Below are 72,089 nucleotides of genomic sequence, written 5' to 3'. Positions count from 1 at the left end.
TTGACGAAAAGGGCTCTTGGGGCCCTCAGCTTCAGGTTAAAACTAATGCTGTCGCTAGAACGACCGCAGGGCTGATGGGCTTCGCTAAAAGACTGGGCGCTCGTCCTATGGAAAGCATAATTAAAGTATATAAAGCAAAGTGCTTGTCAGTCGCCCAGTATGGCTCTACTATCTGGGGTTATATTAACCCCACTAAAATACAGATCGTAGAAAATAAATTCTTAAGATCTCTTCTTTCTGTTCCCCAATCGACCCCGACATTCGTATTGCATAAAGAGGTAGGACTGGGCTATATATCTGACACTCTGAAATTAGCTCCAGTGATTGGGTGGCTAAAAATTTGGCTTAACCTAGAGCTTACCTTAAATCACACCATTTTAAAAGATTGTTTAGCCCTGGATAGAGCACTTAAAATACCATGGCTAAGTTACGTGAGATCACAGCTGTCCTTAGCAGGCCGATTGGAGCTCTTCTCATCTCCAGATAAAATAATTCATGAAGATTTAAAATTAATTAAAAACACCCTGTTAAATCTATATGCTCTGGAAAGAGAAGCACAAGAGTTAAAAAAACCTTTGGTAGGGAAATATGTTTTGCTCACTTCTGTTCCTGGAATGGAACCATATCTTTTGTGGGTAACAAATCCCTACCATCGCTTTCTCTTAACAAGATTTCGCTTCAATTTAATTCACTTTATCCTGGGTAACTTTGGAACTTGGGCTAGACCTGATGACGCTGAACCCTGTGACTGTGATTGTTTCTCAGTCCAGGATACGATGCACTTTATTATGTTCTGCGGCCATTATACTGAGATCAGAAAAAGGTACTTGCTCCCTATTTTACGTACTCAGAGTTTTATTCAGGTAAAACCAGCCCTGTTGTTTTTGCAACTTCTTCCTAATGTAAATGTAGCCTTTGCTGTTGCAAGTTTTTTAGTCGCAGGAGCAAGGTTGAAGAAGCTCCAATTAAGGCATAGGCACTCTATTGGTGAAAAATGAATTTCCTCTTCTTTTATAATGTACCCTTTTCTTTCTTTTTTTTTTTAAAAAAAAAAAATATTTATGTATGTTTTAAATGTATTAAATCCTTAAATTTTTCTTTTTTTTTTTTTGATAATTGTATGCAGTGTAATGATTTGATGTATTCTTGTTATGTATCTTTTTGCTCGATCTTTTATGATTTTTATTAATCGAATAAAGATAATTTGACTGACTGACTTACAAACGTACATTCTCAAACACCTGGCACACAAAAGTTGATTGGCTTACAGAGTGTACTTCAACAAATTCTCTGTTCTGCGTTCCCTGCTTGCTGTTTGGTTGTGACATTGATTGGACAAAAAAAGGAGTAATAGACTTGAAGCATTTGTCAGAGGAAATAAAGACTCTTACTAAGAATCGGGGTTTGCCCTGATAATCCTACCGCATCCGGGCACAGAAACCGGGCACAGAAACCATTGTAAATGCAAACAACAATGACTCTAATACTAACACCAGAAGTAGTAGTCAAAAAGTATATTTATTTTTTGAATAACACAACCCACAAATCACGAACACAAATAAATACATATATAAACACAATTCCTTCCTACCCATTCTTTGGTTGCGGATGCTAAACAATAAACATACAATACAATTCAAATAGCAATCCGAAAGGAGGGTGAATAGTCCAATACACACCCAAGGGGATACTTCAATCCTCTACTTAAAAAAGAGCGTGCATTAATTTCTTATACATATCATTCAGAATCTGCCAGACTCCTCCAAATTGTGGGGCCGATGCATTTGAGCCTATTAATTTGGGCCTCATCAGGACAAGCGCAAAATTTGTGAGTTGTGTTATTTAAAAGATTAATATACCTTTTGACTACTACTTCTGGTGTTGGTATTAGAGTCAAATCAAATAAGTATACAGAATTTACACTCAACAGGAGGGATCAATTAGTTTTTTCCTTCAGAAAATAAAGAAACATGCACACAGAAGAATCCATATGGAAAGCCTGACAAGACTGTGAATGTTGGGAGACACACCGATTGAAGCCCACATAAGCGACGCGTACCGCCAATCAATACAGAAACACAATGAAGCAGTTGATAGGAATAGACACATACTATGAACTCCTTGAGTGTATGCTAGAAATTATGAGAAGATATATTGTAAAAACACAGACTTTGTGGCTATTCAGGATGATGACACCACTGATGTGGCCACTAAAACACAGTTGTTATTAGTCTTTCATTACCTTGACAATGACAGTAAAGTTGTGGAGAGGTTCTAAGCTAAGGTTTCACACATTTAAGAGACTCTTGTGCAGAAACCATTACTTCAGCTATAGTACATGAATTGAACTTGATTTTTCCAGAGCAGCCTCAAAAACAAAAATGTATTGCACAAAGCTATAATGGTGTGTCAGTAATGAGTGGTAGCCTTGGAGTACAAAAAAGAATTAGAGATGTGTACCCTAATGCCCATTATGTGAACTGTTATGCCCACTAACTTATTCTTATTACGCAACAAGCAGTATCAGAGATCTCAGAGGCACAAATTTTCTTTTCGGATGTAGGAGGCATGGTAGCTTTCTTCTTACCTTCCCCCAAGAGAACGGAAGTACTTGAGGAAATTGAGGCCAAAATGCTTCCAAAGGGATCCCCAACTTGTTGAAACTTTCACATATTTACACTTAACCAAATATTACAATATAGGGTTGATCTTGAGAAATGTTTTGACGCAATAGAAGCCGATGCTGACTTCACTTCAAGAGCAAGAGTTTCAGTTATTTCTGTTTTTATTTCATGAAATAATGCCTCATGTCGACTTATTATGGAGCCAGTTACAAAAACGAGAAATTGATACTGTCTTTGTGCAAAGAGCTACCAGTCTGTTTGCCACCAGTGTGAGCCAAGTGAGAAATGGGGTTGACAATTTAGACAGCAGACAAGCAAAGGATTCCACTTTCTCAGCTTGCTTAAAAAACATCAGCAGTCTGGTCCAAATTGAAAAGGAGGTGTGTGACATAATAATTGTGCATGCACGGGAACGTTTTCCTGTTACAAAACATTTGGTGAGTGCTGCATTACTGCAAAGTGATCAGTTTGCAAAATATGATACTTCCTTTCCTGAGCAAGCTCTGAATGAGGCTATGGAAGCTTATCCTGTGCTCAACAAAGAGGATCTGAGAACTGAGTTGACTGTACTGTACGTAATACATGTACACCGGCAGGCCACTGGTGCTATTTCTTTGCTGGCTTTGAATCAGAAACTTAATATGGAAAAGTCACTTACTGGGACAGTAGCTTTACTAAAATTAGTCATTACCATTCCTATGACAACACCCGAGTTGGAACGATGTTTTTCCACTTTAAACAAAATCAAGACATTCCTGAGGAACACCATGATTGAGGAAAGACTGAATGCTTTAGCAATGCTCTCTGTAGAAAGAGACCTTGTCAAAAGAATCCCAGACTTTAATGTTCAAGTCATTGAGAAGATTGCAGCTATTAAAAAACCATGTGCTGACTTTGTCTACAAACAGTGAACAATATGTTAATCCTTACATTTATTGAATGCTGCTAGTTTATGACCTGCTCATTTATTTGATAAATAAAAAAACCTGTGAGGTACTCAGCTTTGTTATCTCAAAGTCTGTTATGAGCTCTGTTGTTATACTGAATAAGCAGCTACCTGTGTTATTATATGGCATCTCTTTATTAATATAATAACTGCACTTTCACAATTGCTTTTCATGATTTAAATCTGTTTTAGTAATATCATCATCATGCATACATTTTATAACTGCATCACATTTCTTAGTATACACCATATCACAATTATATGCACTTTGACACTTAGCCCTACCTTCATAGGTGTAGTACAACGTAGTCCACATTATGCTTGTGAAGCATTCAATGTTCAGATACAAGAAAAAAAGGATTTCAAAAGGAGCAAGTAAAAACGTACCCCCAAAGAGAGAAAACAAAAAATCAAACCCCTCCACCCGCCCCACCCTCTCCCGTACTGGTGTTCTTACTGCATATCGTTATGGTACCGCTGGTGTGCCTAGAGTGCTCCAGGCTGGCATTCAGTCTGTGGTGGGTGGTTCGTCTGTCGCCGTTAGCTGGAGAAGGTGAAAGTATTTCGGACCCGTGATCTCATTGAACTCCGCTGCTAGAATAGTTAGGAGTGGATTCCGGACCTCTTTGAATACGGCTACCGAATTTGTGAGGGGAGCATGCATGTGTACCATCACCAAAATATGCCATAGTCTATGGAGCCAACCTGTAAGTGTGGGTGTCGGTTGTGTTCCCCAGTGTGATAAAATATTTTGAAGCGCCGCCCCCAGGGCTAATCTCATCTGCTTCTCTTTACGGGACTTCAAAGGGTACGTTAAAGGGTTGGGCAACCCTAATACTACATAAACCGGAAACCTTGGTATCTGCATCTCAAACTGCTTATCTATCTCGTCCAGTATCTTGGGCCAATAAGTGGTCATACAATTGCTTTTTTGACCATCTTGCTTTCTCAAATTTGCTTAAAAATTCACCATTTGCCCACTATTTTTTGAAAATTTTCATGGGGGGGGGGTGAACCCTCTTAAAGTCGCTCGGGCTCACTAGCTCCGCTCACTCACCATGGTGCCGTCCGCCACAAATTTTACGGCCTACCACTTTCAAATGTCACCAGTCGCCACTGCTTTAGGATTATACCCAAAGCAGACGGCGTGACCCGCAAAGACTCTTGGGAAGGACACCTGAAATAATGTGATGTTGGGAGTAGGGAAAGTGCCCAGATCTTCCTTTGCCTTCGGGGAGAGAGCACCTTAGAACAAGCTCTTTCTCAAGAGCTCTATGCTAACTGACCCATTGAGGGTGGGGAGACTTCTTAGGAAGACTCCACATGCTGACACCATTTTCCTCCATTTTCTGAAGATGCTTAAGTAGGGATTCCATCCTAGTGGTAGAGTAGGGATAGATTAATGCTTTATGCTCATCAACCTTCAATGCAGGGAAACATGGACTAATGCTTTCTGATCCTCTGCATCCTATTTCTTGAATTAATTGTTTTTTTTATGTTACATCACCTAAACTGGATATGCAGATTTGGCTTTATGCTGATTCCAATGTGCTTCTACACTCTCATCTTGAGGTGTCTTTATATTCAGTTATTTTTGGCTTTGTAATAAATTAACTAAACATACCTGCTGTGGTTACTAAGTCTCCGAAGGATTTCTCGTTGATTCGATTGGCAATAATAACTAAATTGTCTCCCCTCTATGCTTCCATGCTGCCAAAAAGAACCATCAGATTGTGATTCTAGAATAGGTCCAGAATGTATGGGCCGGCCCTTTAAGTTACAAAATGACAGCTATGCTCAAGTTACATGGGGTCATCAGGCGGAATTAACAGAACCCACACAGATTCGCAGAGGTGCCCCCACATGAGTAATATCTTATTGAGCTGTATACATGACTCAACAAAATTAATTGGTGTTTTAGTCCTAGCATTGATTTTTGCTGATTACACCATATTAATTTCCCACACCCCAATGGGACTCCAAAATTTGATGTATAGATTCCGCAAATGCTGTGTGTCTGGTGGCTTTGAAAGAAGCACTACAAAAAAGTAGATGGTTCTGAACCCACATAAGTCTTTCCGGGAGGGTCCTGAGTGAAGGGAGATAGGGTTCTTTCCTTTGATTATTTAGACATTAGAATGGCTAATAATCTTTCCTGGAAGCCCCAAACAGAAGCCAAGCTATAATGTCATAAGGGGGAAATACGTCTTTGGACCGATAAAGCCTCTTACATGAGACCTGTGTCCTCCAGACTTGAGCTATACAGAGTGGTAGTTCTAGGGCTGGCTTTAGGGCGGTGCGACCAGTGCCACTGCACCAGGCGTCAAGCTTGGGGAGACGCCATTTGTGCTCATAAATTGGCACCATTCGCATCGCCCAAAACCTTGCGGTACACACCATTATCCCTTTTTCGTGGAAATAAAAGGAAGACACCTGTGTTCATAACATTGCAAGTTACGTAGATTTACTGTCAGCCCCCGCCCTTACTCCTTTGTATTCTCAGAACAACTGCCTGGAGCCGTCTGGGAGACTAAAGCATGTTGTGTTACTTTTCGTGGATTAGCAGTGGCACACAAAGCGAGCTCAATTCTTGGTAGTGCATTAAAGGTCAGTTTGGTCACATTAATTGTTCCATCAAAGTGTTTTGTGTGACGTCCACCTGTTTCATTTTTAAAATTTGCAATTGGAAGTCAGCTCGAAAAAAAAACATATAGTAAATAACATTTTATTTGGTACTGTGTGTAAAATCTATACAGAAAGCAACATTCAACTTGGTGTAGTGTTTCAGATTTGCTGCATGCTGTAAAAGGTTAGACCTATGAATTAAAGTCACACAGAACAGGAAGATTGTACTTGTATAATTGAACTAAAAACGTGAACATTTCTGTCTTGATGAATGGTATGGTGGCATTAAGTTTTGCCTCCCTTACTTTCAAAAACCTTTCAATAAATATGAACTCCCAAACACCAATAAAAGTTTGGTTCCTAAAGTTTATTTGTGCTACTATGCCTGCTGCAAAGAACCATACAATGCAGATTACTGAACTGTATTTAAGGTGGATAGCTCAGTAGGTTACTGCTTTTGTCACAGAGATCCTCTTGTTACTTGCAGTCCATAGGTTACAATCCTAATAAATCACAGTGGCAAATGAACTGTCATTGTAGAACTGCATGGTATAGGTTAGAAGATTGTTTTTACCCCAGTCTTTTATTAGCCTAATGTTGCAAAAAAAGGTTTGTTTTGGTTGAAATATATTCATATTAGTGAAGCCAACCCCAACCACTGCAATATGTTTTAATTCTCTAGACAAAATGATCTTAAAATATGCTACTTACTGGTGAATTACATGTGATTCCTACATCTTGTAATCCTCATTGTGTTATGTAACGTTTCCTATAGCCTGAATGATTCATTGTCTCTATATAATGTGTGTGTGATGTAAAGTGCTCTGACATCCTACACTGGTATGAGTAGTGCTATAAAACAAAATGTATGTAAGAGAGGGGCTATGGAGAGATGAGGGGCAATGTTGTAGGGTGGTAGTGCGAGAATCTGTGGAGCAGGAGGTCATGGGTCGGGGGCACCAAAAAATACTGTGGCACCGGGTGCCGCCAGCGCTGAAGCAGGCCCTGGGTAGTTCAATCAGCTCCCCTGTAAGCTGCATCAACTGCAAAGGACCTCCAGTGATCCGGACCATCTCCTGATAACTTTGAAAGAGGTTATATTGGCATTAGGGAAGATAGCTCCGGCTAAGGCCCCAGGCCTAGACAAGATTCCAGGCGATCTCTTTCGCTCCGAACCGTCTATATGGGCTCCTTACTTGCTACTCTTGTTTATCGTAATTCTACAAGGGATGTCAATTCCACACTCGTGGGCTGGGGCAGAAATAATGCCTATTTTTAAGAAAGGCTCACCCCTTTTGCCTGTTAACTATCGCCCCATTAGCTTAATAGATGTGTCCCAAAAAGTATTTGCTCGTGTTCTTCTAGCGCGCCTACAGGCCTGAATGGAAGACTTTAATGTTGTCACCTCTCTTCAAGTTGGTTTCAGGAAACGAATGTCGACAATCGATCAGATCTTCAGGCTACAAATGATTTACTGGAAAACAGTAAAAATAGAACGAGGTAGTTTATACCTCATTTTTGTAGACCTGAAGTCTGCGTTCGACCTTGTACCACGGGATAAGCTCTAGAAAACTCTCTTAGATATGGGAGCTCTCAGAATATCTTTGCCAGTTGATCCAACGCTTGCATTTAAACAACTTTGCACAAATTCATTATGGCAAAGTGGGTAGATTAACATCGCCTATCCCGGTGGAGAGGGGTGTGCGCCAGGGCTGTGTCCTGGCTCCTACTCTTTTTTCCTTATATATCAATGGCCTGATGGACGCCCTAAATGCGGGGAAGAATATTGATGCCCCTAGGTTGGCCAATAGAAAAATACCGGCCCTGATGTTTGAGGATGACACTTTATTGCTTGCCAAGTCCCCTATGGGGATACAGCGGACGTTGGACAACTTTGGTGTCTTCTGCAAGCATCGGGGCCTGGAGATTAATCTCCAAAAAACTAAATATATGGCCTTTAACACAGGCAGTACCACTCGCTTAAATCCCAGCCTAAATGGGCAAGCTTTAGAAAAGGTTAATAACTTTGATTACTTGGGCATTACACTTACCGAAAGAATGGATTGGGGAGTACAACTTATTAAAGCCAGTCTAAAACTGACTCAGGTAGCAGGAGGTATACAAAAATTTTACAGGAGTGCTGCGAATCATGCGGTCAGCCCCGCCCTGGAATTATACAAAGTACAGGCAAGGAGTGCTACTTTGTACGGGGCAGAGCTATGGGGCCACTGTGCAGTAAATAGGCTAACATGTATTGAAAATAGTTTCATCAGACAACTCATTATTTTACCCTCTAGTACTCCTCTAATTCCATTACGTATGGATCTAGGCCCAAGACCCATTGCGGAGGAAGCCTCCCTAAGACCAATACTATACTGGCGGCGGCTATGGAGCACCCCAGAATTAATACATTTTAGGGAGGAATTGCAAGAATTGATGGGGCTACCGGGAGCCCAAAAAATTCTCAGGCTTAGATTTGTAAAAGATACATGTAAGACCCTTGGCAGATCTACTCTTTGGAGTGCTCCAGAAGAATGCTCCATGTCGATTGCTAAGAAGGACTTGGCAATGAGTTATAGAGAATACAAGCTTTTGGCTCTTTTTAGGAGCCCTACTCTGGGCCGATTAACTTCTGAGATTCTAGCTGTAAAGGAAAGCTATTCCATCGAACTGGTTCTGGATGATATACAACCCTTTTTAGCTACGAAACTCTATTTACAGTTTAGACATGGGGTTCTCCCGTTACGCACTTTTACGAAGAAATGGGAAAACTCTGGTATAGAGATCTGTCCTGCGTGCAATATTGCAATAGAAACAGCTCCCCATGTTTTATTTTTTTGCCCAGAATACAAACGAGCCAGATCCCGTTGGTTAAAGCAACTTATCAAAAATCTGGGCTCTGGGAGGTGCAATGAGGTTTATAGAATTCTTAAACATGATACTCAATTACCCATTTGTTTTCTCTGTAGCCCGTTTTTTGTTCTCTATATGGTGCACTCGCGATGCGATCCTTAAAAAGGCTCTTTTAATAGTCTGAGCTGTTTTGTAATGAACTATAGCCTATTGATCAAACTCCTGTTACTCCTGTCCAATCAATTTTAACACAGTTTACCTGTACTTTTAGAAAGGTTGGGACCTCCTTTTTTTGGAATGCATTTATCGTTACTTTTTTGTACTTTGCATTTTGAGACGATGCACCTATGATGCACTTATGGTTATTCTTTGCACTTTGCATGTTGAGATGATGCCCAAACTGAGTCCTTTGTGTTTTTTTAAATGATCTTATCTGTGGGTGTTGTGATGAAGATACCGCTTTTTAGGTCTCGCCTAGCTATTGCGTTTACGCAATCCCAATGCAAGACTCTAGTAAGAGGGGCATTTCAAAGTACTACCAAAAGTGGATTGCATGGCGAGCACGCGCACAATCACGTGCATCGTGCCGTCATGCAATCCGTTTGGGGAAGCGCTTCAGCCCACTGGCGCGTGCACGTGTAGCCACAGCCTCGGCATCAAACTTCAAAGGGTCCGCTCTCCCGCCTGGAATGCGCTCCCCCACCCCCGCCACAGCATGCCGAGAGATTGTTTCCTCATGGCGCCTCTCACAACTGTCCCTCCCCCACCACAGGGCTAGTCTCACGGACGCATTGCCATCCATCGATTTCACTTTCATGCCCGTGTTCTCTTTGCCTTTCAGCACACAGCCCGCCCTCCCCCTCCGTGTTTTCTTGCAGCTTTGCCCAGATCTGAGTCTCAAACAACCAAAATAATAAGTTTGCCCTGCACGCTTTCTGCGCTTACAAAGTTAACATATGCCCCGCTCATTCCCTTTTCATCCTTCTAAGGTCGATAACATTAGCTCCATTAATTCTGCGTCTAAGGATTTAAATAACCATATGTTTTCTTGCAACTTTAGGCACTTCACACACACAGCCCCACTGCTCACACACACAGGCATCAAGGCAGCAACAGAATGCTCTGAGCCCCACCAGTGTTTGCCACACACACATGCCTCTCGCATCTCGTGTTTTCTTCCAGCTTTGGCCCGTGTTATCTTTGCCTTTCAGCACTCAGCTTCCCCGTAACCACCATTTAACTAACATCCTGCCCCACTCATTCCATTTTCATCCTCGCTTTCACTTTCATGCCCGTGTTCTCTTTGCCTTTCAGCACACAGCTTCTCTGTAGCCACCATTTAACGACCATCCTGCCACACTCATTCCATTTTCATCCTCGCTTTCACTTTCATGCCCGTGTTCTCTTTGCCTTTCAGCACACAGCTTCTCCGTAGCCACCATTTAACGACCATCCTGCCACACTCATTCCATTTTCATCCTCGCTTTCACTTTCATGCCCGTGTTCTCTTTGCCTTTCAGCACACTGCTTCTCCGTAGCCACCATTTAACGACCATCCTGCCGTAAACACCATTTAACTACCATCCTTTTAGTTAAAATAAAAGAATTGCCTCTAAGGGATTAAGGAACCATAGAAATACAAGGCAAGGCAGCAACAGAACGCTCTGAGCCCCACCAGTGTTTGCCACACACACATGCCTCTCGCCTATCTCTCCCCCGCCCTCCCCCCTCCGTGTTTTCTTGCAGCTTTGCCCAGATCTGAGTCTCAAACAACCAAAATAATAAGTTTGCCCTGCACGCTTTCTGCGCTTACAAAGTTAACATATGCCGCGCTCATTCCTTTTTCATCCTTCTAAGGTCGATAACATTAGCTCCATTAATTCTGCGTCTAAGGATTTAAATAACCATATGTGTTCTTGCAACTTTAGGCACTTCACACACACAGCCCCACTGCTCACACACACAGGCACTGATCACACGCACCCCTGCATCTCAAACAACCCAAAAAAATAGTTTACCCTGCAAGCTTTCTGCGTTTACAAACTTAATATAGGCCGCATTCATTCCTTTTTTATCCTTCTAAGGTCGATAACATGAGCTCTATTAATTCTGCGTCTAAGGATTTAAGTTACCATTTGTTTTTTTGCAGCTTTGCTCAGACCTATATGTCACGCGCCCCAACAGTGTTTGCCACACACACATGCCTCTCGCCTATCTCTCAACCGTCCTCCCCCCGCTGTGTTTTCTTGCAGCTTTGCCCAGATCTGAGTCTCAAACAACCAAAATAATAAGTTTACCCTGCACACTTTCTGCGCTTACAAACTTATCGATTGCCATTATAATTTACATTAACTTTTATTTAAGTATTAATTATTTGCAAAAATTAAAAGCCATTGTTATTTGTAATATCTATACATCTAAGTCACGTAAATACAACACATATTGCATTACAAATGCTATAGGTGTCACATTTGCAACAGTTAAAACTATTGACATTGTACATGAGAAAGCTAGTAATTTCAATATTTTCAATACCAACACATAAATAAAAAATTAGTCAATTTACAATACAAAAAGCTCAAACTTTCCTAATGCGAGACCTATTGCATTGCAAATGCTTGTTGTAAAATGTGATGTTTGTTTTTACATATGTTTTTATATTTTTATTGTGCTTCTATGGCAGTATGCCGAAATAAAGTTTTCAAATGGAATGGACTATTAACCACGTGCCCCCGATGCGGCCTGCTAGGTACAATTTGACCTTGGGGTCATCAAGTCAATCTGGCTCTGGAAGAGCTAGTGCTGTGAAATGTAACACGCTAGCCACATTTTGACTGAAGGTGGTCAAACATCTAGCGCTCAAATTAAGACAATGAACCTGCACAGAGCAAAATCCTCCCGAATTTGAGACAAGAATGAATAAGTTAATTTGTGAAGGTCACTGTGCGCCTCAGCCTTCTGTCATGAGCGTTTTTAGCAAACATTATAAATGAAGTTTCCCCCACTCTGACATATTTAAATGGGTCACCGGAGGCAAATGAAATATATTGCTTCCTGTGAGGCAATTTTGCTCCTTCATTAACATCAAACCACTGGTGCGAAATCTCGTTTCGCGCTGGTGTTTCAGGGCTAATGTCATTGCTGCTGCAGTCAGCTGGTGCAGGCGACAACGCAGATTGCGCCTTCACCGGCGCAGCCCTCGTAAAGGGCCCAGATGCTGATGTTGCTGGTCTTCCGCCAGCAGGGCTCGAGGACTTAAACAATCAAACGCCTTTCACGGACATTCAAAATGGGGTTCAGGAGATTTCACTTAGCTCCCCGTTGCTTTATGGAAGTGGCTGCTTTGCAGACCCGGGATTCAAATAAATCTTTCTTCCCGCAGGATTCGTGTTTGGTTGCAGAGAGGCCGCAGATCCCCTGGGAAATCCGATTAGCTCCGAGGCTGCACTGCAGGGACCCGATCATCAGTTACAACATAAACCATGTAAGCATCCATCGCAGGCGCTTTCTTGTTGCTAAATTAGACTATTAATCACATTGCTGCCCAACTTGCTCAATCCATAAAACGTGGCCTGCTAGTTAATTCAACCATTCCTTCCAATCTTCATTTTACATGGGGCGGCGCGGGGGCCATTAAATACCCTTCTGTGTAAACACAGAGCACATACAGCGACCCGAGTTGAAGTGCAGTGGCTCAACATTGGCTACTGTGTGAGATGAGATGGCAACCAGGGGCATGGCTGAGCTCCTTTTTAGGTTTCACCTGAAACAGGGGATGTGCTGTCAGCAAAATCTAATGTAAACCCCAAAAAACTAGCATTTGCAATGCAATAGGTCTTTCATTACTAACATTTTGAGCTATTGGCGTAGCAAATAATTATGCAACGCCTGTAGCTCAAAGTTTCCATAATGCGAAACCTATTGCATTGCAAATGCTTGTTGCGGCCTGCTAGGAGCTTGGAGGTGCGAGGAAGGTGCTGAATGCAAGTGACCTCCAGCCCATGCAGCAGTATGAGTGACAAAGGTCCGAGGCAGAATCTTACCTCAGATTACAGGCAGCAGCTGCACTTGTGAAAGGCAAGAGCAAACAAGCGCGGCAAGAGTAAACAAGCGCGGCGTCCGTGAAGCGGGCTCCATGCTGATGCAAAAGCCCCAATCACCGCAAAAAAAAATTGTGCAGGAAGGAACATAGATTAAAAAACCTGTAAAACAACATGAAACACAAAAAGGCGGGATACATTAAGTATGCTAACCAATCAAAAGCAGGCACATATGACAGGCAGAAACAGGAACAAATGGAAAAGATGGGAGGTGGTGCAAGCAACACTGTAGATTACAACATGCCTCTCAGAGCAGTGCATGCGCTGTTCAGGCTCGACCTAAAACTTCAGACAGGCTTGTAGCCCATTAATTACTTGCCATTGGCGAGCTTCAATGTCACACTTGTTTCCTTGCTTGTTATTAGTCAGCACATACAGCTCGCCTCCTGCTTTCTCTGCACACTTCCAGTGTTTGTCCCTGCCATTAATGAAGGGCCAAGTACAGTTTGCTGTGAACGGCAAGTGTCCTTCCACTGGCCACTCTCTCCCCGGGGAACTTTAAAAAACTTTTTTCATGCACTCTATAGGAGTGTATGTGTCTGCAGTCTGTCCTCTATCTACTCCCTCCCTCTTCCTGGCTCTTGCCCCAACCTTCCTCCCCACCCCTCTCCTGCTGTCAATTGTGTTGCTGCTCTTGCCCTCCTCCACCGCAGCTCCCTCCTGTTGTTTGCCCCTAGGCGTTTTTTTTAGACATATTGCACTGCAACGTGGACTGCTGTGCAACATGGCTTAAAGAAGAAAAAAAATGCAATGACGCAGTCAACACTGGCTGTGTCAAAGCATTTTTTCTCCACTTTAAGCCATGTTGCCTAGCATCCCATGCTCCTGTGAAACATGTCTTAAAAAAGCATTGACAGAGCCAATAGCTCTTGAATGCACAAAACCTAGTGGCTTTGCCAATGCTTGATGGTAATTTGATTTTATAAACTTTTAACAAAGTACTTTAAGAAACCGAGTCACAATGTAAAAGAATACCCCTATAGTAATCTTGTGCATACTGTCACATGCCTTTGTAATTCGGCCCCAAAACATTTAAAATGGAAATAAAATAGGAATATTCACGGGATATTCATATACAATTAATACAAATAAAACGCACGGTGCCCTCTATGTACTTTAAATAACAGGGAGTTGAAGTGCTTTCCCTATCCATAAATGAGGTTGTGAAGCTGCCTCTAATTATTTTCATCGCCTCATTTTGTATTTGCAGTGGTAAGCTACACATTTTAATTCAAGAAGGAAGTAGGCACAAAGATGTGTTAGTGTTCGCTGACAGAGTATATCGTGTTACTTATAAAGGGGCAGATCTACAAGGAAGTGCCGCAGCGTGGCACCGCAAGCCCTTTGGCTGCGCCACGCTGCGCCACTTCCGAAGCACAGGGATGGGACATATTTACAAGAATATGTCGCATCTCTGTGCTTCCCCCTGCGCCACAAACTGCACCATGGTGCAAGGATGCCTGCAGCGTGGGGAGATTGTTTACAAAAACAATCACTAAAGGCATCTTCCTCTTTCAATGCGTGCTGTAGAAGGCAGCACGCATTGAAAAATGAAAAAACCTCACTATGCCACCTCTAGGGTGGCGTAGCATTCAGACGCATCTCCAGAGTTACGATTTCTCACAAATCTGGAGATGTGTCTTGTTCCATGGGTGTTGTGTGAGAACACCCACAGCAACACCCATGGAACGCCCCTTCAACGCAAAGTGCTGCGTGTGAAGGGGACGTATTCACAAGGAGAGGAAAAGTCACGCAGGGTGGCTTTACCTGTCTTTGTAAATATGGAGGAGCCCCCTGCGCCACCAGTAAGTCACGAAAAGAACTGGTGACGCAGGGGGCTTGTAAATCCGCCCCAAATTTTTGTTTTGGGCACTTATAACCCTCGACAACTAACTGGATGTTATGGACCGCATCCAGCGAGTTCTTTTCTAAATACTGTCTTGCATTTTGGGAGCATTCAGTAAGTTAGGCTCCTTGAGGTCGGGAGAAATTAAATGCCTGATGTGGGCATCATATGGTCAGAAAAGTTCAACTCTATATTGTGATGGAAGGCAATCCATAGTCTCTGAAAGCTCAGTTCCAAAGGCGGAAGATATAATCCGTACCACAAAAGTTCACAGTTTACAGTCATCAGGAAGCGAATCTTCCTGTTGCGTCAAAATACTTGTCCGGTCTTCCAAGGGCAGGGTCCTTTACTAGGAGAGGCACAGAAAACATGTGAGAGGACAGAGACTGCGCAGTTAGTAGTGGTGTCCAGGAGGGCCGTTCCATTAGAGTTATTCAGGTTTACAACATAAAATAAACGAACATACTAATTTTAATTGAAGGTTCCATTATCAGTGGTTATCATCTGCAATGCATTGGCCCCTCCTACACCCACTTTACCACCCGTATTCTAAAGTGGCCGTGATTTGAATCACACAACGTCTTTATGCTTCACTTTCAGTATAGTTGCAGCCATTTTGTTGTTGTGTAATCATTGACAGGGTCAGGCAAGTGTGCATATCTGCGAACTTACAAGGTGCCACAGTGTGCACACGATATCGGCTCTCATCACACGCTCATCCGGCGAGGAGATGATGTCACACTGTGACAGCGAAAACAAGCTTAAAAATACTGTAAAAAGGCACCAGCCTCAGCAAGCTTTTTTTTTATTTTGGAGAAGGGGGCTTGGGGGCGGGTTGGGGTTCAGAAGTGCCTTGTTGGAATTTCTCTGCATGATGCCATGCCCCCTTCAAGGCCCCACCCCCTCCCCAGACTGAGATTGTTCTTCAAGTTGGCAGGTATGAGGGTGAGAGATATGAGAGTGGATGAACGAACACAGGCCACGTTGTTAGAGAGTGTGTGGGCTGAATAAGTGGGCACAGAGGCAGTCGCGGCTCCTCCTTTTAAGGGGGAGGAGCGTCGCCCCACTGCGTTAGAGCAATGAAAAAAGGAAAAACATAATGATAATAACGTTACGTTCTTTTCCCCTTTTGCAGTGGCTCTGTTGTTTCCTGGGGTGGGGGTGGGGCTGGGCCCCATGACACCAAAGCACTCCCGGGGGAGAAGTGGGGGCACTCGAAGTGTGCATGACATTTTGACCAGCCCTCTCGTGCCGCCCAAAACAGTTATGCACACTTGCCATGTTCTCCATCCAGGCTGCATTACAGCCTGGGTGTAGAACATGCCCCAGGCTCCCAAGCTTGGTCTGAGCGCTGAACTACGGCGTTCAGACCAATCATAACGCTGCATTGCAGTGTTGTGATTGGTCAGGGAATCTTGGGAGACTGGGTGCTTCCGGCAGGCAGACTCCAGAAAGAAGAAGACAAGAAGATGAAGAGGATCGGAGGAGAGTCAGTGGCAACACCAGCGGTAGTCAGGTAAGTGTTTTTGTTAAATCTTTTTAATTTCCCTAACCTATCCCCCGCCTCACCACCTGAGTCTGGTAGCAGCCGATACAGCACAAAGGGTGAAGGCGGCACAGTGGTCAAAGGAGCGCAGGGTGGAGGAGAGCACACACTGGATGGAGGAGAACAGAGTTGAAGAAATGACAGTGGGTAGTGGCACAGCAGGAAAGGAAAGGGAAGTGAGTGGGTGTTGAAGGAAGGACTAGGTGAGGGGCACAGAGCAGGTTAGGGTGAACAGTGGGTCAGGGGGCACCATGGGTATGTGAACCTAGTCCTTAATTTGTGCAGGGGATGTTGTTCCTCATTCTGCAGGGAGCAGTCACAGGTGGTTACTGGCTGATCATTTTCACTTCAAAGAGCAGGAGAAAGAGAGAAAAGATAAAAGATAAAAGTCAATAAAAAGGGCACTGAGCCCACTGCTCTAAAGTGACCCTCATTTGATGGCTTTCAATTCAGATTTGTGCTTCATTTTCGATGAAGCAATGCCCAATATTTGTGCTCTGAAGGTCAGTGATTATTTTGAGTAGGTGGTTTGTGTTCACCACCGGCACTTAACTGTCATCACCAACACTTATGTGACTATGCCACATAGTGGCTTTGTTTGTCTAATTTAGATCACTACAACAGTTGTTTATTAATTCAATGTATATCAGCATGGTTAACAACTTCCGCCCAAGCCAGCCTCATGGCTTTGGGGGGTCTGGACTCTTCCGAGTTCTCACAATTGTAGGAGTGTGATAGTAGTTGCATTGGAGCTGTCACAGTCAGCGCTAGTAGGGGCAATGTGTGGTGCAAGCGCTAATGTCCTTCTGCCGAGGGCCCTGACACTTACAGTTTTGCAAATTAAACACTGCTAGCATACACATTATGCATTTCAAAGGAAAGTTTAAGTTGAACCAGACTCTCGTTTTCCGCCCAAAGAGGAAAAATGTTATGCGCATGGCGCAGGGGGCAGAGTGTGTGAGGGAGCGTGAAGTGGTGAAGGAAGCACTGAATGTCCCGCATTCACAGTGTGAGAGAGAATAGAGAGTGCCGAGAGAATAGAGAGGATGAGGAGGCAGAGTAAGTGAGGTGGCGCAGAGGATAAGGGTCAGAAAACGCCTATTGAGGTACAGAGAGTGGGTGAGCGTTGTAGTGTCCTGCGAGACACGTTCTAGTGTCTCACAGGAAGCTGTAATCCCAGCCACTCCCTCGAGGGCTGGACACACTGCACCCCACACCCATCCATCACGGGTGTCACGAGTGACGTGGGCCCCGTCAATAAAGGAGCCCGAGTGCACGTGCTCGAGGCCAGTTACTACGGTATTTCTCCTGGTGTCTGTGACCTTCATTTCCGTGATGTGGGCCCTGGGCCCAACACCACATTGGCGACGAGGCGGGTAGCTGCCCCGCATGCCTGCTGCTCTGCTTCCTTGTCCCTTGTGGGGGAGAAAATAAGCCCGGCAAGCGGCACCCCCGGCGAGCGGTCTACAGCCACCCGTGACTGCGAAGGAGACTGAGCTCCTAATGTCACCCGAACACCGCCTCCTAGGCCCGCAAGGATCAGTGTTGCCTGCATGGTGGCTCAATGATACATGCCAGGACGAAGATCGAGGCCGTGCTAGGGAAAGAAGGACACCCAGCACCTGCATCGGCATCACAGGAGAAGTCCCGACAGCACCCACAAACCGCCGCCGCTGCAGCCGTGATGCCAGCCAGCCAACCCGACAGCGGAAGGTCAGTGGCCCAAGAAGCGTGACAGAGGCCTGCTGTCACTAGCACTGCGCGGGAAGAGCCCGAGGCCCTGACCCTTGGGGTACCCCGCCCCGGCCCTGAAGTGCCCGCAGGCCATCCTGCCTGCCATTATTACACCGGCACCCATAAGGGAAAGGGACGTGACGCGATGCAACTACTTCCAGCGCAGCCAGCAGCAGTCTCAGACAAGAGCCGGTCACGCCATCGGAGGACGTAGAGAGGCTGCACTACCCCGCTCTCACCCCCTGCAGCCCAGCCGCCGGGATCACGCAACCAATGGCGCACCAACCGGCAATCACCTCTGGTCAGAGACGACGGGGCGCCACGGCCTTGTGAGGTGGGACCGTGCCGATTCGCGGCCTCCCTGGTGCAGCGCTAAAGCGTAGGAAAGAGAGGAGCCTGTGGCCAGCCGCACCGGCCGAGCGAGATCCTTTCTCCACACCATGCCCTGTGAACTCCCGGGAAACGGCCAAAGTACTGGCAATGGTGCATCTGCTCCTGAAGGACTAACCAGCACCGGCAACGGGTGGGTTGCCCCCCCCCACGCACATGTCCCCAGAGGCCTGCCACTCCAGCGGCACTGCCGGGCCCCGGGGGAAGCAGAGTCGCAGACTAGTCTTCCCCCGGGGTCATTCGCGCGAGGGTAGGACCAGGTAGGGTCAAGGGGTGGAGTTAGGGGGTGGGTATATGAGCGCAGGGGAGGAAGGCGACTTCCTCTTCCTGCGCTCGGCACCATCGGGAGGGTTTAGAAAAGGGGAGTGTGTGTAGAGTAGTGTAGGGCCAGGCCTGGGAAGATTTTTTCGTGGTGTCAGCGGTTTCTGGGTGCGGCGGACATCGCGGTTATGGAGCGTGACGGAGGCGACGGTGCGGCGACCTCTGAGGAGGTGAGGCGGGCGTTGTTGGTTCTGGGGCGGGCCGGGAGGGAGGATCTTCTGCGGCCCGGGGTGCTGGGAGAGGCGTGGGTGGGCTATGAGAGGGTTCCGCGGGCGGCCTCGGCAGGGGTGGCGGCGGCGGTACTGGCGTGTCAGGAGGAGCCGCCGCTGCCGCCACCTCTGTGTCTCTCGGGTCTGCGGGGGAGGGGGCGGGGTGCGGGCCGAGCTAGCCAGGCGCGCGGAGGACGGCGCAGGAGCCTGCCTCCGCGTCTTCGTTTCCCTCAATTGTCGTTCCGGGCCCACGAGGCGGACGGGGGCGTGGCGTCGACGTTTGCCGCGGAGGTGCGGCCCCCGGTGATTGCGGCTGCGGCCGGGCGGGCCGGCGATGTGGAGGGTGGGGCGGGTGGGGGAGTGGGGGGGCCGGGGGACGAGCTCGTGGCGGCTGGGGGGGGCGAGGTGGCGGAGGTTGTGGTGGGGGTGGGGGCTGGGGGGCTGGGGCCCGCGGGCGAGGTGGTGGACGTTCTGGCTGGTGTAGAGGGAGTGGGGGGGGCTTTGGAAGCTGAGGGGCCCCTGGATTTGTCTCGGGGGGTGTCTCGGGCCTCGACCCCTGGTGTGTCGGCTGGCGGCGCGGGGCGGCCGGGAGGGGGGGTCTCCGAGGTTCCGCCCGGAGGGGTTGTGCCGTCGGTGGGGCTTGGTCAGCCTGCTTCGGGGATTTTGGAGGGGGGGTCTTTGGGTACCCGCCCCCCCCACGGCTTCCGGGTTGGTGCGCGTGGACTTGGGAGGACAGGCTGCGGGAACAGCGCCTTTGGGCGCAAGCTGAGGAGGCACGGCGGGCAGAGCAGGAGAGGTGGGTGGGGGCGGTGTGGGAGGCCGAGGCGGAGGGGCCCCCGTCGCCCACGTCGGAGGAGGAGCGGTGGGCGGAGCAGGAGGAGCGGGGGAGGGCGGAGAGGGCGAGGGGGCGGGTGGGGGGGGCTGTCAGGGGTCCGCGGACGCAGGCAGGGACGGCCAGGACGGCTTTGAGGCCCGATGGTGCCGGGGCCCGCCCAGGTTTGAGCGACCTGGGGGGCGGGGGGGGATCCAAGCCGGCGGCTGTCGGCAGAGTTAAGGGGAGTACGGTGGGGCGCAAGACGGCCCCTTACCGCCGTCAAGAAGCAGTAGGGCGGTCCGCGGCGGCCATCCCTCCAGCGCGGGAACGGGCAGTGGCAGCGGGGGGGAAGGGGTCACGCATGTCTGGTGAACTGAATGGCAAGGGTGTGAAGAGAGCGGCGAGAGAGGTGTTGTGGGTGCCTGGCGGTGTGGAGGCAGATGTGGAGTTGGATTATGAGGCAGAAAGTGATGAGCTGGAGGACGGGGAGGTGCGGGATGACTGTGACGAGACGGGCGCTGGCAAGGACAACAGAGAGGTTGGTGTGTTACAGGTCCCCCGGAGATCGGCGGACAAGGAGACGGTAGAGACGCGGCAGGCGACCCCCTCCGGAGGACGGCTCAGCGAGCGACAGCCGACTTTGACAGGTGAGCGGGTTTGGTGGTCGGTGTGGGACGGGGGTCCCAATGGGGGAAGAAAGAAGGCTTGTAGGTCGGTTGGGGTGGGAGACGGCTCTGTGCGGGAGGTGGTGGAGGCTCCCAAGGGTGGGCTCCCGAGTGAGGACAAAGCGGTTGGGGGCAAGGCGGTGGCGTCGGCGGGGGTGCAGACAGAGAAGGATGGGGGTAAGGAGGAGGCGTCGGGGAGTAAGCTCCCCAAAAAACTGCCCTACATGGGCCTGGCTATGCCGTTGGGGTCGCACTTGTCCGACAAAATAAAGGGGAAGATCTGGAAGCATGAGTACGTGGACGTATTTAAATTACTGCATAGGGAGGTGCAGGCCAAAGAGGGCTCCAAGGAGGAAGAGTGGGAGCTGACTAGGCGGCCGCGGGTGCCGGTGAATATGGAGAATTGGACCTCTGCCTTTCTCATTTACGCGAGTATCTATTGCGAGAAACATCCCGATAGGGCAATCGCATTGCTGAAATACATGGATATCATCAGGAAGGCTCAGATGCAGTTTGGGGGTTTCGCGTGGTTGAGTTACGATGAGGAGTTCAGGGCGCGGGTCAGTGCGAACCCCGAGAAGCATTGGGGTGAGGTGGACCAGGAATTGTGGATGCAATGGATGGCGTCTACGCATTCATCCGCATCAACTCACACGGCGAGTGGTTTGCCGGTCTCGTATCGGTCTTTTCAGTCGCGTCCCGCCCATACTGGGGCGGGGGGGACCACAGCACCCACAGGTGGGGCCGGACAGTCTAGCAAGCCCGGCACTTACAATACCGGGGCCTGTTGGAGTTACAATAGGGGGTATTGTTCCAGGTACCCGTGCAAGTTCAAGCACGAGTGCTCTAAGTGCGGGGGGAAGCACCCCCTTACGCAATGCCTTACACTCACCACTCCTTCCGAACAATGGCGGAATGCCAAGGGGAAGGGCAGACTGGACAGAAGGGCCCCTACACCGGTTAGGGTGGAGGAGATGGCCCCGTGGCTCTCCCTCTACCCGGACAGGGAGGCCGCCTTAAAGATTCAGTGGGGCTTTACGGATGGTTTTCGGGTCGGGTATCAAGGTCCCAGATCACGGAGATGGGCCGACAACCTCAAGTCAGCGAAGGAATTGCCAGGGGTGGTGGCGGCTAAACTCTTGAAGGAGGTGGAGGAAGGGAGGATTGCGGGCCCCTTTTATGACTGGCCGATGGAGGATTTGATCGTTTCTCCACTGGGGGTGGTGCCCAAAAAGGAGGAGGGTGAGTTTCGGATGATTCATCACCTATCGTGGCCAGAGGGGCAGTCAGTGAACGACTTCATCGCGGAGGAGGATTCCCGGGTGCTGTATGCGTCGGTGGACGATGCGATCCGCCTTGTGCGGGTGTGTGGGCCGGGGGCGGAATTGGCAAAATGTGACGTGAAGTCGGCTTTCCGCTTGCTGCCTATACACCCGGCGGATTTTGCGCTCCTCGGGATGCAGTTCGGGGGGGCCATCTTCGTGGACAAAGTCTTGCCCATGGGGTGTGCGATTTCTTGCGCCTTGTTCGAGATGTTTAGCACCTTCCTGCAGTGGGCCTTCACGCAGCGAACTGGGCACCGGGATGTCACGCATATCTGGATGATTTCCTCTTTCTGGGGAAGGCAGGTTCGGGGGACTGTGGCAGGGCTCTGTCAGGGTTCCAGGAGTTGGCGGAGGGATTTGGGGTTCCGTTGGCGCCCGAAAAGACGAGTGGGCCGGCTTGCGTTTTGACATTCTTGGGCATTGAGCTGGATTCCATACAATGGACAGCGAGGCTCCCGGCCGCGAAGGTAGAGGAAATTCAGGAGTGCCTCCAGTGGGCGATTGGTGAGAAACGGATTGCGCTGCGGGCGGTCCAGAGGCTGCTGGGGTTCTTGAACTTTGCGTGCCGGGTAGTCAGGGCGGGGCGGACGTTCTGCCGACGGCTCGGCATGGCCATGTCGGGGGCAGTGCTTCCACACCACAGGGTCAGGATCTCCATGGGAGTGAGGGCGGATCTGCGGACGTGGTTGCTGTTCTTGATGGATTTCAATGGGGTCTCATTGGACTTTGTGGAGGAAAACACGGTTTGGCAAATCCAAATTTACTCGGATGCAGCTGGGGCGGATGGCTTTGGCATTTTCTGGGACGGGAGGTGGTGTGCAGAGACCTGGCCGGAACACTGGAGGAAGCAGGGGAGGAGCATTGCCTTTTTGGAATTCTTTCCTTTGTTGGTGGCACTGGAAGTGTGGGGTTCTGAGTTTCAAAACAGGGCGGTGTTGTTCCATGTGGACAACATGACGGTGGTCGAGTTGGTCAACCGGCAGAGGGCAAGGGACCTGAGGGTGTTGCGCTTGTTGAGGAGTTTCATGCTGAAGTGTTTGCGGCTGAATGTGACTTTTCGAGCCAAGCATGTGCCAGGGGCGAATAATGACATTGCGGATGCTTTGTCTCGTTCGCAGTGGCAGCGATTCCGGCGACTGGCACCTGGAGCGGATCTGTGCAAGACGGGGCTGCCGGATGGCATTTGGGCCCTAGGGGAGTGAGGGTGGTTGACCTAGTGGAAAATTCTGTTGCTGTTACCACCAGGCGGACCTACAGACGGGCGTGGGCAGAGTTTGTCGCCTTTATGGGTTGGAGCAGGGTTTCTGAGGCTGGGGGACAGGTGGGGGTGGAGCGTGGAGTGTTACAGTTTGTGCTGCACTGTATGGATAAGGGGTTGTCGGCGGCAACCATTTCAGGAAAGCTGGCAGGGGTGTCCTTTTATTGCTGTCTGTTTTTTGGTTTTGACCCTACGAAAGGTGTGATTGTTAGTAGGGTGTTGCGGGGTTGGGGTAGGGAGCGGGTTGGGGGCTCTGTGCCGCGGGAGGCCATAACGTTTGAGGTGTTGGTTCGGTTGGTTGCGGCGTTGCCGCTCTGTTGCTATGATGAGTTTGAGGTTCGGGTTTTTCGCTTGTGCATGGTCTGGATGTTTTTTGGGGCATTCCGGGTGTCTGAGTTGCTGGGCACGCGGGCTGGGGAGGGGCGGAGGTATGAGGACGTCAGATTGGATGCGGGGCGCCTGGGGATTTGGCTCGGTCGGTCGAAGACAGACCAGTTGGGCCGGGGTAAGTGGGTTTGGCTGAATGAGAATCAGGGAGGGGGTGTGTGCCCGGTGGCTGAGTGGCAGGCTTTTGTGAGGGTGCGGCAGCTTGGGGTAGGGGAAATATTTTGTCACATGTCTGGGGCACGAGTGACGGCTGGCCAGTTGTTGGCGGTGTTGCGCATGGCGTTGGTGCGTGTGGGTTTGGAGCCGGCGGGTTTTGGAACTCACTCCTTCCGGATTGGGGCGGCGACAGCGGCTGCTCGGCAGGGGTGGTCCTGGGATAGGATCCGACAGATTGGGAGGTGGAGGTCAAGGTGTTGTGAGCGTTACGTGCGAAAGTGACAGGGCGGGGTGCTGGGTGTGGGGGGTTGGATGGAGCGGGGTTTGGCATTCTTGGTGCGTCTCTAACCTCTGTTTCTCTCTTAGGTTGCGTGGGAGGCCCTGGGGCCAAGACGGTCACATGGATCGTGGGGCATTCTTTTGTGCACTGGGCGTCGAAATATGCGGAGCAACAGGTGTACGGCCGTAACCTGGGACTCAGAGGACAACTTCACGAAGTGCACTGGTGGGGTAAAGGGGGAATGCGATGGGGGGCACTACTGCCCTGGCTCGCGAAGATGGTCCCACAGAAGGGTTGCCCGGATCTGTTGATTATACACTTGGGGGAAAATGACTTGGTTCGGCTGTCGGGTTTGGCGCTCTTACAGCTGATGCAGAGAGACTTGGAAGTACTTAAGCACAGACTGGCGGGGGCTTGCATTGCATGGACGGAGTTTGTTCCGAGGAGGATCTGGAGGGGAGCTGTTAAGCATGGGGCAATTGAGAAAGCGCGTCGAAAATTGAACAGAGCAATGCGCGTTTTTTGTGGGGAGAAGGACATCAAGGTGATCAGTCACCCGGGACTACGACTGGAGGAACCACTGCTATTTAGGGATGACGGGGTGCATCTGTCTCGATTGGGGAACACCTATTATATGATGGAAATGAGGGATGTGGTCAGCAAGCTCTGGAATGAGGCAATCTGGTGTCGCAGGGATGTGTGAGGGGTCCTGGCCTAGGGGGTGGGGCAGGAACCCGCCCTACAGGGGGCTACCTGGTTGGCGGTACTTTGGAGGGGTGGGGGGAGTCATTAGCGGGCACACCCATCCCTCGGGGGGGGAAGAGTGAACGAGGTGGGGGTATTGGAGGCGTGAGTGAAATGGCCGAGGAGAGCCGGGAGGATGCAAGGAGGTTTGTGGAATGGTGAGGAACGGAAGGGGCATGGAGTGGTACAAAAGGGGAGTGTGGAGTGGGTGAAAGGAGTGAAGGATGGTAGAGTGTTGGGGGAAAGTTTATTCATATAATGTTTTGGTATTGTTAATGTTGTGCAGCCTGGTCCTAATAAATGGCCTTTTACGCTAAAGACACGGTGTGGTCTGTTTATTGCGCGATGCCGGGCCCCGGGGGAAGCAGAGTCGCAGACTAGTCTTCCCCCGGGGTCATTCGCGCGAGGGTAGGACCAGGTAGGGTCAAGGGGTGGAGTTAGGGGGTGGGTATATGAGCGCAGGGGAGGAAGGCGACTTCCTCTTCCTGCGCTCGGCACCATCGGGAGGGTTTAGAAAAGGCCACCCACCCGCCCTGCAGTTGAGGGTTGGGTTTACAGGGTTGGCTACAGCGTGCCAGTTTAGGACAGGCTGCGGGGTGGCGGTACTTTGGAGGGGTGGGGGGAGTCATTAGCGGGCACACCCATCCCTCGGGGGGGGAAGAGTGAACGAGGTGGGGGTATTGGAGGCGTGAGTGAAATGGCCGAGGAGAGCCGGGAGGATGCAAGGAGGTTTGTGGAATGGTGAGGAACGGAAGGGGCATGGAGTGGTACAAAAGGGGAGTGTGGAGTGGGTGAAAGGAGTGAAGGATGGTAGAGTGTTGGGGGAAAGTTTATTCATATAATGTTTTGGTATTGTTAATGTTGTGCAGCCTGGTCCTAATAAATGGCCTTTTACGCTAAAGACACGGTGTGGTCTGTTTATTGCGCGATGCTCCGATCAGTGTCTCCCCGCAAGAGCCCACAATTCGAGGGGAAGAGATAACTGTCCTACCTTCTCCGTGAACTTCCGTGATCACAACAAAAAAAAGCACGTGTGGCCCCAGCTGCCTCTGGTCCGTGACCGCCCTGCAAGGTCCCTCTGTGTGGCCTCTCCTACGTGGCCGTGCTCCCGGCTGCTTCATCAGGCCCCGACGACTGCCTCCTCCCTTCCCGGAAGCCTGCTGCACCAGCGGAGCCTGCACGCTTCGGAGCGCGGGGACCCGCTTGCCATATCTAACGCATCCCGCGTGCAACGCGAGGCCCGGGCCTGCCGTTTCCCACGCATCTCGCGTGAGGCCCGTTTTGCACGTTTTGAAGGTCCCTGGTCGTCTCTCTCGCCTTCCCATGCGCCCCTGGCCCTCAGCACATCCTACGGCCCAGCGGACAACGCCTGGAAGGTTGGTGTGACCTAATCAAGGTACCTGCATGATCAATGACCTCCTCCCTGGCAACAAGCACTGAAAATGGCAGAGTGACCCGCCTGGTAGTGAGACTCACTGCTGAACCAGGAGGGTAGCGGAGACTAACCTGAGCCCCTGATGTCCACCTGCTGTTACTGCAGCACCAAAGGAGTAGGAAGCACACCACAGGAGCCAGCATTTCTCTAGAAGCCCTTGGTATCAGGAAAGCTGTTGTGTACACTCTGAAATCACCCCACAACACCACCCAGCGGCTACAGGGCCACACCGCCTCCGGAGAGACAACGGAGGAAAAGCCGCAGGGAGGCCCGCCAGACTGACACTAGTAGCACATGTAAGAGGGCCCCGGCGCCCATAATCCTGCTATACCATTGCTCCTCTGAGAAGGTTTTCACTTGCACGAGACCGTCGCAGTGCGAACATGAGGTGCCTCCACAGTCCTCACACTGCAGCGGCAGCTATACCTACTGACTGGTAGTCTTCACCAACAGTACAGGAACTCTCAGGCACAGCCCTATAGCACCATTGCAAATGTCTCCATGCCCAAACAGCCACGCATGGGCTGTGCGATCCACCAGGAACAAAACCTCCTGCAGTGCCCAGCGTAACAAGGTGCACACGTACGAGTGGCCTCAGCATTTCTACGTCCCAGGACTCGGCAAGGAGAATAGAGGAGCACTGCCTGCCACCTTTGCAAAGCATGGGGAGACTGACAAACCCCGCAAGAAGCCACCAGAACCTCAAAGCTAAATTCAGGCAGCAACGCCAAAGACACCCACCACCAGCGAAAGTGGAAGACCAGACAGACTGCAACGTCTCAAGGTAACCATCCCCACTACAAACACAAGGGAAAATGGTGCAGAGCGCGCACCACACGCATGGCTGCCCAAAGCCACCGCCAGTGAAGAGGTTGCATCACCCGCCCCTTCTGGTGAACAGGCACAACCGCCAACCACACCACAGGCACCCCAAGTGCCAGGAGACAGCGTCCAAGAACGAGACGTCTCCACAAACAAACACAGCTGGACGCAGCACAGAGAGCGACCACGTCCCCACTGCACCAGCGAAGCCCCGCAGGGGGCCGAAAGCGACACTGTGTCCGCGACACAGTGTCCTCCTCAACACAGCCTCAAGATGGAGTCGGCGGTGGCCCACAACAGGCAAGAGAGGAGTCGCACCCGCAGCGGCCAGAAAGCGACACAGTGTCCGCGACACAGTGTCCTCCTCAACACAGCCTCAAGATGGAGTCGGCGGTGACCCACGACAGGCAAGAGAGGAGTCGCACCTGCAGCGGCCCGGAAGCGACACAGTGTCCGTGACACAGTGTCCTCCTCAACACAGCCTCAAGATGGAGTCGGCAGTGACCCACGACAGGCAAGAGAGGAGTCGCACACTCCACGTGGCCGGCCACCACAGTCACAGGCGCTCCAACGCCAGCGACACGCGACTGGACGTCACGTCGCCCGGCAAGCAAGGTGTGCGCCGGAACGAAGGCAGAAGCCGGCGCCCTGACAGCGCCGCTTCGAGGTTCAAGCGCAACGCCATCGAAGACAGAAGAGTGACAGCCCTGTCACCCTGAAAACCGGAAGACACAGGTAGACTGAACAGATCAGGAAGAAGGAATAGACCAGGGACTCACAGCCAGCCAAGAGATCACCCTGACACATCCGACAGCCACCCAGGCGTACCACCGTCCCTGGACACAGCCTCACAGGAGAACCGAACGTAAGCCGCAGCAGTCGCGAACCGCGTCCCTCCACAACGCGTCTCCAGGTGAACGGCCACTCCCCAAGCATCGGCTGTCCAAGTCAAGCGGCATCCCTGCTCCTGTCCGCAGATGCCATGGGTGAAGATCGGCCCTGAATGTCCGTCCTCACCCCGCCTCAAGATGGAGTCGGCAGTGGCCCCCAAGCCAGGCAAGAGAGGATCAACACACTCTACGTGTTAAGCCGCCATGGACACTCAACATCAGCAAGGCGGAGGCATGTGGCTGCCCAGGTCCACCCTAACATCCGAACTCTCCCAGCAAATCACTACCACCTGTCATTCCGGATCACCACATGGCTGGCAACCATCACCTCACCAGCCATCGGCACATGCGTCAAGCACCACTCCCTGAGTACCGATGGACGGGAGTCCGAAACCGTTGCCACACAAGCCGACTACATGGAACCCAAAACCACCTGTGAACCTGGCCTACACCGGAACCACCGCAGCGAGTGCAAGTCTTGGCCAAGACTCATCCACCCGGGAGGGTTGTGCGTGCGACCAAGCAATGGCTCCCCGGCGGTCCTGCAGCTGCCCCTCAGACGGCACACAAGCAGCGGCTCCAGTGCAGCCTTCCTATAGTCCCGCAGCAACCCCGACGACGGGCCTCCCCAGGCGGGAGAGCGAGAAGAGACATTGCCCCACCGACATGGTACCGGTCACAGCCAAGTAGTTTAACAGGGACAGTCGGTCCAGCAACACCTCCGTGAACTCTCACGTTTAGACTCCATCCATGGTCATGACACAGCCCACCAAAAGAACTGTTAGATCTCACCACAGACCATTACGGGCGTCAGCCAAGAGGAAACCATGCAAGACATGTCACTGTCAGCGAACGGACGGTATGCAGCGGACGTCTCCAAGCCAGCAGTCATGTCCTGAGTCCTTCAGGTTAAAGTACGGGTGCCTGCGGAGAAGGTCCTGATGCTAGCCAAGTTCACCAGCCCATGTCTGATGTCGTCCTGCCACCTGACTCGAGAGCCGGATGGACTCTGTGGTATTTTACTAACCGTGTGTTCTTCCCCCACAGGTTGGACTGACACTTTTGTTTGTCCTTCAATAAAGTTGGGGAGGAATGTAGTGTCCTGCGAGACACGTTCTAGTGTCTCACAGGAAGCTGTAATCCCAGCCACTCCCTCGAGGGCTGGACACACTGCACCCCACACCCATCCATCACGGGTGTCACGAGTGACGTGGCCCCGTCAATAAAGGAGCCCGAGTGCACGTGCTCGAGGCCAGTTACTACGGTATTTCTCCTGGTGTCTGTGACCTTCATTTCCGTGATGTGAGCCCTGGGCCCAACACCACAAGCGTGTGGGAGGTGAGGCGGGGCAGTGGAAATGTGGCCATAGTGGGTGAACGGGCACAGAGTGGATAAGCTTAGAGAGGGCGAGGCAGTAGTGATTGACTGAGGTGGCACAGTTGGCATAACTGCCTGCCTGTTATTCCTTTGGCCAATTTTAATGATCCTAAGGGGATTGAAAATGAGAATGCTTTTTGGCAGATTCGAGTTCAAAAATATTCCGATATTCATGTAAAATGAGTTGTACTCGGAGGCAGCATTACATAGCTAACTTTTCATACCATGTGATGCAATGTGGTGCTTTCTCGTGGAGACTTAAGGGCAGGCCTCTGCCTACAGTGCCCTAGTGTAACCCCCACCTGTCTGGAGGGCGCTGAGCGACCCAGCCTCTCCTCTGACAAACCTGACAATACTTTGGCACCACTGTCAGTCCCCGAGGGATTAAAACAAATGAGGTAGGGGGACTGTAAAATATTGAAGGCCCACCTTCTTGTAAATTTACACAGTAAATAAAGTACATCCAATTTCTGCACTATATTCCACCAAACAGTATTTTATCTATCATCGATTTAGCTAACCAGTAGGGATGTATGAGTAATATTATGACAGGTCCTATTTTACTGCAATCCCTGTTTTGATGATATGAAACATGGACACATAAAACAGTGATAGTCTTTAATTCAACTCACAGGGCATTAGCTGTATATCACGTGAACGCCCAGACCATCTACTGAATATTTGATTAAATGCAATATCTACATATTTGCGGTAGTGTGTGACGGGGCGGCTCCTCCACTAGGGCGGAGGAGCGTCGCCTCACTGCCTTCTCACACTGCAAGAAGCAGAAACATAAAGTTGTAAAACTACCATTTTATGTTTCTGCTTCTCACACTGCGAGAAAGCAGAAGTGTTTGGTTGTAGGCGGGTGGGTCGGGCAGGATTGGCTTGCCCACTGCTGAGGGCGCTCACTGTTTGGTCGGCGCCAGGTACGACCAAACCAGTCATGCGCACTCTGCCTTTTCTGGAGAAAATGGCCTCCCCATAAGTGCTTGGATGGTCGGCGTCCTGCCCAATCACAATGCTGCCATTGCAGCGTTGTGTATGGATTAGGTGGAGTATAGGGAGGCTGTCTGCTTCCTGTTCATGCCGGAGGTAGGAGAGCAGGAGAGTAGCAGAGACAACAAATTAAACCCCTTCGTGCGACCCCCCGCAACCCCACCCGCAAGTCATTCCGTCCGACTGAGTGTGTGGTGATGTGCGTCAGCCTTCTTATTTATGGGGGCTTTTCATGATGAAGGGGCGGACCTCTCAAGATGAACAGTCATCAATTGATCCTTGATATGTTCTTTTTTTAAATGTTTTTTTTTTGTCCTCCTCTCAACAAATAAGTGTCTGCAATTCTTTAAAAAAGCCGCCCTTCCGATCTACTGCATTCACTTGGGTCCAGTCCGGACCTGCCGTAGCTTGGTGTAATCATAGGACCAGGAAGAGCTATACAAGTCTCAGAGCTCTTCCCCACGATAGTAAGGCCTGCCAAATATTCACACAATTCTCATTTCCTCCACCCTGGTCCAATCGGGCCATAGCAAACGCTTCTTTAATCCAATCTTCGAGCTTTGGGGGCAATGGATCTTTCCAGTTCTTGCATATTTCCCTCCATGCCATTAAAACAAGATATAACAATAGACCTCTATAAGGATGCCTCAACTTCTTACTTAACGTGCCATCATCCCCAAAGAAAACCCAAGTCACATTAACCTTGATTTTTACACCAAAGATACCACAAAACACTTTCCCAACTCCCCTCCAGAAAGCACTGAGTTTGGGACACTCGTAGAAAATATGAATATCATTGGCTTTTAAAAGGTCACATCTTGGACATTTGAGGGAGGAGAGTGGGGCACATTTAGCAGTCTCTGCAGGTGTGTAATATAGTCTATTAATAGCAAAAAGGTGATTCTTTTTAAGGTTAGCCGGCTTAGCGTATTTCGTATTTATAAAGAAGCTTCAAAGAGGATTCATACAGTTCTTCAATATCACATTCTAGGGGGATCTGATTCCAGACTAGATATTGAGGGGGGTATTCCATCTCCTCAGCCTCCAAGAGTTTCTTATACCATTTTGATATTTCCTTACTCTTAAGGTGTACCTCTTGCAGAGTTTGCTCCATCTCCCAATCTCCATGTATGTCCCCCTGTTCTGCTGCAAACCAAGAGACTAATTGCAAGTATTTAAATCTAGAGAAACTGCTTCCAATCCTAGCTCTTAAAGCCTCCCATGGATGAACCCCTTCTAAAGATAAGAGTTCTGACCATATAGTGATGCCTGCCCTTCTAACTGATGTTGCGAGGCTATCCATCAGACATAACGGGGTCCCTGGGGATTCCCAGATTGGGGCGAACTCAGAGTAATACCTGATCCCCCATCTACATCTGACCCTATACCAAAGACTGAGGTAAGCCCTTAGTACTTTCAAACCCACCTTTTTTGAAATATCTAGGTGCCCCGAATTTATACAAAAAAACGCCTCCCCCACCGTCCTCCCTTGTCATTTCAGCCAATAGTCTGCCCCAAGATGTCTCCTCTGGTTTCGCAAGTAACATCCGAATATTTTATAATTGAACGGCAGCACAATACCATCCTATGTCTGGAAGGGCCAGCCCCCCTTTAATGAGCCTACATCTCAAATTTTTCCATGCCAGTTTAGCACCCTTATATGCCCAAATAAAACTCACAATCTTACTCTGAATTTTACTGATGTCTGGACTTGGAAAGTTAAGGGGGATGGCATTAAACAGGTATGTTAGTTTGGGGAGGATGACCATTTTTACTTATTTGACCCTACCGAAAATTGTTCGGGGAAGATTCTTCCACCTAGCAAATAGTCCGTCCACTTCTTTTATAGTCTTGTTCAGATTAATATGAGAAATGTTATCTATATCTTTGACTACAGTAATACCCAAATATTTAAACTCAAGGCTCGTTCTACCCCCCCAGTTATCAATATTCCAACACATCACCTCAGTTTTAGAGGTGTTGGCTAGATACCCTGACAGGGATCCAAATTCCTCTAACAAACCCTCAACCCTTGGTATTGCCACCACCGGATTGCTAGTATTTAACAGCAAGCCATCCGCGTATAAAGCAACCTTGCTGCTATATTGGTACGATCTAAAAGGGGTAATCAGATCGTCTGCTCCTATTGCTTGTGCCAAGGGTTCTATATAAATGTTAAACAATAGAGGTGACATGGAGCTGCCCTGTCTTGTTCCTCTTAAAATATTGAAGATAGACGTTAACATACCGTTCAGTAAAATCTTTGCAGAGGCCCCTTGATAGCAATTTGTCAGGGTCTGAATAAAAATGGGCCCAAAGCCCATCAACTTTAATACCTCCCAAAGATATACCCAGCAAACTCTATTGATCACCTTGGCCGCATCCAGTGCTACAACGGCCAAGGGTTCCAATCGTGTCGTGGCCAGATCTATATTGCCAATTAGTTGCTGCGTTTGTTCCTGGATATATCTCTTGGAGATGAATCCTTTCTGGTCGGCGTTAATCAGCTGTGGGGCAATTTCAACCAATCTCCATGCGAGAATACTCATAAAGATTTTATAATCGGCATTCAGCAGGGATATTGGTCTATAGGAATCTGCCCTTGAGGGGTCCTTTACGGGTTTAAAACCAAGCACTATAGTTGCTTCTTTCCAAGATCTAGGGATCAGGCCTGCTGAGTGGTAAACTGAGTTAAATAAAATACCCATAATCAGGACCAGTTCTTCTAAGAGGAGTTTATAAACCTCACTAGGAAGCGCATCCGTACCTGCTGCTTTATTGTTTTTACATTGACCTATTTGCGTTCTGATCTAGCTCTCGGTAATTGAAGCATCTAGTCTTTCACAACTTTCAGTTGTTAAAGTCAATAAGGATTTCTCCCTCAGCCGCATTTGAAGGGTCTCAGTATTTGGTACAATCTTTTCTTTATAGAGCTCCGAGAATAGTGAAAGCAGGCGGGCTTGCATATCCTCCAATCTACTCGACGTCTCCCCACTCTCATTTATTATTAATTCATGAATGTGGTTTTGTACGATTTACTTTGGCTTTCCATGCCAAAAGTGCTCCTGCCTTCTCTCCATATTCCAAGTTCTGCATATTTTTGGTCAGCCATTGCGCCTTACATTTCTGATCAAGCCTACCCCTATAATCCTGGCGAGCATTTTCCAAATCCCTCTGAACTTGTAACAATCTATCCGAAGCCCCCTGATTGAGATGAGTTCTTTCTGCCTTTAGTTGGGAGATTTTGTCCTCCAATGTCCGTAACTCTTGTGACTCCTCCCTGTTCTTCGAACAGATACGACTATGTAACAAACCCCTTAAGTATGTATTAAAGGCATCCCAGACATAGTCCATAGATGTTGATCCGATATTTTCTGAGAAATATTCTAGGGATGCAGATTTAAGAACCCTTACTATCTCTGGATCCAACAACATAGACCTTTCTAATGTCCATCTGGGCCTTAGATTGTACCTCTTTCCTGCTAAAGTAAATGCGATGGGGGCATGGTCTGATAAATGACTAGGCAGAACAGCTATTGATGTCATATTATCTATGCTAGGACTGTCGATCAAAACATAGTAAATTCTAGTAGAGTGGCCGTATTTCTTACTATGAAAAGTGAAACCGTGTTTATCGCCCATCTTTGCCCTCCACAGATCCATGAGCTCTAGATCATTGATCATATTTTTCAAGGCTCAACGCACCCGAGGCGCCCCTACGTAGTGCCTCTGATTAGACTTATCCTTTAGGGGGTCAAGAAGGACATTGAAGTCTCCAATAATTATGGGCGAGACTGAGTCCATCAATTTTGATTGTAACTTACAAATATATGTAGGGTCGTCGATGTTACGACCAAAGAAAGATGCACATATTAGCTCTGATCCTCCAAAGTCTAATATAGCCACTATCCATCTCCCTGTTTGGTCGGTTTTAATTGATTTAATAGTGCAGCCCGCCCCTTGTTTTACCAAAATGGCCACCCCTTTACTGTGAACTGTCTGCTCTGAAGTACAGAAATATTTTACCCAAAGGTACCTTGCAAATATAGTGAGACTCTCTAGGTGGCTCAAATGAGTCTCCTGACTAAGACGAATTTGAGCAGAACTTTGCGCTAGATACTTCATCGCTAGTCTTTGTCTACGAGGGCATCTTAAACCGTTTATATTCCACGAGATAAATGTTACATCACTAACACCCATTAAAACAGTTCAGCTATTAGTGGGGACCTTCCCATTATATATGAAGAACCTAGGGCAGACGGCCTAACATACAGGTGTGATTGAGGATTTAAAAAAAGAATTGCCAGTGCTCCCGCTCACCTACCACCCCCATCCCACCTACGTGCCCCACCATCCCCCCGGGGAACCCTTCCTTCTATTAGGCTATAAGCCTATTCTGCCTTAATACCTCGGGCAGGTTAAGAAAAAAAAAAAACTTTACATTTCATTTCCCAGGTCTCTCTAGTGTCAGGACCTCCTTTGTTTTCACATTCCTCCCCCTACACCCCACCATCCTTCTTAATCTTATCGATGAGGGCATCAGCCTCCTCAACTGAACGATACAGATACATGTGGTTATTCCACATGATGCAAAGTGATGCTGGAAAATTCAATTGTGCCCTTGCCCCCAGCTTGTTCAGTTCCTCCATTCTTTTGCCCAACTCCCACTGTTTTGATGCAGTGGTATGACACACGTCTGACCTGATAGAAAATGTAAAGGAGTTGGAGAAGGAGTTAGATGTTATTATTCCTTCCTTGAGTGCTCTTTGACAGTATGTGTAAGGAAGTTTACCAAGAATTTCCTGGGCTTCTGTTTTGCCAGGTTTCTTTTAAAGGGGTCCCGATGTACCCGTTGTATCTCCTGAGCAAGGTCTATATTAGGGGAATTTTTTAATACTGTCTCTTTTAATAGTAGTGTCACGAACCCCCTAATATCTGCGCCTTCAAGTGCTTCGGGAACATTAATGAGTCTCAAATTATTCCTCCTTGCGTGGTTCTCCTAGCGCTCTAGATCATCCTTCATTTCCCTGTTCTGGCTTACCAACTTAGCCATTTCCGTTGCAGAGGTATTGAGAGCCTCTTTGATTTTCGGTATCTCCTGCTCTAACACATCTGTTCTTAACGATACCTCTTCCAACTTTTGGGTTAACCCTACACAAGATGCTTGAAGTGCCACCTGATTTATCTCTGAGACAGTGAATCTATTCCCCATCTCATCCTTGAGTGCTAATAGGATATCAGCCAGAGACCCTGGGGTCGAAGTAGGAAGATGTTGGGGGGATGTTACTGGATTCATAGGTTCTGGGCGAGAACCTAGTTGCACATCTTGGGCTTCCAAAACACTGAAACGGTTTGAAATACCAACCGTTGGATGAATAGCAATTAGATGGCTCCCAGACATCTCTGACAATGCCTCATCTGTTCCGTCCGAGACACAAAGTGTAGTGGGGGATTGTGTTTCTCTCTGAGGCGTGGTTGACATGGCCGAAGTCGCGATCTGAGATTAATTCTGGGGTTGGTCCAATTGCATCCTGCTGGTATTGAAAGGACAAGTACCTTCCTTGTTAAAATCCCAGGTTGTAGGAGCAGACAGAATCTTATAGTATGACTTTAGTGAGGGTGTTATTTTTACATTACGAGTCAATACTTTCTTGCCTCTGCCTCTCCCTCTTTCTTTAATACCAACTGAGGTCTCAACATTAACACCCTTTTCCACTCCGCCCTTCTTCTGTGTGGTTGACACTTTTACCTCAGCAATAGGGGGGGAGACACGGGTAGACGGTGCAATATCTATATTTGAGGGGGGCTGAATAACCCTTGTTCTAAGGATGTATCTACACACTTTGGGAATGGGGGACCTATTCCTTGCAAGACTTCACCTTTCTCCATACAGTATGGGGTCCCCCTTTGCTCTCCAGACTCCCAGGCAACAGCGAGAATCTTCCCCTGATGTCTCCAATACACACTGTGGGAAAGGAAGTCCCCCAAATAACTAGAAATGTCCTTACCTTCCGTCCCAGCAAACGCCTCTACCTCGATGTTTAAACCAGGCTCCTCACACCCTACCTGAAATGTTTGCTCTCCCGCTACATTCCACAGATAGCCCGGCTTTGCAGTCAAATAGTCTCCAGTATTGACTCTGCCTCCCGAAGCCTGGAGTTGGAATCATGCAGTTCAGCTTCGTCGCCACTCTCGAACCGCACCCTCCCACCACGAGGCTTGGAGCGCTGGTGCTCCTCCCCGAAGCTCTGGAGCCATTTGCCATACCGTGACAAGGAGAGAGAAATCGCGGGCAAAAAAAAGAGGGAAAATACAAAGAAAGAGGTACCAAAACGAGTCCGGGGTGGGGGTAGAACGAAATTACTCAAAATTCAGTGAGGGGTGGGAATTAGGGTATCTAAAGCCACGTTGGCCACCCAATGAGGACCATTAAGTGGCATCCAACTCACAAACTTGAAATGAGATTCAAATACTCCACTCTCAAGACCATGCTATACAAAAAAAGTATTGCAATGGGTAGACCTAACCACCTGAAGAAGTTCAGTCTTACCAGGATTATACACACTAAGAGTTCTGCAGTCGCTGCACAGAATAATAGCAGCAGAACTCAATGTTCTGAAAACAGTCTATGACTCTCTCTGTTACTCATCTAGAATAAATATTAAATAGCACAGTTTTAAAGAAAGAACACACACCAGGACACAAAAACAAACTCAGGCAATTTAGTATCATTTTTAGCATTTCAGTCAAGAATCTTACAGCATGTAGTATGAAGCCTCACATTTAGTCAAATGGTTCTAATCCAGAAGAGGATGGTTTACAGAGTTACAGATTCCTACCACCATCAAAGGCAGAGGATGTTTTTATAAAGCAAACACACATAAATAAGAAGTTACACATTCCTACCACCATTAAAGGCAGAAGTATGGTTTGTTTCTATTAACAGCCTTTAAAGGGTTCTAAAGCAAAGAGCAAAAGGGTCAAGTTTAAAGTCCTCTGAGGGCATGTCCATAGAGATGAGCTAAAGGGGAAGAATGCAAAATCTGGTTGCTCACCAGACAATTCAAGAAAGTTCAGTAGGTAACACCATTGGCAAGGGGCAAAATCATGGGGCATAGAAAAATCAGGCTTGTTGGCAAAAAAGGATTTAAATTTGTCTGCCAAGAGTAATGACATCAACAAAGGTAGTTCAAAAGCAAGAGCGAAGTCAATGGATCTTAAAGCATAGGTCTCCTCGCAATAGGGAACAAAAGCATGTGGTATTCCACCCCTCCTTTAGGGTCTCCTCTTTTATAGGCTTTATGACACTTCTGGTGACCAATCATCACTCCATGATGGTCAGACCATTGTGTGGTTGCTCTTTCAAATGTAAGGAGCAAAATTTTGATACTACAGGAGGGTTTCACATGCATGTCATGAGAAGCAACTGTCTTTTCCATCCTCACAGGTTAGTCGACATTGGAAAATGAACAATGTTGCAGACGATGGTGTCTGTACAAAGTTCGAGTTCTTACTAATTCAGCATGGAGTGAACGCTAGAAGAATGTCCTTAGTTGTACGAAATGTTGCACATGTAAAACAAATAAAGCAACTTTTGAAGAAACTTGAAAAGTCCATTGCATTAGGCTATGAGATACTTCAATTCAGGAAATAACATAAATTAATGCATTTAAAGCTTTATATTTCATTTCAGTTAAACAAACTCCTACTTAGAATCAAGCATAATGAAATAAATCAAACATTTCAGGTAAAGAAATAATGGTAATATTCATCAGTGTAGTTCATTTGACATCATTTTTTGCACCTCTTTCTCTTCATGAAGCATTATAATGAAAGACTATAGAAATACTAAGTCACATCATTAGAATTGCAGTATTTTGTCAGTAGAAACATTATTAACCATCTTCATAAGTAGTCTGTTATTACACCCTAGTAGTAAACGTTGAAATCTTTTTGCATTTGTTTTTCTTTTTTTCTAAGTATTCTAAGCATGCTCCTACGTTGCTGTTTTCATTTCTATGTTGTTCTCTCAACGTGTGCAAGGTGCACATTTCAGGTTTCTTTAAATCATTAAATATGTCATGTAAGGAATAATCAGATTTTGAGCTCTATCAACTGCCCTCCTCTCATCTCCAAATATTTTCTAGTTATCTAAGACACTTTAATAGTACTCCAATGTTGTGGATGCCCCTGGATGTTCAAGCTTAGGCAGCTGGATAAATAAACATAGGGCCAGATATACAACCCTATTTTGCATGCGCAAACGGGTTCGCGACCCGTTTGCGCATGCAAAATCTAATAGGGCCATGTACTATCCCTATTTAGCAAGTCACCATTTTTTTGCGACTCGCTAAATCGGAATTGCAAGTCACTATTAGGAAGGGGCGTTCCAAGGGTGTCCCTTCCTAATAACGATTCAGAGGCCTATGTAAGAATGTTTTGCAACTGCAATTGCGGTCGCAAAACACTCGCAATTTACCGCCCTCTTCAAGAGGGCAGTAAAGCAATAGCAAATGGGAATTCCCCTTTGCGAATGCAGGGGAAAATAATTTTTAGGGGCAGGCAGTGGTCCCCAGGACCACTACCTGCACTTAAAAAATGAAACAAAAACGTTTAATTTTTCTCTTTTTAAATGCATCCCATTTTCCATTAAGGAAAATGGGCTGCATTACAAAAAAAAATGCTTTATTTAAAAGCAGTCCCAGGCATGGAGGTCTGCTGAGCCCAGCAGGCCACCATACCTGGGAGGGCCAGCCATTACTAATATGGTCGCAAATTGTGAGTGCCTTATTAATATGCATATGGCATGCAATTTGCGACCCTATTAGGAATTGCTAATAGTGTCTGAGACACTGCTGTACATGGCATTTAGCAACTCACAAATTGTGACTCGCAATTGAGCGCAATTTGCGAGTCGCTAAATGAAATGGTCGTACATCCAAACAAGACTAGAGTAACATCCGAAAGGGTTTGATTGATTAAGATTTTTTGAGCTCTGTTATAAAAGAAGGAGGAAAAACAATTTAAAAAGAGACTAGATAAACTATCCTTTTCTCCAGAAGGTCAATCATGCTGTCATGAGGGATCAATAAATATAAACAGGCAAGTTTTGTTCTGATCAAACAGTCTCAGGGCATCATCTACAATGTGTGTTAGAGCCGTTTCAGTGCTATGTCCCTTTCTGAAGCCAGATTGGAAATGGTCAAGGAGATGAAACTGCTCAATGTTGTTGCAGAGTTGTAGGTGTTCCCATTTCTCTAGTAGCTTTGCTAGTGTTGTGATGTTAGTAATTAGACTAAAATTGTTGAGGTCAGACAAGATTTTTGGGAAATTGGTGTAACCTGTCCTATCTTTAAACAATCAGGAATCATGCCCAGAGAAAGAGATGCATTGGCAATCTTAGACCAAAGCAGGAGTATGGAAGATCTAAACTCTTTGATGAGCTTGGCTGGCAGAGGATTGTTGAAGTGGTTTGAGGGTTTTATTAATATTATTGTTTTGTCAGCTTCATCTGGCAATTTGAAGGAATTCGAAGTAGCATTATTTTTTGTAATAAAACCAGTATGATGGCATCTCACCAGAGAAAGCATTGAGAGGAGACTAGGCTATGCCTGGCTTAGTAGACGCTGAGAGGCGAGATGCAGGTCTGACTCAATATTCCTTGTCTTTTCAATGAAATGGGCAGATAATTCATCACCACTTGGATATACCCACTGTCTACCAAGTGGTGGATAGATTTGCAAATTGCTTGTTTGATGATTTCGAATAGTTTTTTGGGGCTGCTTTTGGAATTGTCCAGTTGCATACTAAAGTATTCTGCTTTGGAACTTCGGATGTGTTTCTTGTCATCCTCAAGTGATTGAGGTGTGCTATGGAAGGAGAGATTCTCCATGATCTCTCAGCAAGTCTTAATTTACGTCTTTCCTCGTTAAGGTTGCAGTTGAACCATGGTGTGGCGTGTCAACTGGATATTCTTTTAAGCTGCTTTGGAGCAATTGTATCAAGTATGTATGACATGGGTTGGATATAATGTTTTGTAAGGTCATTCACATTCGTCATGTTTGTAGGCGGAGGAAGGATGTTGTTGCTAATGGAAGTTAGATTGTTGATGTTAATATTTCTTAAGTCTCTACACCATTTTCTAGGTTTAAGAGGTTAGCCCTGCCTAATCAGCACCTTTTCCAAGATGAGGAAGGGGATTAGGTTGTAATCTGACCAATCACAGGGTGATATGGATTCCAGTTGTATGACATTATCCATGGCAATCATTAGACAGAGGGTGGAGCCTCTATTGTATGTTGGGTCATTGCATGACTGTGTATGGTTGAGGTCCGATAGAAAGGCCTTGAAGGTGTTCAGTATGAGGTAATTTGAGTCACTCAAATGAATGTTGAAATCCCCAAGGAAAATCTAGGTGGAGTGTTGGTCTTAGTTAGAGGAGATGGCCTCCATAATTTATTCGATGAAAGGTAGGTTTTTTCCCGGGGGATTGTAAATCATGAATAGTTTGCACACCATCTTTTTATTGTTCCAAATTTCGATGCCTAGGTATTGACAATAGGGCGCTGGAGCAGTTTGTGCAGTTTCAAGGTGAGCATGGAGCGATAAATGCAAGCTATGCCTTCTCCAACTCTTTCAGATCTATCCAATTTGATGATGATAGTTGGGAGGAACTTGAATGTCCAGAATGGGTGAGGAGGTGTCATTGAGCCACGTTTCAGTTAAGATCAGGAGGTCAAGGTCTTGTGCGAGGATGAGATCGTCGATGCCAGCTGCGTGTCTTACCGCTGACCTGCAGTTGAGAGGCATGGACTTGATATGCGATTTGGTTATTACTGCCTCTTGTTATTTTATGAAGACATGTGATAGATTATACTTGTTCATAGTTCTATAGCTGATACTTGGTTCTCTGAGTGGGTTGGAGGGAATAGTTTGGATAGTGACCGGAGAGGCAGACGAATCCTTATGTGTAGTGGTGTATGATAACAGAAGGGATTGAATGTCAGCATCAGATATATGGTCTGTAACTCTCTGGGATCTGTGAGAGGAATTGAGATGGGGTTGAGATCTCTAATGCAAGATTGGTGGGTTCTCAATGATTGATGTCTCAAGCCAGGAGTGGTTCATCCTTCCCCTTGTGGGCAGATTGTGTGGTTTAATATCTGAGGTTCTGTTAGTCCTAGAGGTCAAGTTGGGATTCCAAAGTGTCTCGAGCTTCAAGGTGTTGTGAAGAAAGTTCTGTAGGTTGGCTTTTACTAGCTGAAGGTCATGATTAAGATCGGTGAGTTTTTCCTCGAGGGAAGGAGGGTCAACAATACAGATGGGAGTGTAGAATGCCCTAGGCATATACAGCGTGCTTTGTGCCTTAAGGGTGGGGGGAGAAGTCTGCAGACCGGAGTGATTGTAGGTGGGGAGGAATGTAGTAGGGGAGGTGATTAGAAGATGAGGGCTAGTAGATGATATACTAGAAGTGATGATTGGAAGAGGGGTAGGAAGAAGGCTCCTATGCGCGCCAGCGTCAGGCCTCCTATATAGTCGGGCAGTCGCTGGGGGCAGGTTGGGGTTGAAGTGGTCAACTGGGGCACCCATTTGATTGCAGATGAGGTGGGGAGGGTATGCACTTGAACGAAGGAAGGCAATTAGTAGCCCTGCAAATATCCAGGCTGATGCTGTTGATAATTCCCAAGCAGTGGGCATTAGTTCCCACTCTGCCATGAGCTAAGGGAAGGGGCAGGTCAGATAAGTGGATTCTGGGGGAATGGCAAGAGTCATCCTAGGGAAAAATTTATCTGGGGCCAACAGCGACGGTTCCAGTGTTGGAGTAGAGAGAATGGTCGCAAAGAGGTAAAGGTGATGAGGTAGAGATAGAACTGGATGATGCATGTGTTTTAGTCACGGAGTGGGACGAGAGACATTGACTTAAAGAGGCAGTGTGAACACTGTTCGACACCATAGTTTTTTCCCTTATGAAGATTCTGTCTAACCGCTCTAGATTCCGGTCAGATGATGGGTGAGAACATTGAAAGGTATTATGGAGATTCGTAAACCATATGGTATTTCCTAGTTGTGTTAATCCAGAGCATAGAGGTAATAGCCCTATATGGCACCATTGTCCACATAGAATGTTTTCTTGAGACTGACCTGTTCTACTGAGCTAACCAGCCAACAGGATTGGTTCTCGAATTGTATTTTGTGATTTAGTTTTCACATCTTCTTTATGCCTTTTGAAATAAAATTGGACCCTTAATACCTGGGAGTTATTTAATTTGTTAAATCTGTGCATGGGCTGATCAAAATGTATTGGCTTATTTTATCTTTTGATCACCCAGATCTGGCTTTGGGTTTAATGAAAGAGAAATTCAGAGTGGTTTCCCTGTAATGCTGGTACATAGTGCTTGTTTTTACTTGTTTGTGCTCATTTATAAAAACATCTTCGCCTTGCATTCTCTTCCAAGCTCATCTTCCATTGGCCTCTGTCAGAAATGATTCCTTCTGAGACCCTCCATTTGATGTTAATATAATACTAATAATGTCTGATGCGTATGTGGTTGGTTTAAGCAAGTTTTTGTAATTCCCTTAGAAACATTTTTGTACTGCTATAACTGAAACAGATGGGGCTTATTAACCTGGAATCAGAGCATTCGCAACACCGCTATACCTTGTGGTCTTAACCTGCGGCGAAATTATCACAGGATACTCATTATTCAAGGTCAGAATTATGCGTAACCTGTGCAATTGGAAATGCGGAAATCGATTTCAAGACATTCTCTCTTTCCAACCTCTTTTCCCAATGCCACCAAGTACCACCTGATGAACTTTCCATTGGTAAAGAAATCGCCTGTGTGCAGTATTACCACACAACTTGGAATACCTGGATCGGGTACAAACACTGTGCCTCATCCCAGTATTTCAGAATTTCTGAGAATCTGGCCTGTAGCAGTATTGATAACAATGTTATGGTGCACCATAGTGCACCATAAAAACATGTACACCAGAGGTTGCCTCAGATCTGATGGGACCAAATACAGTACATCCTTTTGCACTATGGACCTCTTTGTGAGTGGCCCGTTAATTCCATTATAACCATAAACAGTCAAAACAGGATTCCAACTGGTGAGGTCTTCCTGTCTCAGGTGCAAGAATTCAACATATTTTACCAGGAAAAGATCCTCAAGGTCATACCTGGAAACCTTTGTCACAGGTAAAACACCTACAATATGACCTTAAATGTGAGAACTAGTGCGGAAATACTGATTTCTGCATCATATACCCTATTGCTTAGGACATGGGTACTCACAAACATTGGCCCAAGGGCCACAACGTACGGTCTGTAGTGTGACTGAGGGCCGCACTGATGCCAGCAGAGTGCGGGTAGGGGGTCTGAGTTGATCAGGAATTGTGTAAGAAGGTTTAAAAACATGTTAAATAACCGGGCAAGCATTTATTTTTAGGTTAATAAATGCTTGCCTGTTTATTTAAAAAAAAAAAAAATCCTATATATTAGTGCTCATTAACTGAACAGCAGCTCGTGCTGCTGTTCACTGGGGGACCGCATGTAAAAATCAAGAGGGCCGCAAGCGCCCCCCGGGCCGCACTTCGAGTGTCACTGGCTTAGGATGACAACAGGTGATCAACTCCTGATTCCCAGGTAATACTAGAGGTGGGCGAGCCAACAAATTAACAGCGCAGGCCGAGCCAGGTCCGAGCCACGGGTCTGGCTTGGCTCTAAGAACCTGTGGAAGAGCCGAGCCCTGAAATTGTTTGCCATGATAATCATAAAACAAGCATATGTAAAATGTGATAAACTTCTTCAAAATTCAAAAACATGCATTTCTTTACCATGTGGAAGCTTTCACACTAATGCGTCTCATTATAGCATTGCACTGAGAAGTACTTATTAAAAGTGTTAATTTTTAAACATGAACTTAGAACCATTCCAGCCACCACTCCAACCGTGGTGACACTGCCATCAATGAATTAAGATGCAAGCCAGTTGTCATGTGAAACATGTATGTGGCAAACATTCTTATATGTAGAGCAACATTATAATCTATTAAACCAAACACAATAGTTTTTTTACAGCTGGTATTTTGAACTCACATATTTTAAGATGTCTAAGATCACACATTTTGGTTAACTGCGAATGCCACAAATAATCAAGGTTTTCTGGTATCACTATGTGCGAATCAGCCAGTAAATGGGCATTAATTTGTCTCTCATTTTTACCTAAAATGTTAATACTTTGTTTTTACTGCTTCGTGCATGTTGGTCGAACAAGGGTGGGAGGCAAAAGCCACAGGAAAGCTTGGCTCATAGTGGTCTCAAGGTTCTTGTGTGCTTTGTGTGTACTGTTCTCTCCAAGCAATCTGGGTGCTTGGGCCTCTCACCTTCTGTCACAAGTTTGGAGGAATCACTTTCTTTCAGTTATCTTGATGACAAGATGCCTTAGGCGACAGCTGAGGGCGCGGGGCCTAAAGGAGGATTCTGGGGCACCATGAGTAGAGACAACAAGGGTAACTGATGGTTGAACTCTCCAGTGGGTCATCCAGGTGAGTATTCCAGGAAATGTAGGCAACAGTTTGAAGTAACCAGGAAACTGAACCAAGTCAGAAACTCCATATGTTTGGATCATTTGATTGGTGGTTCCAGAAGCTTGAGAGATCTATTCAGGGGTCAAACAGCTATGTTGGCAGCAAACAAACAACTCCAAATTTAATTCCAGCGAGATTCTTTAAGACTTCATTTGCTGGTTGCCTAATATTTGATACAAATAAGAGATTCTGGTGAAGTGATGAATGGCACAAGCGGCTTAAACTTCCTCTACTGTGCAGATCTTTGTTCCCAGAGGGTGACAGGCATAAAAGCGGCAAAACATGGCCTTGGTTCATCAAGTTGATATTCATGGGGGGTATCCTTCCTAGGGAAGAAGTCTATGTGAATGGTAATGACTATCTAATTGGTATCCTGTATGGAAACACAATAGAGAGAAGGCAAGGGATGTCACCGTACTTCCCTTTCAAGAACAAATAACACAACAAAGTTGTACGTTGTCAGTGATACACTGCCTCTCAGAGCTTTAAGTTGCCCTTGACCATCCTCTTCCATTAAGGATGACTTCCCTATAAGTTTGGAAGCTAAGGTCTCAGCCCCAAAGCGTGTACACTTGCACTACAGCCCGGTCTCTGATGCTTTAGATACACCTACCATACAACTTTGTTGTGTTATTTGTTAATTGGTATCCTGTGTCACTCAGATCAAAAGACTTGACCACGTTGATTTGGAGCTGCGTAGGAGATGGTAGTCACCACCTGGAGTGGTCTCCCTGTCCACATGCCTGAAGTGGATGGGGCCTGAGGCAAAGGGCTTCATAAGTTGACTCTAGCAATGGTGCATGAGCCCCTAGTGCCCCTCCTGATGGCTGAAGGCAGAGATAACAACTTGAGAATTCGACTCTAGAAGTAGTGGACAAATGTGAAGATATTCCCAGGGCTGGTCATATTATTTGCTCATTTGAGAGGAGGGTCTTGAGAGCTTGATTCTAAAAGTGGTGCTGAAGATCTGTCTGCTGCAGGCTATGGGGAAAGTCACTTGAAAGCAACACTTCAAAACTTTTTTATCATTTACAAGTGCAAGAGGTGGCCACCGGGTCTATAGTTGACCCCTTGGGGTAGTCCTCTTTTTTAATGGCTTGAGCGAATGGGGTTTGACAATTTAACTCCATCAGGAGTGGACAAGTGTGGGCATCTTTCCAGGACTGCTATTATTGGTTGCTGGCTTAATACACTATATGTCTTGAGAACTGGAAGCTAAGATTGGGCAGGAAAGATGGCTGCTACAAGCAATGGTTGAAAGAAAGTCATGCTTCAGAGTTTTTTTGCTAGTGAAGACCGACGTGAAGGAGCAGCAGGAACATGAAGGTCTCCTTCCCAGGTGGCAAAACCTGGTCACGGGCAACTTAAAGCTCTGAGAGGTACAGGTCCAGACCTTGGTTCATACGGTCACTGGAAAGAATCACAAAACCAGATGTTTCAGATGAAGGCTTACTTAAATATTTTCTTCATTTGATTCTATATGAAGATTTGATACATGGAGCAGCATACACTCTTCTGTCACCCAATTATCTGGAATAGAAGGAATGCTTAGCTACTTTGATATGGTTACTATAGGCAGTATGACATTGACCAGCTGCACCACCGATATACTTCTCCCAAGCAAGATTGCAACTTTGGGATCCACCAAGCCCGTAGGGACCTCGGTTGGACTCTTTGGCAGGGGCTGAAGACTAACCAAACTGAGATTATAATAGTAAACAGGGACATGACATACTAAGTGTGACAAGGAACATCCATACTTCTCAGAGACAAAAGGGTTTTACCAGGCTATTTATGTGCTCCATTTGGTAAGCATGGACCTTGGAGCTGTATGAGGCCCACAGAGATGTTAAGCATATGCCCCATGAGGTGTCTTAAGGTCTATCAACTCAAAGTGCTATTCTGAAGTCAGAATAACAAAGTCTCTCATGAGACACATGCCTGTTGCAGGTGGGTGTTTGATACCAGATTGACTTTAGGCTTCATCTGCTCCACAGCATTCTCAGCGTGGTGCCTTTCATTGTGCCCTAAAACTGACTGATTCAACATGCCAGTCCCAGATGTAGACATGACATACCACAGGAGAAGCCCAGTCTAGACCTTAATGGAAGGCAAGACCAGCATGATTCAGGACTTCTTGACGTTCGTGAATTGCTGCTTAAGGGCCTCGGCTGCAAGCACCTATTAAAGAGGCTGGTGCGCCATACAGAGCATAGAACCTCAGCACAGGCAAGAATCCCAGGTGCTCTGACAAGAAAAGCTTTAAAGATGGACACGTTAGAGAGCTGAGCTCATCCCTCCAAATTAAGCCTTTATTTTCAGCCATTTTGTTGCCAGGCTTTAAGTCAGACTGCACTAACCTCAGCTGTGTACCAAGCTAACACTTGTTGGAAAAGTGGATGTAGAGGTGTACTTTTTTGGGTGAATTCCCAATTGACAGTTTGCCCTTCACACCTGCAAAGTTTTTTCTACACTGCAAGATAATATTCACCCCATAGCATTAATTGAACCCATCCAAACTGGACACTCTACTCAAGTTTAGCTTCTGGGCAATTATACCTTTTGTGATGCTTTTCTATGTGAAATGGCAACTATTTGCATATTTGTCTCACCACAGGTTCACGTTTGCAGCATTTTTTCTGTGTGTTGTGATATTTAAGAGGAAAGGAAATCCTAAGTCTTCATTCCAACTGTGTGGGGAATACTGTGAGGCAAAAGAGCCTGTGTAAGTAGCAATACTGTACTTTATGTTTTTGCAGGTAGGGATCATGGATATCATTCTGTCTTGGATTTACTGCATTAGTAAGAAGCATATTTTCCCTTTTCCTGAGATTAAAACTGCCAATAGAATATGTTGTGGTAATTCTAAAGCTAACGCTTGCCAATTAGCATTGAACTCACATGATATGTGCAGTTATTAGACCAATCAGGACTTGCCCAGTTGTTAGATAACTTCAAGCGAATCACATGGCCATGTTATGGCAACAGTACATTTTGATTGTGCTTCCGGGAAACCAATATCTTTTGGTTTGAGGCAGTTTGATTTGAAAGATAAAACTTGAATAGAGTGATGGAAAAGCAAGGAGTGGAGCCATTCATTTTGTGGACTCTACATAGCATAACTCACATGGACCAGACACAGAATGGATTGCTCAGGCATTCTTAGTTGGTGGGTGATTTGCCAGAATCAGTCTTATAATGGGCATTGTAGTGTCATGTGAGCTTGAATTGAGGGAACAATTTTGTCTCCTGATTAACTCTGTAGAACTGTGACATAAGCATTAAAGCATAGTGAAGTGAGTGCAGGTTTAAAATGTTGAGTTTGCGGTTAACACGCAAAAGAATAAAGATGTGTTATACTAAGCTCCATGTATGGCTTACTAATTGGCGAGTGTCCGGGCTGGGGAGGATGCTACAAGCATAACTCTTTTTTGCTAGCTAGTCATTAACTCACAGTGGTTGACATTCAGCTTCTTAAAGGACTAGTGGTGATCTGAGTCAGAAAGGGAGAAAAAATAGGCATAGGCACCAAAATAAAAGCGGCCCCATTAGCGAAGCAAATAACTAAATAAGTGGTACTGTCAGGGAAACCAACAGTAAAAACCGGCCCACCTTGCCCTAATAACAGACCACAACTGCTATAAAACAGGCCCACACACTGATCTGTCAGACCAGACCATCGGGTGACCCTGGTGGGTATCAGCCACAAGGAATCAAGCAAAAACATTGGTGTGATGCCCTTTGGATATTTAGCGCAGCGATCTTGCTACAGTGAATAGATTGTAGATTTCGTAAGTTCTTCTACAAGTGCATTTAACTTGCTAGCTGCTGTTTATCACAGGGATTGGGGAATTAAACTGTTTCATAAGAGCACAGAATTCCCATGAGCCTCCAATAATTAAGTTCCTGCCAACCACTACTACTTTGTGGATATATTAATGAGGTCCTTAGAACAGTCTCGTACAGGTCGGACATTACTCTGTTGGAGCACTGAGATATTCAAACTTTGTTATCTAGAGGAAGTAACGTCATAACAAAGTTTCCTTGGGTGAGCCTGGGAAAGTATTAGAAACAGCCGAGTAGCAGAAGTATCATCGCATGCTTAATCTCACCTGTATCCCACACAGAGCTCAGAACAAGGTGCACATCCTGATTCAGTACAAGAAACGACCTGGTTAACCAGTATCCTCAGTGTGTGGCACTGGTCAACAGGGGTATAATCGACCATGCGAGCAGAGCATGGGATTGCACAGTCTCGGGCTCTTGTTCTACTACCTAAGTGTCCCAGGAGAAGAATGCGTAAAAGTGCCACCTGAGTGCGGTCACCCAACATAAGACAGGAGATGACTGTTTGCTTGAAAGGGAGCTGAGTTAAACCATGGAATTTTTGTATCCTGTGTTGTGTAACATGCAGTGCACTGACACAGCACAGTGACACTAATAAGACATCAATTGCAAAGTCATGCTTTCATGTTCTTAATATGCATATTCTGCTGTAAAATATTTGCCTTGAACGATGTAAGTGCCAATAAATGCAGACAAAATATAGACTATGTTTATTACAAAACAGAAAAAAGTAGGACCAGCAGTTCACAATCACAGTCGAGTAGAAGATGTAGTTAACAGTGGTGGCATATAATGTGGAGTACTGGCGGGGCAGGTACACACACACACACACACACTCTCTTCTACACATGCACACACATACTCAACCATCCACATACACACTCACTCACACCCACACTCACTCACACATACACCCATTCCAAGCTCATACATATGCTCACACCTATAAATACACAAACATTCATACATTCACACAAACATGCACGTACTCAACATTAGAAAAAAAAGTTTACTGGACCGGTGATGATCTTGGATGGTTCGACAGAAGCCGCAGTGCTTGTTGGCAGCTTTGGGAAGCGAAAACAGGAACATCTCCCCACCGCCTATCCTTGCTTGACCTTATTGTGGATCAGGCAATAAGAGGAGGACCTTCTATTACTCGTCACAGAGTGCGAAGGTGTCAGTGCGACTTGCTTACCCCGCCCCACTCTATGGCGAGCTGTCACTAATGGACAATCTGCCTGGGTACTTAAGGGCTTAAAAGGGCAGCGCCCAGGTCCGAGTCTAACAGTGGCGCACCCCCTCGTCATGAGGAGGAGAGGACCTCACAGCACCTTGCTGTGCTGAAGAAGTCACGCCCACAGGGCTGTGAAATCTTCCAAGCACCTGCTCCTTTAGCACCTGCACAACACACTTGATTACGTGACCCGAACATGAAGAGGGTCAGTCAAGCTGACCTTGACTCACCTGACAGACAATTTCCATGCATTTGAAAAAGGCGAGGGGGGGTGAGCCCTAAGCCTTCAACTACGGGCCGTGCCTGTTGAATACCTTTCTTCAGCCGGTATTTAAAAGGCGTAAATGACAGCGACCTGCCTGGTACAATGCTAGGCAATGCACTGTTTACGCATGGGTCGTTGAGAAACATGTTTGGCCGTTCTGCCGCTCTCCTCTCCTGTGGAAGCCGCCGCTTCCTCTAGAGACAGGATGTTTGTTTTTGTTTCTGTTCCAGTCGCCACGTACTAACGATCTAAGTCTGTAAATGAAGAAAGAGCCTGTGTTCTCAAAGGGAAGCCCGAGTGAAAGCCACTGCTGTATGTTTGCTTTAGCTTTCTCTATGCAAACTTGTGGGTCAAAAGTGCAGACATTAATTATCAGAGCAGTAGAAAACGTGTGAGAACACAGATGACTGTGCAAAGCCTCACAGATGCAGCCGTGTATCACTTGGGCACACGGCACGGCATTGTGTGTTCTGACAACTCTACAAAAAGTTAGTCACTTAAGAGAACACGATTCAGTATAAGTTACTTATGGGTTGTTAACGGAGTTCGGTGGGTGGTTAAAGAATCCTCCGGGGCAGTGGTGACCTCCCACCCAATTAAGAGATGCCAGCAGGCACGGCATGGATAGATGCAACAGGAACACAGACGCCATCAATGGAAGACGGCCGACCACCCTGTCACAACTCCGGCGTCTCATTTTTATGCCTACATTTTGCCCAAAGCCTGAACCTAGCAGTAATCACGGCCAGACCATTTATGGGTTCATATTGAAATTCGAATTCCTTCATTTTAGTGTCCAGCGGCTGGCAGCATTTTTATTTGACAGCTTTGGTGTAAGCAGAAATGGCACAATTTTAAAAACACTTCCATAAGGCTGTGTGTGGCAGTGGTGCTGTTTTGGCTGCCCCCCCAATTCTGCAACAATTCACTCTCCGATCACAGACTATGTCCTGTCAAACCATGATTTCCCATTTCTTCAATGGCAAAAGTCTGAGGTGGGTTTTTCTGGTGCTATCAGTCATGAGTAAGGGTGGGATGGGGAATGACATATCTGTGAAGTCACACATCTTGCTGGTTCTCCGGCAGCACAGAATAACAAATAGTGTCCGTCATGCCAAATGCATCGTTCATGACCTGACCCAAAATGTGACAGATCATGTTACAAATTACTTAAATGATCTACATTTACCTATGGCACAAATGTTTAAAGTGTGCACATTGAAAGAAAGCCACTGAGTACTGAAAAATTGAATTCATTCAAATGGCACCTTCACTGCCAATTAAAAAGAAATCCAGCAAGTAGCCGTAGCGTCCTTATAATTGGTTGAATTATGCATTTATTCGCGAAAGTGCATTCTGAAAAAGTGCAAGTGCTCCAGAGCAAGAGGTACTATTGAATAATGTCACTGGCAGGTCAAAGTTTTACCCTCTTCCGTGGGCTTGCCTAAGGGAACTAAGCACTATCTTAGAGGTTTATTTTACATAGTGAAGGACCTAATTTGTTCCATGTGCAATTAAATAAAAAAACAAAATACAAGCTTAAACATTGATTACCATACTGAATGTAATAAACTAAAAACTAACATGATAGCCAATCTAGTGCCTGTAAGCATAGTTTCCAATAGAAAGCCCAACACCACAATAAAAACATTAAAAAATAACATTGGCAAAACTGTAATGTAGAACTACAGACATAATCAAAAGTGAAATTGGTGCGCTTGTTAATGCACAGTCCCCCTACATATAATAGCTCTGTACAATTAATACTGATGTATGCAAACACATTCCTATACTGAATACAATATCATATGTGGAGCTACAAAATCAAAGAAAACAATGGATTAGCCTAAAGTTAATACAGTTAATAAGGTATAATTGTCATATATTAACTAAGGCATTAGCTAAAATACCACATATACCAGGGCCGTATATATTAGGTAGCAATTCAGGATCCCTACAAGATGTTTAAAATCGATCATGACATTTCCTATTGACCCACACATGTACCTCCTATATATTACTTATCACAGGAGTAAAGTATTATGTAAATCAAAAAAGTCATTGTACAATTAATAAATTTGTTATAACATTCTTTGCCATTGTCGTCTAATACGTTTCTACATTTCTTTATACAGATTTTGCACACTGTGCAATCTCCACAACAATAAAAGCCCTCGTGCATCAGCCGATTGGTTTTAGAAGGGGCTAGATATTGAAAAGTTACTTGCCATAATCGAAAATGTAATTCATGGTTAAGTGGTTAGGAATATTTCAAAGACATTGTCTTCTTGCAACAAATGCCAGTGCTTAATGATAAGGCCCTGCAATTTAGCACTTTGATTAGACTTTCTAAGAAGTCTTATTTGTGTGTCGGTCTTGCTAGACTCATGCCGTATCTCAGTATTATTTCATTCCAAAAGGGCAATTCTGCCTTTTTAATTGCCCTTTTCTATGGCTTCTACTAACTTGCTCCCTGAATACTGTTGGTCCATAAATATAAGCAACTTATCATCAGCTATATGTTCATAATCCCTTTCAGAAGTGCAATACCTCTTTTCTCTGATGAACTCGCCTCAAGGAATGACATTGATAGCACTGTAAGTATAACGACATTCAGCCTTGAAAATGGTAGTGCATGTTGTTTCTTAGAGAATTTTTTTTTATGGATAATGAATTATTGATAGCTTTACATTTTCAAGTCTGAAAATGTTCTGCTATTATGAGCCAGATTGCTTGTAATTTTGAAATCCTGAGTTGCTTTTTAAAAGATCAATTTACATAATTAAATTTAGTTTCATGATTATCCAGATAATGAAAAGATTATCTGTATATCTAAACCACAATTATGTGCAATCATTGCGCTTCTGGAAGGCTGGAGGCCAAGCATAGATGTTCCTCTGAAGGGAAATGGCCTGAACAACGTGGGCAAAGCCATGCATGCCGTTCCAAGGCAAGCACAATCACGCTTGCCTTAACCAGGTATATGCCTTAACCACTTGTATGCGTGGTTAAGGCAATGCGCGGTCTAGATGCTGAGATGGGTGAGCCCAGGAACAGGAAGAATCCAGAGAGGATACAGTGAGGTAAGTGGGGCAGGGGTCAGGTTTTTAGGGTTGGGGTAGTGTTTAGGGCTCTGGCCTAGGGATGGGGGGGGGAGTTGTTTTTAGGGCTAGGAGGTCAGGGTTGCTTTTAGGGCTCATGGGGGGGGTTAGGGTAGATTTAGGGCATAGGGGCGTCAGTGTAGTTTTTAGGGCTCAGGTTGGGCTCGGGTACTTTTTAGGGCTTGGGTGTTGGGGTTTGTTGTTATGTCTTAGAGTGGGGGGTTGGGTATTTTTTAGGTCTTGGTGGTTGGGTAAATGTTTAGGGCTCAGGTGGTCGGGTTAGTTTTAAGGGCTCAGGGTGGAGTCAGGTACTTTTTAGGGGTCAGGGGAGTCAGGGGAGTTGTTATGGCTAAGGGCAGGAGGCACAGGGTGCGATCTTTACAACACATCCCTATACCAGTCATGCCTTTACCATGAAATTGCGTGATAAAGGCATGTGTGAGAAAGGCATGAGTGGTAAAGGAATGCGTTGTTCAGCCACATTCATGGTTTAGGCAGAATAGTAGAGGCACGCATGGTTTAGCTATGCATGCTTCTGTCATACAGCCATTTCTGAAAGGTCAGAGACCAAGCCTACACTTGTTCACTGGAGCTCACCATAAGAGTTGTGTATGAGGGGGCAAAGGCAGTGCCCATCACAGTGCCCTAATGTAGCATACATTTTGCTCTTTCATTTGTAGGGGTGCATCATAATCACAAGTAGTCCACACCCGCATATATTTCTTTGTTATATTAACATGTGACATTAGAACTTGAACGGGATTAACGTGAATTGTGGTGTTAGGGATATTTTTCATGTAAACGTGCAAAGAATAACTATGAAATCACATGTGTTTAGTTCAAGACAATAACATGCAGAAAACGTACATGCTGCTGACAATTATCCACATATTTGATGTGCTTATGTAACGTGCTAATATAGAAATGCTTAATAAATAGTGTTCAAATATGTGATTTCATGAGGCCTCTGTGTTTTTTTTGTCTTATGTTGGCCGATTTCTGTAGGCCTGAAATGTATTTTCCCTGGAAGTTCTCGCATTAGATTTAATAGTTGAATTTCATGGGCATGTTGGATTTGTTCTTTCTCACAATTCTGTTGCAGGTGGAAGATTCATCCTTGTTAGTTAGAATAATGTCTTTGCTTTCGGCGTTAGGCTTAGGGAGAAGAGGATACATGGAGCGTTGAGACTGATAATGGAGATCTGTTGTACTTTCTCATAGGCGCAAGCATGGGAATCAAGGTCATCTCGCCAAAGCTTCTGAGCATCCTGCATAATCAAAAATTACTCTACGAGGAGGTGGTCTGACTGGATGGTGTGATGTTGCAAAGCACCATGGGATACTACCTGTGGTATTGATGTATCGTAACTAGGGAAAGTGTCAGGGGACTTCTGCCTTGCCTTGAGAAAGAGAGCATCTTAGAACAAGCTCTGTAGGTATTTGCTACTTGACCTAACTTTTGTGAAGAGACATCTTAGGAAGGCTTCACACGCCGACACCTTCATTGGATCTTGCCTTGGAAAATGCTAGGTAGGGATGTCATGCTAGTGGTAGAGTAGGGACAGAAGATGTTAAACTGCCAACACAGCTACTATAGGTTGTCCTGGAGGTGTACTCAAAGACCTATGGACCTTGGCTAAAAAATATATTACCAGAATGACTAAAGATTTACATTGCAAATACCTTTTGACTTCGCAGTAATTTGCCCTTCATGCACCCACCAATCAATCAATATATTTGATTCATTTTGTAAAAGCAATGTTGGTTACAATTAAGCTTCAGGCAACATTATTTGAAATTAAGTTGATGATATAGCTCCTTCAGATAAAGTACCTTATGGAGAACCACAACCCCCCACCAAGTTGATGGCTTAATGACTATTGTGTCATTTCTTTTTTTAATGTGAATTCAAAAGCATTGCCATTGCTGTGTGAGTTATAATTTGCATGGCTATTATGTAAGGTAGGGATTGTGAAGCTAACCATAACTGAGGAATATCATGTTTTGGGTTTTTTTTATTTGTAAACCTAACTGTACTTTAATTGTGTTTTTTAAGTGGAATTCAATGTTTTTAAGAAAATGTAATATGTTCAGAATATAACAAATAACTTCACATTAACTGTGGTTTATTCAGTGAATATTTGGTTCTTTTTGATGATATACTGCATATCACTTTTATCATCCTTTGGCCATGTGCAGCAGGGGTTGGACAACGTCTATTCTCTACGATCAGCCCGCCACAAGCAGCCAATCCCAACTGCGTACAACTGAGCACCTAGTGGGTTACGTGCAGGACCTTGCTGTGCCAGACCATAGGTCTAAGATTAATGAGCCTTAACCTATGATATCTCAAGTTGCTTTAAATGTTTTAAAAACGATATGTTTTGGGTCAATAAATATTAAGGGACTTATAATGAGTTAGGCGGTGTGGGAGGGGGACCAGCCCACTCCCGAACTGCCAAACCTGTGTAGGAACTGCCCACCAGATCAGGGCTTTTCTCCTGGTCTGGCAGGCGGTTCTTTGGTGTTCAAAGGGCGGTGCCTATGAAATAGGCACCTGAATGCGAACGTCAAAGGCAGCACCCAGCAGGTACTGGTGTGCATGCACACGGGGGGCACATGTTGTCCCCCCCCTATGTGCATTTACATGGCATGGGGCACCAGGGGGCCCTGTAGGGCCCCCTATATTTCCTCACCACCACACTGTCCATGGCGGTCCCACCACCATGAAAAGTGTGGTGGTGAGAAAACTCGTTACATGCTTGGTGAAGCATATTGTAGCCTCGGGATTGCAGCGCAATGGCCAGACCACCCTAGTCCTGAGTCTGGTGGTTCGTGGACCATCAGACTCATAATAAGGCCCTAAGACATTTATAGATAGTAAAACAAATAAGAGGTAGTAACAAAAGGCCAGATGGTGGTTCAAAAAAGAACCTTATTGAGGTTTTGTGTTTTTTTTTTGTGGTGTTAAGGACTGGCGTTTTCCAAAACCTTTTGATTTTACTACAATTATATGTATAATATGCTTGGATGTAGGTGCTTTCAGCCACCCTCTTTATCCATTGGTCTGATGTTGTGTCATTAACATTTTGCTACAGCAGGGTCGGCTCTTCCGTTAAGACGGAGGAAGGCTGCCCCACTAAAGAAATGCCCCCAGGGATAGAAAAATAAAATGCTAATACATTTTCAAAACCCCGTCTCGAGCCAAGAGTCAGGAAGGGGAGGAGGCTGGGGCTTTCTGCTGCTGTCAGTCAGGCAGCAGCAGAAAGCAGTGATAGACAGAGCACTTAGGTTTAAAGAGTGCATGTCTTTTTGCCTTTTGTCTGGGGAGTGTGTGCAAGTGAAAGTGAGGTAGAGCGTAGGTGTCTGGTGGGTTGGTGAAAGTGTATGCAGCTGTTCAGGTATTCTGGCCCAGCGTTCTGTAGGGCTTTGTATGTGTGCGTGAGAAATTTTAAATGGCTGTGCTTGTAAATGGGGAGCCAGTAAAGCTTCTTGATTTGCAGTGTCATATTGGTGTGCCGAGGGAGGTCGAATATGAGTCTTGAGACGGTGTTCTGGATGGTCTTGAGTCTGTGTAGGAGTAATTGGGTGCGCTGTGACTTTGGGGCTGGTGAATTGAAGGTGATGCAATGAAGTACATGCAGGAGAGAGTGCTGAAGAGGAAAGAAGTGACAATGGAGTGAAAGATAAGAGAAAAAGAGTGTGTCTAACTGACAGAAGGGAGTGGTGTGAAGAGAATAATGTGAGTGATTGAGACACCCCACCATATGCCATAGTAATGTTTAACTCACAGTCCGTTTAAAATGTTTAAATTTGAATGTATGTGTATATATATATATATATATATTACCTACTGGTGGTTGCCAGTAGGTAGTTATAGTTAGGACCTATTATCCATAGGAAAAGCGCTTTTTTGATTTGCCAATATCTTTGGCTCAGTTTGACGAATCTTCGCTAAATTTTCAAAACTAATGGTTCACTCAGGTCAGCTCCTGTTTTGAAAGTTTGGGGGCGATTCGTCAAGCAGGGGCCGAGAATAAAGGGGGGGTCCCAGAACGCATTTTCTCCATGTTAATTTCCATAGAAATTTTTAAAGAGGCTACAGCTCGAACTGCTGAATGGAATTACACCAAATTTGGCCAAAAGGTAGGACATGGTCTAGAAAGCGTGCTTTTTTTAATGGTGTAAATCCGTTCAGTAGTTGCTGAGAAATTCAAAAAGTTAAAATATCGATATCTGAGCACCGAGAAGGGTTCGCGAACCCTCCTGGGCACGAGCTTCACTTTGATTGGCTGCCAACACTCCAAACCAGGAAGTGTTTGCAGCCATCTGTGACTTGGTAACCGAGTCACAAGAAAAAGGGTGAAAAAACATTAAAAAGCAAGAAAAGGAGGCAGGGTACAAGCACCCTGACTCTCTAGGCCTGCTCAGGACCCCTAGGCCCAAAAAAAGATTTTTTTAAAATAATTTCTGCCGAATTCGCGCTGGGTGCATGAATCTGGCCGAAATTATTTTAAAAAAACAAAGCACGGTCTCCCGTGCTTCGTTTGTTAAAAAGCCCATGGGTAGGCAAGGTCCCGGGGGTAATTCTAAATTATGGTGTGGGGGCCCATGAGGGCCCCCACAGCCCTGGGGACCGCCAACTCCCCGGGGCGTCATAATTTATGCACGGAGGCAAGCGCCCCCCGCATCCCCAGGGACTGCCAACTCCCCGGGACTTTATTTAACTAAGGGTGGGGGGCCTCACTGGCCCCCCAATCCTGGGGACTTCCACCTTCCTGGGGCTGTAATTAATAATTAGTGTGGGGGCGAACCACCTACCGGGGCATTGAATATGTAAATACGGGGGGTCCGTTGCAGACCCCCAGCCCCAGGGACCACCACCTCCCCGGGGCTATTTACATGTTGGAGGGGGACCGCGTGGCTCCCCTAGTGGATCCCTTTATGGCCCTGGGGACTCCCACCTCCCAGGGCCGGCTCCTGCAATGTCCTGGGGTGCCCACCCCCGGGACATTGCTGTTTGCTATGGCAGGGTGGGAGCTTCATCGAAGCAAAGCAGATTGCTTTTGGACAAGGGGAGCTGCATGTCAGCAGCTCCCGTTGTTCAAAAGCAATGCCAGCTCTCGCAGGAGGAGGGGAGCTGGCTGGGACTGTGAGGGCATTGGGGCTCCCCCCCACGGTCCCCAATGCTGAGGGCCGGACCTGGGGGATGGGGTTCCCAGGGCCAGAAGTGGCCCGGGAGGTGGACCACTCCACCCCCTCCCCTTTAAACTTTTTTTTTTAAAAAGAGGCCATGTCCCGAGGGATGGGGTCCCCGGGGCCAATAATGGCCTAGGAAAGGGGGGCCACGCAGCCCCCTTCCCAATAATTTTTTTTTTTTTAAAAAAGAAGCCATGCCCCTGGGGTCCCCATGGCCAAAAGGGGCCTAGGGAAGGGAGGCCACATGGCCCCCTTTCCCTATTAATACATTTAAAAAAAGGAGGCCATGCCCCGGAAGATGGCGTCCCCGGGTCTGAAATCGGCCTCCCGTTTTTTTTTTTTTTTTAAAGGACAGGCCCTAGGGGATGGGGTCCCCAAATACTAAAAGAAGGGGGGCCACACATCCCACTTCTAAAAATATATATTAAAAAAAGCCGGCATCTTGCCAGAGACCCTGCCCCATCCCTACACCACTCTGCAAATGCTCCCCCTGGTGCATTCTAAGTTGGGTAATAATGTCCCCTTGAATACTGAGGGTCCCTGGGGGCCAAGTAGCCCACCAGGTACCTCCAGTAAGTGCCACACAGCTGGATTGCAGAGAGGTGGTCCGAGGCTACTCCCCTTTTAACACCACTCTGCAAACAAGCCTCTTGGTGCACTGCTGGTGGGGCGATGAGGTCCTCTTGTGTCCTGAGGACCTCAGCACACAAGTGGACTTCATCCCCCGAGCAGCAGTGTGCCAGGAGCCGTGTTTGCAGAGTGATGTAAAAAGGGGACTACGCTTACCAATCCAGCTGTGTGGGGCATACTGGAGGTACCTGGCGGGCTAGTTGGCCCCCATGGACCCTCATGAGGAAAGGGGACTACATCCCCCAACCAAGAGCGCACTGGGAGGTGCGTTTGCAGAGTGGTGGAGAAAGGGGGCATGGCCTGTGTCCACCTCTCAGCAATCCCACTGTGTGGAGCTTATTTGAGGTAAGACGCAGGCTAATTGGCCCCTAAGGGCCCTCAGCAGTGAAGGGGACTTCAATCCCCATCGAAGAGCACGCAAGGGAGCGCGTTTGCAGAGTGGTGGGCAAAGGGGGCGTGGTCTGTTATGAGAATTTAGCAATCATGCTGTGTGGTCCTTACTGGAGGTAATAGGAGGGTGGATAAAGGGTGCTGGGGCTCTGACCAGCGCTCAGGAATTCTGCTGCATAGGATTTACAGGAGGTACCAGAAGGGCTTCTTGGCCCCCAAAGTCCCTCAGGAGTAAAGTGTACTTCATTCCCCAGGGAAGGCGTGTTTGCAGAGTGGTGGAGAAAGAGGGCATGGCCTCGGAAGATATCTTAGCAATTCTACTGTGTGGTACTTACTGGAGGTAATAGGAGGGGTAGTTGGCCCCCAAGGATGTCCTTGGTGGCCAAGTACCCCTCTTCTTACCTCCAGTAAGTCCCACACAATAGAATTGCTAAGATGTCTTCCGAGGCCATGCCCTCTTTCTCCACCACTCTGCAAACGCGCCTTCCCTGGGGGATGAAGTCCACTTCACTCCTGAGGGACTTTGGGGGCCAAGAAGCCCTTCTGGTACCTCCTGTAAATCCTATGCAGCGGAATTCCTGAGTGCTGGTCAGAGGCCCAGCACCCTTTATCCACCACTCTGCAAGCGTGACTACTAGTTAAAGAAGTGTTTGCAATGTAATAGTTTTCGCATTTGGGAAAAGTTGGAGCTATCGGCATTGTAAATGTAAAAGTTTTTTACTAATGTTTTTTGGAGTGGAGTGGATGTACGTTGTGTGTAGTGGAATTATGTGGTATGTTGTGCAGCGAAATTATGTGGATAGAAAATATGTGGTATTTAGTGTATAGGAATTATGTAGAGCGGGATTATGTGTTATGGAGAGTAATTATGTGCTATTGTAGTCTGTGTTGTGGAGTGGTAACCTCGGGTTTAGTCTTCCGCATTTCCATAGAAACTCAACTATGAACTCAGTGAGACAAAAAAAGAAGGAATCACTGAGGAGCTCTTGTGGACCTAGTCAGAGGTATGAGCAGGGCCAATGGAATTATGCAACTGTTTGGCTGCACCGACTTTCGCACAGTTATACATTTTCTGCATTAGCCACCTAATTCATCATCTGCTCCCTAGTCTGCAGATTTGAAAAAAAAAAGCCTTGTTTCTAGCTCAAATGGACGGCTCAAACGTTACCAAAAATGCAGTGACAAGTGTTATAGCGTGGTGGAAGGCCCTTTGCAAACCTAGAATGGTCACCTGTTACTTGTTGCTAAATGTGGGCGTTAAATTGGTACTAATGGTGTGCAAGCCACTCTTGCTTCCTTCTGCGCCTCTCTTGCATCTTTCTGCATTTCTGTTGCTTCTTTCTGCACTTCTCTTGCCTCTTTCTGCAAATCTCTTATACTTTCTGAACCTCTCTTCCCTCTTTCTGCATGTCTGTTGCCTCTTTCTGCACATCATTTGCTCCTTTCTGTACCCCTCTTACCTCTGTCTGCACCCTTCTTCCCTCTTTCTGCACCTCTCTTGCCTTTTTCTGTACCCCTTGTATGTCTTTCTGCACCCGTTTTGCCTCTTTCTGCACATCTGTAACTCCTTTCTACACTTAGCTTCCTTCTTTCTGTACCTCTCTTGCTTCTTTCTGAACCTCACTTGCCTCTTTCAGAACCTCTGTTGCTTTTTTCTGCAGATCTCTTGCCTCTTTCTGCACCTCACTTGCCTCTTTCAGCACCTCTGTTGGTTCTTTCTGCACTGCTCTTGCTTCTTTCTGAACCTCACTTGCCTCTTTCTGCACTTCTCTTGCTTCTTTCTACACCTCTGTTGCTTCTTTCAGCAATTCTCTTGGCTCTTTCTGTACTTTTCTTCCTTCTTTCTGCACCCCTCCGGCCTCTTTCTGTACCTCTCTTGCCTCTTTCTGCACCCCTCCTACCTTTTTCTGCACCCCTCTTGCCTCTTTTTGCACCTCTGTTGGTTCTTTCTGTACTGCTCTTGCTTCTTTCTGCACCTCACTTTCCTCTTTCTGCACTTCTCTTGCTTCTTTCTACACCTCTGTTGCTTCTTTCAGCAATTCTCTTGCATCTTTCTGCACTTCTCTTCCTTCTTTTTGCACCTCTCCTGCCTCTTTCTGTACCTCTCTTGCCTCTTTGTGCACCTCTATTGGTTCTTTCTGCACTGCTCTTATTTCTTTCTGCACCTCACTTGCCTCTTTCTGCACTTCTCTTGCTTCTTTCTATACCTCTTTTGCTTCTTTCAGCAATTCTCTTGCCTCTTTCTGAACTTCACTTGCTTCTTTCTGCACCTCTCTTGCCTCTTTCAGCACCTCTGCTGCTTCTTTCTGCACCCCTCCTGCCTCTTTCTGCACCCCTCTCCCCTATTTGTGCAACTCTTGCCTCTTTCTACACCTCTCTTCCCTCTTTCTGCACCACTCTTGCCTCTTTCTGTACCTCTGTTGCTTCTTTCTGCACTTCACTTGCCTCTTTCTGCACACTTTGTGCCTCTTTCAGCACCTCTGTTGCTTCTCTCTGCACTTCTCTTCTTTCTTTCTGCACCCCTTGTGCTTCCTTCTGCATCTCTGTTGCTTCTTTCTGCACTGCTCTTGCCTCTTTCTGCACCCCTCTTGCCTCTTGCTGCACCCCTCTTGCCTCTTTCTACACCTCTGTTGATTCTGTCTGCACTTCTATTGCCTCTTTCTGCACCTCTCATGCTTCTTTCTGCACCTCATGTGCCTCTTTCAGCACCTCTGTTGCTTTTTTATGCAGATCTCTTGCCCCTTTCTGCACCCCTATTTTCTCTTTCTGCAACTCTCTTGCCCCTTTCTGCACCCCTGTTCCCTGTTTCTGCACCTTTCCTGCCTGTTTCTGCTCATCCCTTGCCTCTTTCTGTACCTCTGTTACTTCTTTCTGCACTCCCATTGCTCTTTCTGCACCCTTCGCTCCTCTTTCAGCACCCCTGTTGGTTCTTTCTGCACTGCTCTTGCTTTTTTCTGCACCTCACTTGCCTCTTTATGCACTTCTCTTGCTTCTTTCTACACCTCTGTTGCTTCTTTCAGTAATTCTCTTGCCTCTTTCTGCATATCTCTTCCTTCTTTCTGCACCCCTCCGGCCTCTTTCAGTACCTCTCTTGCCTCTTTGTGCACCCCTCCTACCTTTTTCTGCACCCCTCATGCCTCTTTCTGCACCTTTGAGTTAGAGGTAGTTTTAATCCCCCTGCCCTATTATGTACTAGGGCCTTACAGGGGAGGTCATGCCAATCACAGGGGTACCCCAACCCACAGTGTACCCTAGTGTATGTAGGTGTTTTCACTGTATTCTAAATGTTTTCCAGCATAGCACAGGCTTCGGGCCTGGTTAGTCAGAGTCAGTTACTACCAGCACCAGTCAGTAAAAAAGTTGGGGGCACAGGATGACTTTGCATCAAGGCCTTTTTCTGCACCTCTGTTGGATCTCTTGCTTCTTTCTGCACTTTTCTTTGTCTTTCTGGACTTCTGTTGCCTCTTTCTGCATTTCTATTGCTTCTTTTTGCGCCTTTCTTCCTCTTTCTTCACATGTCCTACCTCTGTAGGCATAGTTAGAAATTAGCATTTAAAAAACCTTAGAAATTCACTGAAAGAACCATAGGTTTCAGGGACGTTATAGTTAGAAATGATCATTTAAAAATCCTTTGAAATTCACTGAACAATCCATAGGTTTCAGGGACATTATAGGTCAAAATTATCATTTAAAAAACCTTTGAAATTCACTGAAAAAAACATAGGTTTCAGAAACGTTATAGTTAGAAATTAGCATTAAAAAAACATAGAAATTCACTGAAAAAACCATAGGTTTCAGGGACGTTATAGTTAGTTGGACATTTCACTCGTACAAAACCAGAGAAATGTGTCCGTTATAGTTAGTTGAGCTAACTATAACTCGCGGCCCCGCAATGCACTGCTGATGATGTCACATATTATATAATTCATGACATGGTCAGGGACATCACTGATGACATCACTGACCATGTCAGGGGCCGGTGGTGGTGGGGAGTCCGCAAGCTGGTAATGTGCCCCTAATGGCACCGGTGGCAATAGCGCCGTCACCTACGCCTAAAGAAAGCATGCCAGCAGGTACGTTACAACCCTTGCTGAGCGTGGGTCTTGGTGACGTGCGCTCAGAGCCTGATCAGTTGGGCACTCACGTGCATCTGGACATTAAGGAAAAGGTTTGGAAGGGTGCCTATGTTGATATTTGCGAGTTGGTTGTGGATACGCCAAGTAGGGATGACGCCAAGCGGTGCAAGGAGTGTGCACATTCCAAGGAGTGTGGACATTGGACATACAAGAAGAGGGTTGAAGAGACCATCATGAACTGGGTCAGGGGTTTCACGATTTTTCAGGCTATCATAGCAGATAAATTCCCTACACTAGGTGGACAGTTGGCCTGCTACCAAAATAGGATAGTGTGTGTGCATGATGAGTTTGGGGGCACGGCCTTGAGGGAATACGACAAAGAGTTCAGGCGTATTATGGCCACTAGACCGACTCCAGGGTGGGACCAAGTTGATGTGAATGCATGGTTGCCTTTCATGCACCCGCAGAGGGCGATGGCTGGGCAAAGCCAGCCCTTTCGGACAGGCTCTGGTTCAAGCAGTAGTCCAGGCGGCGGGGCAAGGAAGGAGGCATGCTGGGATTTAAATAGGAAGACCTACACCAGGGCCCGGGGTCAGTGCAAGTTCAGGCACTGTTGTTCGTTCTGTGGTTTATCTTCACACCCAAGGTCCAAGTGTTTCAAGAAGGCAAAGGACACGGGCCCCAAAAAGCATGATTGAGGACCCCGATAGGGTTAAGGCCCCCTAACCGGTTAACTGGCAGGCAATGGTGTCATGATTAAACATTTACAGCACCAAAGCAGCAGCACAGGCCTTACATGAGGGATTTAAGAGTGGTTTTCGAATTCCAGCTGAGGCCTTATTGGCATGGCGTACTACAAAAATCAGCAATTCTTATTAGCCAAATTAGACGTGTTAATCCCTCTTCAATTTTAGTACTTGATGAGCTAGTCTTCAGATCATCTGAAAAAATAAGACACCTAAGTATAAAGGTCTTAGGCAATGTAACATCCTATATAACGATACCTACCTCACGGCTTTCTCTGCTTTACACTCAAAGGTAACCTCCTGGATAGAGCTCCATCTTTCTGTGTCTAATCTCAGCAGTCCTATATAAAAAGCTTATACTGCCTTAACATATGTAAATATCCCAAAAAAATACATTCCTTGATCATTATTTGCAAAACAGCATGCTGCTGTCAGAAGCTTGGAATGTGCTGGCCGTACCTATTGATTAAGCTATTTAAAAATGACTACAGTATCCTAAATGGTTATTTAGCTATTCCAGACCTTGAGGGCTATTACCTCAGTGCAAAGGCGCAATATGGTCAGTACCAGTAATCCTTGCCAGAGTTACCGGATATTGGTATTAAAAGAGCTAATGTTCATCATACACCCATTGACTTGGCAAAGAGAAGTTGACATTGGGTGATATCCAACTAAAGCACACTACATTTATAGCGTGGTGTAGGTTGATGGAGATTAGAGGAGTTGCTACTCTCTACTGTGCAGCTTTTCCAATATCTAACATGAAAAATGGAGCTGTGAGCAATGAAAACGCATTTCTAAATGATTTTGAATCATTGGGGTGAAATCCTTTGGAGATCTTATTGTGGCTAGTGTTTTTATCAACCTAGATCAAAGATTCTGTCACGTCCTTGGTGTTCTTTTACTTCCTCTACTTTTTAATTTCCTCAAGAATAAGTTTCTTGGGTTTCCAAGAACATCAGGTAATGTCAAGCTACTCTGGTTTATCTTAAAAAACTGATGGCTGATAGGATTACCATTGGATGGAGCACGTGAATGGATCTAAATCTCAAGTATGTTGTTGATTGAGTGATCTGTGTTGGTATGTATATATTTATGCATGAATGTATTATGTTTGTACGTATGTATGTATGTACATGGTATTTGTGCATTGTCAGCCTAACTGGAATGCAGCGAACCACTTTACCGGGTCAAATGGTTTTAGGCTGGTGTTTATACCAGAAAGCTGTCCTTGACACATTAGCACAAATGACTCCTCTTTTAGTTCCTTTACCAGAACTACATCAACCCTGCGACAAATCACCAGCAAGTTCACTCTGCCCAGTCACATACACAAAATCTACCCTCATCGTCTGAACTTTGTTGTAGAAACTGAAATCCTACCCTCTTATGTGTAAGAATAGCAACCCTTTTTAAATGCAAAGTGAATGGAGAAATAAATCTATGAGGACCACGGTATCTAGCTAAAGCCACCTTGGCGCCAACTAAGTGGGATTTCAGCATTAAGCTATTGATGCTATGAGTTGGTTTAGAATTTGCTGGAGAGATTACTCTGTCACAAATGTGGTACATATCTGATTCACCTTATTAAAAGAGAATCATATCCTGTGGCATATGTCAGTATGGCAGATGGGATGCCCACCACATATTCCAACTTTGGTTTATGGCAGCGAGATCATGTTGAGGAGGGATGGGAAGCACCTCAAAAACCTGGTCACTAGGATCTATAAGGCCACTCTTTGCCTGCTGAGATCATCTCAGCCGCACAGATCCGACAGGAACTTGGCCTCCTTGATCAACGGATGGCACAGGTAGGTGCATTTTAAAATATCTGCCATAGACTCTGGCCGGCACGGAGGAAGCCTGGATGCTCTCCTTTTCAAGAAATTAACAGCCTCACTCTGTATTTCGAGGAATCGCTCAAACACCTGACTGCCACAGAGCTTTGGAACTTACACATGCCCCAAAATGCCTTCGAGCAAAACCCCATTGGGCGAGTACTGTTTCATTCACTGTCCTCGATCTGAAATTGCCTCTGCTTAAAAGTCAGTGGGGAAAATACAGCCCCCTGATTTCTTTTCTAAAATCTCCCACTTTTGTGTTCTAAATTGTGTGAGAAAGTGCCCTCTTTCTTGCATGGTATGCCCCCACTTTTTGCTGAATTGCTGATGTGCTTTGACTGAGTGTGCCCCGGGCTCCTGCCAATCAGGTGCCCAGGGCCTGCGTTCCTTCCCTAAAACTGCATTGAAGCCTAAACCCAATTGGCATCTCTGGCCACAGGTCAGCCCCGGGTAAATGGTACCACAGGTACCCAGGGCACTGTGACCAGAGAAGGCCCCTAAGGGCTGCAGCACTTATTGTGCCACCCTTAGAGGCCCTGTCCCCTGACACTCACACACTGCCTTTGCAGGCTGCATGTCTTGGTGCAGAACAAAGCGAAGAGTCGATATGGCACACATCCCTGTGTGCCATGCCCACAAACCACTGCCCTGGCATACATCAGTCACCCCTCTAGCTGGGTGCCCTATGCCAGTGGTGAGGGTACAGGTGCATGAGCCCTGTGCCCCTACAGCACCAAGGTCCATTCCTGGGCACTGTAAGTGCAGTGCTGCCATTAAGAGTATATGGTGCTGGGAGTTTGTCATTACGAACTCCACAGCACCATAATGGCTACACTGAAGACTAGGAAGTTTGGTATCAAACTTCTCAGCACATTAAACCCACACTGATGCCAGTGTGGGATTTAATGTAAAATGCACCACAGAGGGGATCTTAGAGATGCCCCCTGAAACTCGACCAACCTCCAGTGACCTGACTGAGTGGCTGCCTAGGCTGCCACCACCAGACATGTTTCTGGAACCCTGGGTCAGTCGCGGCCCGTGGAGGGAGTTCCGTGGGGCGGTAAGGCGGGGCGGGGGAGGGGCAGGGTGGGGGGTTCTAAAAACCGGAATATGGATAATTGCAGGTAAGTAAACAATTAAATAAATAAAACAAATTTTGTAGCGCGCGCTGCATCACATTTTGCGATGCAGCATGCGCTACGAAATTTGTTCTCCAGACCATTTGCTGCTTTCAGCAACTGGTCCCCACTGGTTCTACCCCCCACTTTGGGCGGGAGAACCGGCGGGAAAAACAAATGAGGAAGAGAGGTGTGCCCACCTCTGCCAACTACACCCCTAAGGTGGAGGAGGCCAGGTGAGGCACAACCTCAGGTCCCCGCCATCTTGAGGATGGGGGTACCCAGCCAACCAGGGACAGGCTCCTGCCCCCTCCCACTGGAGAGTGGCAGAATAGGGGGTGTACCCACCCCAGGGAAGTGACCCATTGGTCCCTGCCCTTTACCTACCTGTAACACCCCTAAATGTAGTATTTAGGGGCACCCTGAACCTTCCTTCCTCAGATCCAGCAACCACAAGAAAAAGAAGAGAAGAATAAGGGCGAGAAGCCGTGCAGAGCTAACAAGAGGACAACGCCCACTGACTTGGCCCCAGCCCTACAGGCTTGTCTCCCCTCGAACCTGCTCCTGCAAAACCCCAGCGTGCCCAGCAGACAGCAACCTCAAAAACCCTAGAGGACCTGCCTGCCTTCACTTTCCAAGCTGTTTCTCCCGCGAACGCAGACGTGTTTGAACTGCAGCTTCTGGTGCCAGCCAGGAACCGCGAATCGAGCCCACTCTGCACCCGCCGAACCCGGCCCAAGCTCGAGTGGAAAAATACCCTGAGGAGGTCCCCGTGGCAATCCTGACCTGAGATCCAGCGACCCCTGACCTGCCTCAAGCCTCCAGACGACGCCTGCAACCTCAATCCAGAGGATCCCCCCTACCGCGACCAGAGCGGGTAAGAAAATCCGACGTCTCAAGGCACCTCTGCACCCGACGCCCCACGGATTTGTGTGCCCAACCCAGCGGTGCCTAACCAACCCTCAACATCCCAACTTACCCCTCAAAGTGGTTGTCACTCCTGGAAGATCCTCGTCCCTGAGCCTGCAGTGTTTCTTTGTCCCGGAGAATCTCCATTGAAATCAACAGGGCACCCGACCTCAAAACAGCACCCTGCACTCGGCCACCCTAGTGCCGCTGGTGGTGCCCCTTTGGTGCTAACTTGGTCCCCAACTTGCCCTGAGCTTAACCCTAGGAGCTTTGCTCCCACAACCCCGTGGCCTGCTTGCCAGCAGCCACCAACCTGAGTCCCCCTATCCTCCATAGGATAACATTGGACGTCAGCACTCTGCACCCGGCCACCCGAGTGCCGCTGAGGGTGCAACAACAGTGCATCACTGACCCTGGGAGACCCCTGAGTCTAATCCCAGGACCCTAACTCCAAAGACCGATTACCTACCTGGAAACTAATAACCTCTTTTTCCTCATAGAATAACATTGACACTTTTTCTCCTTTTGAAAACTAAGAATACTCCTTAACAAATCACCCGATTAACCAAAACGCATTTTCTCAACTGTTGTCAGGAAATGTCCCAGTGCTGAATCTAGGTATCCAGCACTGAGTAAGAAAAGTATCGTTAAAGTAACTTACCTGCTAAGTGAATTTCCTCCCATAGGATAACATTGGTGATTCTATGTGAAAAAAGTTTAGAAGTGTCAACTTTTGAAATACAAGAATATTCTTTAAAAATCGTACAACTAACTAAAACGCATTTGCGCAACTGTTTTCCGGAAATGCCCCGGTGCTGAATTTAGGATCCAGCATTGTGTTAGTAAAAGTAATCCAAAAAGTAATTTAATTGCATTTTACTGAAAAGCCTATTGATTCCTATGTACTGAGTCTACTACGTTTGTGCATTACATTGCGACCCCTGTAAACTCGAATTGGTACAAAGTCCTACTGTATTTTGAAAGTATTCAACAACAGCATCTTGTAGCTGAAAAGTATTTACATGCTTACCTGTATCAGGCTTGCTTGGTTCTAGAAATAAAACAACAGTATATGTTTTATACAAAAACAATTGGCCTAGAGTTCAGTTCTTGAGTGTGTGAATTCATTTGCTGACTGAGTGAGTACATCAAATGATTAACACTGTGCTCTGATACTGCCTTACTGCTGGACCAACCTACCACTTTAGAGAGTAAGGTTCTATCTAACTTTAACCTCTGCCAAACCTCTGGAGACCCTTGGACTCTATACACGCTGTGCCTCACTTTGGTGCAGTATATATAGAGACAGTTTCTTACAAAATGTTTGCAAGTATCTACACTAATCTGTTCAATCAGCTCTTTGGGAACTGCCAGATTGTCCGGAAGACCTGAAGACTCCATGACTACTTTTGTTACTTGTCTACAACATAGGTCTTTCATGCAATGTCGCAATTTTTGTCACTTTAAAGGTACCACAAGTTTAGTTTGCTCTTTTTTTTGTACATGTGCTTGATAACTCACCTTATGTTTATTATGTATGTTTTTCTTGCCAATATTATCTGCTTCTTTGCAAAGTGCTCTGATACCCTTACGGGTCATGTTCGCGCTATATAAAACTTTTCATGTAAATAAATAAATTTAGGATAGAGTAACCCATCCGCCAAACTCTCAATTAGGCCTTATGTCTATTAGCCTATGATAAAATATCTAGGATATTAAACATGTTAGGATCTGGTGGTCTAACAGAAGTTCTATCACAATTTTCAGGAAATGTTTAGCAGATGACCCATGCTCCTAAAATGTCAAAATTCATTGTATCAAAAGAAGCTCAATGTATGGAACAATAGAATTTTCCCTTGCCCGCATCCACGTCAATGTTAACAAATCTACGTGTAAGATAGAAAAACAATGTGGTGTTACACATTCAGGGGTTGCTTAGGGCACATTAACTACTAAATTGCATGGAGCAACAATGAATATGAGACAGCTGGCAAAATACAGCTTTCAAGAACAAATTTGCACACAAATCTTTTAATAATGTATGGATTTTTCACAGGAAAGCACATCTTTTCAGTGGTGAGTTCCAAGGATGTAAGTATATTATAGTGGGTCTGTGGCAATAAAACCCTGGACCCAATAATGCCCGACACCTGTTCCGACTGGCTAACACTCTGGCTGCCCAGTTTAATCTTAAACATGCGTGTGAGAAGTTGGCCTGGTATATGCTGTCCACTAGTTATAGTGGGCACCTTACACCAGTCCAAACAACCCTTATTGATGATTAGGTTTGAGACAACCTTTATTGAAAGCTATCCTAGTAATAGCTATGGAGAGCAGACTTCAGGCTAAGTCTAGAAGGAATGTAAAGGACCTTGGTTTACCACATTATAACCTCTTGAATAACTAAATGACCCAGCCCCAATACACTAAAGTCTGGCTGGGAAGTGGTCACACCTCCCTGTGACAGGAAACCTATTGTCCAGGCCTCCCCTGCCGGAGTTTCATCCAGCAGCAGGTGGGCAGACTCGTGTCTGTGGCTGGCAGCATCCATTTTCTGACGCCAGGGTCTGTAATGCTGGTACCGGGTGTACCGGTGAAGTCATGGTTCTCCCTCTAGTTGGGAGGAATCAAACCTCCCACACCAGTTACTGGTGTGTAGGTATGATTCCAAGGTGTTTGACACCAAACACGACATGTTTCCGTGCAGCCATTCCAAAGTTAGCATTCACCGCAAGGTTATAATGCACTTAAGAGTATATGGTTTGGCTGCACCACAAACAACCCCGGAATAAAGGTTCCGAAGGCTGCAGAGGGGCTCTGCTCATGCATGGGCACCCTCTCACATACAACCCAGCACCCTGCCTTCAGGATTGAAAAGGCCTGCCATAGGGGTGACTGATAGGTTTATATGTGCAGTGATATGGATAGATATAGGGATCCTATATCTAAGTAAGGGGTGCATACACCACCTTACACAGGCTGCTGTAGCAGACCTGTTGTGTCATTTTAAATGGTCTCCCAGGGGTGACATAATACACGATGCAGCCCCTGAGAGGCCTCTGGGGGTACCTATGCCCTGGGTACATAGTATACCATATACTAGGGACTTATAAGGGTACCCCAGAATCCAATCTGTGGTGTACCTAAAGTACATGCAATCAATTTAGAGAGGAAGCAAAAGGCTGGGGCCCTGGATAGCAGTGTCCCAGCCAGACTAAAGTCGAAAAACAGTGAAACATCAGCAAAAAGTGGGTGTAACCATAAGAAGCAGATCCTACTCTCCTACAATGCGTATAAAAAAACAGAACCACAGTTTAAAGTCGATAACTTGGTAATCCCACATACACTTACTCTACGTGCTGGGGAGTACCAAGTTACCTACTTTCAACTGCTCCAGGACATACAAATAAGGTCCTTTAATGTCCTCTAAGGGAAGCTTAACCCAATTATGGCCACTGAACACACTCTTTTTACTTGATTTACAAATGGAACAAATACTATAAATTACTTTAAAAATCAAGGATGTGATTGGTTGTTTCGCCTCTTGGCATTCAGAACGGACACGGAATCGTCATGATGTTTTCCCTTAGCCTATGAACTTGAACACAGTTGGGTAGAATACTGCATACTAAAAGCTTTATCCGATTAATCTTTTTGCCACAGAAAGCCCTTTCAAGCTTGCTGTACATTGGGACCAAAATCTGTGAATCTCTATCTCCCTTTACTCGCTCATTCCTGAGAAGCATGTCTCTGTCGGCGTAGTTCTCGGTGCATACAACAGTTGTCTGGGGAGG

The sequence above is a fragment of the Triturus cristatus genome, chromosome 4_1 (assembly GCF_964204655.1).
Source record: "Triturus cristatus chromosome 4_1, aTriCri1.1, whole genome shotgun sequence".
Taxonomy (NCBI): Eukaryota; Metazoa; Chordata; class Amphibia; order Caudata; family Salamandridae; genus Triturus; species Triturus cristatus.
Note: the sequence above shows the minus strand (reverse complement) of the source record.